Source organism: Triticum urartu, chromosome 7 (genome assembly GCF_003073215.2).
Source record: "Triticum urartu cultivar G1812 chromosome 7, Tu2.1, whole genome shotgun sequence".
In the NCBI taxonomy this organism is placed as follows: Eukaryota; Viridiplantae; Streptophyta; class Magnoliopsida; order Poales; family Poaceae; genus Triticum; species Triticum urartu.
Genome location: NC_053028.1, coordinates 341,104,565 through 341,176,653, shown reverse-complemented (window position 1 = coordinate 341,176,653; position 72,089 = coordinate 341,104,565). Strand labels below are relative to the sequence as shown.

Here is a 72,089-nt window from a genome sequence, read left to right as displayed (position 1 = left end):
TAGATGCTCGCTCTATTGCTATGCCTATGCTACGATACCTACCACTTGCTTATCAGGCCTCCCATATTGCCATGTCAAGCCTCTAACCCTCCTTGTCCTAGCAAACCGTTGTTTGGCTATGTTACCGCTTTGCTCAGCCCCTCTTATAGCGTTGCTAGTTGCAGGTGAAGATTGGAGTTTGTTCCTTGTTGGAACATGTTTATTGTTGGGTTATCATTATTATATCTTGTCTATTTTAATGCATCTATACACTTGGTAAAGGGTGGAAGGCTCAGCCTTATGCCTGGTGTTTTGTTCCACTCTTGCCGCCCTAGTTTCCGTCATACCGGTGTTATGTTCCTTGATTTTGCGTTCCTTACACGGTTGGGTTATAATGGGAACCCCTTGACAGTTCGCCTTGAATAAAACTCCTCCAGCAAGGCCCAACCTTGGTTTTGCCATTTGTCACCTAAGCCTTTTTCCCTTGGGTTCCGCGGACTCAAGGGTCATCTTTATTTTAAACCCCCCGGGCCAGTGCTCCTCTGAGTGTTGGTCCGAACCGAGTAGACTGCGGGGCCACCTCGGGGAAACTTGAGGTTTGGTTTTACTCATAGGATGTCTCATCTGGTGTGCCCTGAGAACGAGATATGTGTAGCTCCTATTGGGATTTGTCGGCGCATTCGGGTGGCTTTGCTGGTTTAGTTTTACCATTGTCGAGATGTCTTGTAACCGGGATTCCGAGTCTGATTGGATTGTCTTGGGAGAAGGAATATCCTTCGTTGACCGTGAGAGTTTGTGATGGGCTAAGTTGGGACACCCCTGCAGGGATTTGAACTTTCGAAAGTCGTGCCCGTGGTTATGGGCAGATGGGAATTTGTTGATGTCCGGTTGTAGAAAACCTTAAATTTAACTTAATTAAAATGAATCAACAGAGTGTGTGGCCGTGATGGTCTCTTTTCGGCGGAGTCGGGAAGAGAACACGGTCTCGTGTTATGCTTGAACGTAGGTTGTTCTAGGATCACTTCTTGATCATAGTTTATCGATCGTGCCTTTTCCTTCTCTTCTCGCTCTCATTTGCGAATGTTAGCCACCATATATGCTAGTGCTTGCTGCAGCTCCACCTCATACCTTTTACCCTTCCTATAAGCTTAAATAGTCTTGATCGCGAGGGTGTGAGATTGCTGAGTCCCCGTGACTCACAGATTACTTCCAAAACCAGATGCAGGGACCGATGAGGACTTAGGACGATACTACGTTTCCTTTCCAGACGATCAGTAGTGGAGCCCAGTTGGGGCGATCGGGGACTTTGTTGCATTTGGGGTTGTTCTTTATTTTGGTTCCGTAGTAGGACCTTGAGTGTATCTAGATGAATGTAATGATATTTATGCTATTGTGTGACGTGGCGAGTGTAAGCCAACTATGTACCTCTTTTCCCTTATTTATTACATGGGTTGTGTGAAGATTAACCCACTTGCGACATTGCTTACAATGCGGTTATCCCTCTAAGTCGTGCTTCGACACGTGGGAGATATAGCCGCATCATGGGCGTTACAATATACCCCTCCTCCCACTCTTCATTCGTGGAGAGAGCCATCAGAACATGCCTACACTTCCAACATACATTTTCTGAGAGAGAACCACCTACACTTGCTTTGAGGTCAAGATACTTCATTCCAACCACATAAATCATGATCTCTAGCCTTCCCCAAGTTGCTTTCCACTCAAATCATCTTTCCACCAAATCCTATCCTATGAGAGATAGTTGAGTGTTGGGGAGACTATTATTTGAAGCACAAGAGCAAGGAGTTCATCATCAATACACCATTTGTTACCTCTTGGAGAGTGGTGTCTCCTAGATTGGTTAGATGTCACTTGGGAGCCTCCGTCAAGATTGTGGAGTTGAACCAAGGAGTTTGTACGAGCAAGGAGATCGCCTACTTCGTGAAGATCTACCCTAGTTAGGCAAGTCCTTCGTGGGCGATGGCCATGGTGGGATAGACAAGGATGCTTCTTCGTGGACCCTTCGTGGGTGGAGCCCTCCGTGGACTCGCGCAACCGTTACCCTTCGTGGGTAGAAGTCTCCATCAACGTGGATGTACGATAGCACCACCTATCGGAACCACGCCAAAAATCTCTGTGTCTCCAATTGCGTTTGCACACTCCAATCCCATCTGTTTACATTCTTGCAGCTTGCATGATTTACTTTCCGCTTCTCATATACTCTTGTCATGCTTGCTTGATATGTATTGTGAATGTTCAAACTTGTGCCAAAACTCCACTTCAACTTAAAGAAATTAAAAACTGCAACTTTTCTTCCTAAGAGCCTATTCCCCCCCCCCCCTCTAGACACCTCTTCTCGATCCTACAATGGTACTTGTTGAGTTGGCAAAGATCGAGATTAGGATTTGTCACTCCGATTGTCAGAGAGGTATCTCTAGGCCCTCTCGGTAATGCACATCACTATAAGCCTTGCAAGCAATGCAACTAATGAGTTAGTTACGGGATGATGTATTACGGAACGAGTAAAGAGACTTGTCGGTAACAAGATTGAGCTAGGTATTGAGATACCGACGATCGAATCTCGGGCAAGTAACATACCGATGACAAAGGGAACAACGTATGGTGTTATGCGGTTTGACCGATAAAGATCTTCGTAGAATATGTAGGAGCCAATATGAGCATCCAGGTTCCGCTATTGGTTATTGACCGGAGACGTGTCTCGGTCATGTCTACATAGTTCTCGAACCCGTAGGGTCCGCACGCTTAACGTTCGGTGACGATCGGTAATATGAGTTTATGTGTTTTGATGTACCTAAGGTAGTTCGGAGTCCCGGATGAGATCGGGGACATGACGAGGAGTCTCGAAATGGTTGAGACGTAAAGATCGATATATTGGACGACTATATTCAGACATAGGAAAGGTTCCGAGTGAGTCGGGTATTTTTCGGAGTACCGAATAGTTACGGGAATTCACCAGGGAGTATATGGGCCTTATTAGGCTTTAGGGAAAAGAGAGAGGGGAGGCTACGCCCCCCCCCAAGGCTTAGTCCGAATCGGACTAGGGGGAGGGGTTGCGCCCCCTCCTTCCTTCTCTTCTCTTTTCCATTACCTTCTCTCCTACTCCTACTACATGGAAGGAGGGAATCCTACTCCCGGTGGGAGTAGGACTCCCCAGGGCGTGCCATAGTAGAGGGTCGGCCCTCCCCTCCTCCACTCCTTTATATACGGGGGCAGGGGGCACCCCAAGACAAACAAGTTGATTGTTCCAAGCCGTGTGTGGTGCCCCCTCCACCATAATCCACCTCAATCATATCGTAGCAGTGCTTAGGCGAAGCCCTGCGTCGGTAGCAACATCATCACCGTCGTCACGCCGTCGTGCTGACGGAACTCTCCCATGAAGCTCTGCTGGATCGGAGTTCGTGGGACGTCATCGAGCTGAACGTGTGCTGAACTCGGAGGTGCCGTGTGTTCGGTACTTGGATCGGTCGGATCGTGAAGACGTTCGACTACATCAACCGCGTTCTCATAACGCTTCCGCTTATGGTCTATGAGGGTACATGGATGATACTCTTCCCTCTCGTTGCTATGCATCGCCATGATCATGCGTGTGCGTAGGAATTTTTTTGAAATTACTACATTCCCCAACAGTGGTATCAGAGCCAGGTTTATGCGTAGATATTATATGCATGAGTAGAACACAAGTGACTTGTGGGCGATACAAGTCATACTGCTTACCAGCATGTCATACTTTGGTTGGACGGTATTGTTGGATGAAGCGGCCCGGACCACATTACAAGTACGCTTACGCGAGACTAGTTCTACCGATGTGTTTTGCACACAGGTGGCTGGCGGGTGTCAGTTTCTCCAACTTTAGTTGAACCGAGTGTGACTACGCCCGGTCCTCGTTGAAGGTTAAAACGGCACTAACTTGACGAAATATCATTGTGGTTTTGATGCGTAGGTAAGAACGGTTCTTGCTCAGCCCGTAGCAGCCACGTAAAACTTGCAACAACAAAGTAGAGGACGTCTAACTTATTTTTGCAAGGCATGTTGTGATGTGATATGGTCAAGATGTGATGAGATATAAATTGTTGTATGAGATGATCATGTTTTGTTAAAGTTATCGACAACTGGCAGGAGCCTTATGGTTGTCTCTTTATTGCATAACATGCGAGTGCCATGTAATTGCTTTACTTTATCGCTATGCGATAGCAATAGTTACAAAAGCAATAGCTGGTGAGATGACCATGTGACGACACGTTGATAAAAGATCAAGATGATGGAGATCATGGTGTCATGCCGATAACAATGGAGATCATGACAGTACTTTGGAGAGATCAAAGGCACAAGATGATGATGGCCATATCATGTCACATATTTTTGATTGCATCTGATGTTTATCTTTTATACATCTTATTTTGCTTAGTTCGGCGGTAGCTTTATAAGATGATCCATTACTATAAATTTCAAGGTACAAGTGTTCTCCCTGAGTATGCACCGTTGCCAAAGTTCATCGTGCCGAGACACCACGTGATGATCGGGTGTGATAAGCTCTACGTTCACATACAATGGGTGCAAGCCAGTTTTGCACACGCAGAAATACTCGAGTTAAAATTGACGAGCCTAGAATATGCTGATATGGCCTCGGAACACTGGAGACCGAAAGGTCGAGCGTGAATGATATAGTAGATATGATCAACATAGTGATGTTCACCATTGAAAACTACTCCATCTCACATGATGATCAGACATGGTTTAGTTGATTTGGATCACGTGATCATTTAGATGACTAGAGGGATGTCTATCTAAGTGGGAATTCTTAAGTAATATGATTAACTGAACTTTAATTTATCATGAACTTAGTCCTGATAGTATTTGCATAACTATGTTGTAGATCAGTAGCTCGCGATGTAGCTCCCCGTTTATTTTGATATGTTCCTAGAGAAAAACTATGTTGAAAGATGTTAGTAGCAATGATGCGGATTGGATCCGTGATTTGAGGATTATCCTCATTGCTGCATAGAAGAATTATGTCCTTGATGCACCGCTAGGTGACAGACCGATTGCAGGAGCAGATGCGGATGTTATGAACATTTGGCGAGCTTGATATGATGACTACTTGATAGTTTAGTGCACCATGCTTTACGGCTTAGAATCGGGGCTTCAAAGACGTTTTGAACACCACGGAGCATATGAGATGTTCCAAGAGTTGAAATTAGTATTTTAGACTCATGCCCATGTCGAAAGGTATGAGACCTTTGACAAGCACTTTGCCTACAAGATGGAGGAGAATAGCTCAGCTAGTGAGCATGTGCTCAAAATGTCTAGGTACTACAATCACTTGAATCAAGTGGGAGTTAATCTTCCAGATAAGATAGTGATTGACAGAGTTCTCTAGTCACTATCACCAAGTTATTGGAACTTCGTGATGAACTATAATATACAAGGGATAACGAAAACGATTCCCAAGCTCTTCATGATGTTGAAATCGACGAAGGTAGAAATCAAGAAAAGCATCAAGTGTTGATGGTTGACAAGACCACTAGTTTCAAGAAAAGGGCAAAGGGAAGAAGGGGAACTTCAAGAAGAACGGCAAGCAAGTTGCTGCTCAAGTGAAGAAGCCCAAGTCTAGACCTAAGCCTGAGACTAACTGCTTCTACTGCAAAGGGACTGGTCACTGGAAGCAGAACTGCCCCAAGTATTTGGCGGATAAGAAGGATGGAAAAGTGAACAAACGTATATTTGATATACATGTTATTGATGTGTACTTTACTAGTGTTTATAGCAACCCATCAGTATTTTATACTAGTTCAGTTGCTGAGATTAGTAACTCGAAACGGGAGTTGCAGAATGAACAGAGACTAGTTAAGGGTGAAGTGATGATGTGTGTTGGAAGTAGTTCCAAGATTGATATGATCATCATCGCACACTCCCTATACTTTCGGGATTAGTGTTGAACCTAAATAAATGTTATTTGGTGTTTGCGTTAAGCATGAATATGATTTGATCATGTTTATTGCAATACGGTTATTCATTTAAAGTCAGAGAATAATTGTTGTTCTGTTTACATGAATAAAACCTTCAATGGTCATACACCCAAGGTGAATGGTTTATTGAATCTCGATCGTAGTGATACACATATTCATAATATTAAAGCCAAAAGATGTAAAGTTAATAATGATAGTGCAACTTATTTGTGGCACTGCCATTTAGGTCATATTGGTGTAAAGCGCATGAAGAAAATCCATGCTGATGGGCTTTTGGAATCACTTGATTATGAATCAGTTGATGCTTGCGAACCATGCCTCATGGGCAAGATGACTAAGACTTCGTTCTCCGGAACAATTGAGTGAGCAACAGACTTGTTGGAAATAATACATACTGATGTATGCAGTCTGATGAGTGTTGAGGCTCGCGACAGGTATCTTTATTTTCTGACCTTCACAGATGATTTGAGTAAGATATGGGTATGTCTTCTTGATGAAACATAAATCTAAAACATTTGAAAATTTCAAATAATTTCAGAGTGAAGTGGAAAATCATCGTAACAAGAAAATAAAGTTTCTACGATCTGATCATGGAGGAGAATATTTGAGTTACGAGTTTGGTCTTCATTTGAAACAATGCGGAATAGTTTCGCAACTCACGCCACCTGGAACACCACAACGTAATGGTGTATCCGAACATCGTAACCGTACTTTATTAGATATGGTGCAATCTATGATGTCTCTTACCGATTTACCACTATCATTTTGGGGTTATGCATTAGAGACAGCTGCAGTCATGTTAAATAGGGAACCATCTAAATCCGTTGAGACAACGCCATATGAACTGTGGTTTGGCAAGAAACCAAAGTTGTCGTTTCTTAAAGTTTGGGGTTGCGATGCTTATGTGAAAAAGTTTCATATTGATAAGCTCAAACCCAAATCGGAGAAATGTGTCTTCATAGGATACCCAAAGGAGATAGTTGGGTACACCTTCTATCACTGATCTGAAGGCAAGACATTCGTTGCTAAGAATGGATCCTTTCTAGAGAAGGAGTTTCTCTCGAAAGAAGTGAGTGGGAGGAAAGTAGAACTTGATGAGGTAACTCTACCTGCTCCCTTATTGGAAAGTAGTTCATCACAGAAATCTGTTCCCGTGACTCCTACACCAATTAGTGAGGAAGCTAATGATGATGATCATGTAACTTTAGATCAAGTTACTACCGAACCTCGTAGGTCAACCAGAGTGAGATCCGCACCAGAGTGGTACGGTAATCCTGTTCTGATCAAGCATCTCGGAGTTGGAATATATGCTTTGATAAAGTGATCAAAGCATATGGTTTTATATAGACTTGCAGTGAAGCCTGTATTTACAAGAAAGTGAGTGGGAGCACTACAGCATTTCTGATAAGTATATGTGAATGACATATTGTTGATCAGAAATAATGCAAAATTTTCTGGAAAGCATAAAGGAGTGTTCTAAAAGAGTTTTTCAAAGAAAGACCTCGATGAAGCTGCTTACACATTGAGCATCAAGATCTATAGAGATAGATCAAGACGCTTGATAAGTTTTTTCAATGAGTACATACCTTGACAAGATTTGGAAGTAGTTCAAAATGGAATAGTCAAAGAAGGAGTTCTTGCCTGTGTTGCAAGGTGTGAAGTTGAGTAAAGACTCAAAACCCGACCACAGCAGAAAATAGAAAGAGAATGAAAAGGCATTCCCTATGCCTCAGTCATAGGTTCTATAAACTATGCTATGCTGTTTACCAGTCCTATTGTATATCTTAGCATCTTCCTGGCAAGGGAGTACAATAGTGATCTAGTAGTAGATCACTGGACAGCGGTCAAAATTATCCTTAGAGGACTAAGGAAATATTTCTCGGTTATGGAGGTGATAAAATAGTTCGTCGTAAAGAGTTAAGTCGATGCAAGCTTTTTACATCGATCTAGATGACTCTAAGTCTCGATCTGGATACATATTGAAAGTGGGAGCAATTAGCTAGAGTAGCTCCGTGCATAGCATTATAGACATAGAAATTTGCAAAATACATACGGATCTGAATGTTGCAAAATCGTAGGCTAAACTTCTCTCACAAGCAAAACATGGTCACTCTTTGGGTGTTAATCACATAGCAATGTGAACTAGTGTCGGTGTCAAAACCGGCGGATCTCGGGTAGGGGGTCCCGAACTGTGCGTCTAGGACGGATGGTAACAGGAGACAAGGGACACAATGTTTTACCCAGGTTCGGGCCCTCTTGATGGAGGTAAAACCCTACGTCCTGCTTGATTAATATTGATGATATGGGTAGTACAAGAGTAGATCTACCACGAGATCAAGGAGGCTAAACCCTAAAAGCTAGCCTATGGTATGATTGTTGTATGATGAAGTTGTCCTACGGACTAAAAATCCTCCGGTTTATATAGACACCGGAGAGGGTTAGGGTTACACAAAGTCGGTTACAATGGTAGGAGATCTTGAATATCCGCATCGCCAAGCTTGCCTTCCACGGCAAGGAAAGTCCCATCCCGACACGGGACGGAGTCTTCAATCTTGTATCTTCATAGTCCTGGAGTCCGGCTGAAGGTATAGTCCGGCTACCCGAACACCCCCTAATACAGGACTCCCTCAGTAGCCCCTGAACCAGGCTTCAATGACGACGAGTCCGGTGCGCAGATTGTCGTCGGCATTGCAAGGCGGGTTCCTCCTCCAAATTCTTCATAAAAGTTTGTAAAAACCAAGAGTAGTGTCCGGCTCTGCAAAATAAGCTTCCACATATTGCCATAGAGAGAATAATATTAACACAAATCTAATCTGCTGACGTATTCCGCAGCATGACATCACACTACGGCCAAGCCTTTATTCGAATCGTTTTCACTTCTCCACCTCAGCGTGTTTTGCGAGGCGGTTTCCTTGGTACGTCTTGTCAAAGCAGAGATCGTGTTCCCTTCGTTTATGGGATTCTCGTTAATACGGACGTGGGTAACCCAACCGCACCACTTATCACGGCGCTTGGGAGGCAAGCGAGTTTTACTAGGCTGGTGGGGACGCATAGTCGCATCCGCCCATATAAGGGGATAAGGATCCACCTTTTTACCTACGCCTTCTTCCTCCTTTGCCTATCCATCTTCTGCGCACCCGAGCTCCAGCGCCCAAGCCCGCACTTCCTACCTCAACCCTCTCCAACAATGTCCGGAGCGGGAGGCAAGTGGATGGTTTCCTCCGTCACAGAGGGCCATGTCAAAAGGTTAAGGAAGGCCGGATACTTGTCCAAAGACATCGCGCACTGGCTCCCTGAGGAGGGGCAGCTTCTCCCCACCCCAAGGCCCCATGAGAGGGTAGTATTTCTTCCCCACTTCCTCCGCGGACTGGGTTTTCCTCTCCACCCATTTGTCCGCGGGCTCATGTTCTACTATGTCCTAGATTTCCACGATCTGGCCCCGAACTTCATCCTCAATATCTCGGTGTTTATCGTCGTGTGCGAGGCTTTCCTCTGCATTCGCCCCCATTTCGGCCTCTGGCTCAAGACCTTCAACGTCAAGCCAAAGGTGGTGTGCGGCAACCAGGCGGAGTGCGGAGGTGCCATGGCGGGCAAAATTGCCAACGTCCTATGGCTCGAGGGCTCCTTTGTGGAGACCTTGAAGGGGTGGCAGTCAGGGTGGTTTTACATCACCGAGCCACGCGATCCGAAGTGGATCGCAGCCCCTGAATTCCGATCCGGACCCCCTACGCGGCTCACGTCCTAGAAGGAGACGAGCTTGTCATGGGGCAACGAAGAAGAGTTAACCAGACTGCAAAAATGCATCCAGTCCCTGGTGAACAAGCAGCTCAAGCTTGTCAATGTAATCCAGGTCATGCTCGTCCGCCGGATCCTTCCGTGTCAAGAACGGGACTTCAATTTGTGGGAGTTCAACCCGGCGCAGCACCGCATTCTGAGCAGGCTCTTCGACACGACGTACGAAGATGTCTGGAGGGGGCTAACCAAAGGCGCCGAGGCTCCCACATCCGCCTCCGAAGACCGCGGATTCAGCTCGCAGCGTCCTGCTGGCGAGGTAAGATATTTCCATCTTTTACAGGATGTCAAGTTTTTTCATAGTTTGACTCTATGCAGGATCTAAACTCCCTCACCTTTGACAGGATTGGCGGGAGAAGTCCGGACAGATTAGCTGTCCGGCTCCCTTGCCCGAAGACCCAGCCCCTGCTCTCCTAGAGAAGCTGCTGGTTCCGGCACCTTATGTGGTGCCGGAGAAGAAGGCCAAGAAGAAGAAGGCCACGGGGACTCGAAAGAGTTCCCAGCATATGGTGGTGTCGGACTCGTCGTCCGACGAGTCCGAGACGCACTCCTCCCGTGAAGGCGAGGAGGAGGAAGAAGAAACCTCTCCCCCTCCAGCAAGGGGAGGAAAGAAGAGGGATGTCGCCCCAGTAGGGGAGGCCGAGGGGTCCAAGAAGAGGAAAACCCCTCCGCCGGACTACGTCCCCGACGCCGACGAGGACGAAGAGGGGTGGCCGGACAGGGCCAAGCGTCCGGCGAGATCGTAAGTGTTCGGATACCAGAGTAACTCGTGATATTCCTTTTGTTGCAAAGCTTTCCCTAATGTCAGATATAATCATGCAGTCCGCCCAAGGACGGGCTCGACGAGTCATCGAGCGGCTCCCTAGATTCATCGGACGTGAATTCAGTTCCGCATGCTGCTTCCCCCTGTGCTGCGGATGACGCAGAAGTGGCGTCGCGACAAGCTCCGGGGCGAGAGGAGGTGGTCCAGGAGGAGCCGCGAGGCGACCTCCCGGACTCCAGGAATGAAGGGGACAAAACCCCCCTGGGCTCCAAGTCTGGCTTTAAGCCGGACACTGCGCCGGAATCATCAACGGTACCAGATCGCAGTAGGCGAACTCCTGCCAAGAGGAGTAAGCCTACTGAGCCGGCCTCCTCTGTCCAACTGGAGGCGCCGGACAATCTGCTGGAGGAGCTTAAGGGCGCCTCCATCGACGAGGAGCACCGTGCCATCATGAGTACAGTGATCCAGAAGGTTCGGTCCGCCAAAAGCGGACTGACTGAAGCTTGTGCTAGACTTCTAACAGGCTTCGAGGTAAGTAAAAATATGTAAAAATATTACCGTATAGACAGTAGCCCTGATGCTCTGTTTGGCGTTCGGAAAGAAAAGCCGAATAGAGGGTCTATTAAATATCGCAGGAGTCTAACTAAAAAGGAGTCAATATATGTATGCAGGCTTTGCTGCTGGCCACCGCCGCACTGACTGCGGAGGTGGGTGCCCTGAAGCAGGGCCTCGAGCGGACCAAGCAAGAGCTCGGCCTTGCCAAACGGCAGCTCGAGGAGAAAGAAGGTAAGAGATACCTTATAGAAAAAATGCCTATAGGGAGGCGCAATTGCAAAAAAATGACAGGAGTATACTGCTTATTGTAGGGGCCACAACGGAGGTGGCGACCCTCAAGCAGGCGCTGTCCGAGGCCGAGAAGAAAGCGGCCACGGAGCGCGCCGAGCGGGAGAATTTTGAGGCGCGGGTCGGTGAGGTGCGGCAAGAGCTTCAGGTTGCAAAAACATGAGAGTTTGGAGCTCGACTCGAAGACGCGAGCGTCCGAGCTTGCTGCGGCCCTTAAAACTGCCAAATCTGCCAAGGCCGAAGCCCAGAAGGCCCTCCAGGAATTGGATGCGGTGAAAAAGATAGTGGCGGGTAAGGCATTCTATATGCAAAGCAGACATATAAAAGTAAACTACTTGTTACTTACCCGAATCCGGAGCACTCCAGGGGCATTTGCATATCTTCCCCGCAGCGTATCCGATGCCGCCGCATTCTACCGAGCCGAGGAAGGCAGCTCGACGGAGAAGGTGTTCTGGTCTCAGTACGCTGAGGCCGGACACCCTGTGCCCTTGAGAGACCAGCTGAAGCAGCTGGTTGAGCTCCACAAGGCGGCCGAACAGGCCCTGAAGGGCTTCATAGTTCGGATGTGGCCTAGAGAGGCCCTACCTGGGAGTTACTTCGGACTGGTGCGGCGGCTGGTGGAGGCTTGTCCAAGGCTCGAGGTCATCAAGCGCTCCGTCTGCATCGAAGGTGCCTGTAGGGCCCTTGCCCGTGCAAAGGTGCATTGGGGTAAGCTGGACGGTGAGAAGCTTGTGAAGGACGGGCTGCCGCCGGGGAAGGAGCATCGCAAGCCCAAGAACTATTACAAGGATGTTCTTGCTGGTGCCCGCCTTGTGGCGGATGAATGTACCAAGGATGTAATTTTTGAATGAACTCGCTCGTGTTATCCTGTGCGCTGAAAACTTGTTCATATGCGCTAAGCAATGCTTGAATTTAAAATAGTACTTTATGTGCGGCCGTTTATCAAAAAATTGAGAGATGGCCAGTCGTCGGCTTCTGCCCCCATGCCACTAGTGCTGGGGTGTTCGGGATAAACCTGAGCGCTCTTTTTCCCATGATTGGGTCCGTCGAGGGAGGCGGTCAGCACAACGAACAAGGCAATCGGACTATAATGCTTGGACACTCTCACTTAGCCATAGAACTCTATAATTTTAAATTTCGGCGAAGCCCCTAGTATTCGGAAGACCAAGTTCGGGGCGCTATCCACGCCTTGGCCGGACAAAGCCGGTTCCTCGCTCGAAGCGGCATAAGCCTTTAAGGACTCGAAAAACCTCTCGAACAGTGACCGGTCTCTCGCCTCATCATGACAGTCAGTTTTAGCTTTCTCCACTGAGGTGCTCGGCCCAGCTCAACTGGGGCACAATCGCAGTGGTTCTCCTAGTGCTACCTTAGCCGATATGGCAGAATGTAAGGCACCAAAACATAGGAGCCGGGCAAACCCAACTATTGACCCAAATCATGATTCGGAGCCGATGCATATAGTGCTATAAGTTCGAGGTGCCGCACTTGTGAAAGTGGACGGACTTCTCACGCCATATTGATGGGTACTGAAGCCCCTAGCGTATTTTGCCGTACCACAGTGTACGGATGCAGCATGTTATTAATAAACATATATATAAAAAGAGGGTAATGCAAAAATAGACAAAAAGCTATGCATTGTTTATAGAAAGGCTGCTATGAAAGCGGAACGATTGTAAGGGCATATTTATCCCTACGGTGTTTTGGTGATTGATGACAATGCATTTGCGGACTAATCGGGTGCTTTGAGTTCTTTCAGATATTCATCTTTCGGCACGAAACGATTATTTCCCCTCGGCGCTCTACTCAAGACGGTGTAGCTTCTTTCGTGACATTGTTGGTGGACTAAGTTTCATAGTAGTCACCGTACTATCAAGAGGGGATCTTGTTCGGTATGGTTTGGGTGGAATCAACACGTACACGTCCTTCTCACACCCACCGTTTTCTTTCCGCCTCTCTGGAGCTTCTCTTTTCTCCCCTGTGTGTATTTTCCTGGACCCAGCGGTAGTACCGCGGGCCACAGCGGTAGTACCGCTGAGGCTCACTAAGCGGCAGTACCGCTCCTCGGAGCGGTAGTACCGCTTGATGGCCTCAGCTGCAATACCGCTGCGGCTCCGTGCTCCTACCGCCTCGACCCTAGTGCGCTCTTTCTTGTGTCTGGGCTTTACGGCACTAGCTGCAGTATAGCGGTAGTACCGCTTGATGGCCTCAGCCGCAGTACCGCTGTGGCTCCGTGCTCCTACCGCCTCGACTCGAGTGCGCATTTTCTCGTGTCGGGTTTTACGGTACTAGCTGCAGTAGTAGTGGCGGTAGTGCTGCTTGTGAGCGGTAGTACCGCCCTGCCTCCGCGGTAGTACCGTTCTGGGTCCCAGCCCCAGCCCCTTCTCTTCTAGCGCGGCAGTACCGCTGAGGGGGAGCGGTAGTACCGCTTATGAGCGGTAGTACCACCCTGCCCCCACGGTAGTACCGCTCTCTGCGGGGCTGAGGGGGGGGTAACGGTTGGATTGTTCCCCCCACTATAAAAGGGTGTCTTCTTCCCCCCGTTGACCTATCTCTTCCCCCAAGCTTCATTATTTCCCAAGCACCATTTATTGCTCAAGCTCCATTAAATACTCCAAGCCTCCTTTTGCCCGATCTATCTCCCTAGCCAATCAAACTTGTTGATTTGCTCGGGAGTGGTTGAGAAGGCTCCGATCTACACTTCCACCAAGGGATTTTTGATTCCCCCACTCATCCTCAGCGTATCTTGTTACTCTTGGGTGTTTGAGCACCCTAGACGGTTGAGGTCACCTCGGAGCCATATTCCATTGTGGTGAAGCTTCGTGGTCTTGTTGGGAGCCTCCGATTAAGTTGTGGAGTTTGCCCCAACCTTGTTTGTAAAGGTTCGGTCGCCGCCTTCAAGGGCACCAATAGTGGAATCACGGCATCTCGCATTGTGTGAGGGCGTGAGGAGAATACGGTGGCCCTAGTGGCTTCTTGGGGAGCATTGTGCCTCCACACCGCTCCAACGGAGACGTACTTCCCCTCAAAAGGAAGGAACTTCGGTAACACATCCTCGTCTTCACCGGATCCACTCTTGGTTATCTCTTACCTTTACTTGTGCAAGCTCTTTAGTGTTTGTTCCCTTGCTTGCTTGTGTGCTTGTTGTTGTTGCATCATATAGGTTGTTCACCTAGTTGCACATCTAGACAACCTACTTTGATGCAAAGGTTAATTTGGTAAAGAAAAGCTAAAAATTGGTAGTTGCCTATTCACCCCCCCCCCCCTCTAGTCAACCATATCGATCCTTTCAACGATACAAATAGTGCGATAAGCAAAATAAATTGGACTATTTAACATGTCCTGGCCAGGGGCAGGCGGCGGTTAAAAACAGGTATACTGCTCGCAATAGAGACCACCTGGGAGTTCCATAATGCGGCGTGACTTGTCTGCTTCCCTAGATCTTGCATCGTTTGTGCGGCAGTTGAATTGCCGAACGGGTCGTCCGAAGTATGGAGTCCTGAGAGTAAGAGAAAAAAAGAAGGAATCCGGCAGCCCCTGGTGCGGTTTAAGCCGTATTTCGGGCGTGCCGTGATAGTGCCCCTTCCCCTGTGCCCATGGTATTTCAAGAGCATAGTTATGTACGCGAAGCGATGGTTTCGCTATATCGCGAGGGCTAGGGTTGTGGCCGCATTGCTACGCTAGCTCGGAATGTGCCAGGCGGTCTTGTTGTAGGGTACTCCGGGCGCGCTTGACAGTGTCCGGCTTTTTGAAGGCCAAACTGGAGGACTGCCTAGAGAGGCTGCTTTGTACTTCTGCTGCGAGCGCTGCCATGTGCTCCTCCGTTCGGAGGGAGCGTTCAGTGTTCCCATTGACCGTGATTACTCCCCTAGGGCCTGGCATCTTGAGCTTGAGGTATGCATAGTGCGGTACCGCGTTGAATTTTGCGAATGCGGTTCGCCCGAGCAATGCATGATAGCCACTACGGAACGGGACTATGTGAAGATTAACTCCTCGCTTCGGAAGTTATCCGGAGATCCGAAGACCACTTCCAGTGTAACTAAGCATGTATAGTTGGCTTCTACACCTGGTATGACGCCTTTAAATGTCGTTTTGGTGGGCTTGATCCTCGAGGGATCTATGCCCATCTTTCGCACTGTATCCTGGTAAAGCAGGTTCAGGCTGCTGCCGCCGTCCATGAGGACTCTTGTGAGATGAAATCCGTCCATGATTGGGTCTAGAACCAATGCGGCGAAGCCGCCGTGACGGATGCTAGTGGGGTGGTCCCTTCGTCAAAGGTGATCGGGCAAGAGGACCATGGGTTGAACTTTGGGGCGACCGGCTCCATCGCATATACGTCCCGTAACGCACGCTTCCGCTCCCTCTTGGGGGTGTGGGTTGCATATATCATGTTCACCGTCCGCACCATGGGTTGAACTTTGGGGCGACCGGCTCCATTGCATATACGTCCCGTAACGCACGCTTCCGCTCCCTCTTGGGGGTGTGGGTTGCATATATCATGTTCACCGTCCGCACTTGCGGGGGAAATCCCTTCTGTCCACTGTTGTTCAGCGGCCTGGGCTCCTCCTCGTCGTCGCTATGCAGCCCCTTGTCTTTGTTTTCGGCTCTTAACTTGCCTGCCTGCTTGAACACCCAACAATCCCTGTTGGTGTGATTGGCTGGCTTTTCGGGGGTGCCATGTATCTGGCACAAGCGGTCGAGTATTCGGTCCAAACTGGATGGGCCCTGAGTTTTTCTTTTGAATGGCTGTTTCCGTTGACCGGATTTGTAGCCTCGGAATCCGGCATTAACTGCCGTATCCTCGTTGCTGTCGCTGTTAACGCGACGCTTTTGTTTGTTCCGACGCGACCTGTCACTTTTGTCCTTGGTATTCGAATTACCAGTGTTCTTGGTTAAGTTGTTACTGCGAGCTAGCCAGCTATCTTCTCCCGCGCAAAAGCGGGTCATGAGTGTCGTGAGGGCTGCCATAGATTTTGGCTTTTCCTGTCCCAGGTGCTGGGCCAGCCACTCGTCACGGATATTATGCTTGAAGGCCGCTAAGGCCTCTGCGTCCGGACAGTCGACTATCTGGTTTTTCTTTGTTAGGAACCGTGTCCAGAATTGCCTGGCCGATTCTTCTGGCTGCTGAATTATGTGGCTTAGGTCATCGGCGTCCGGTGGTCGCACATAAGTGCCCTGGAAGTTGTCAAGGAATGCGGCTTCCAGGTCCTCCCAAGAACCGATTGAGTTTGCTGGCAAGCTGTTAAGCCAATGCCGGGCCGGTCCCTTAAGTTTGAGTGGGAGGTATTTGATGGCGTGTAGATCATCGCCGCGGGCCATGTGGATATGAAGGAGATAATCCTCGATCCATACTGCAGGATCTGTTGTGCCATCGTACGATTCGATGTTTACGGGTTTGAAGCCCTCAGGGATTTTATGATCCATTACTTCATCTATGAAGCATAGTGGGTGTGCGGCGCCTATGTATTGGGCTATATCACGACGCAGCTCAAAGGAGCTTTGTCTGTTGAGTTCGGCCCGGCCGAATTCATTGCGTCCGGAGTGACGATCACAGTCACGTGCCGTGGGGCGCCTGCGCGATCCGTAGATCCATCTTGTTTGCCTTGCCTTGTCCTCCAGGATGTCGCGCAGGTCGGGCGCATTTTCCCGTGCCTTAGTATGCTTGACGCGGTGCCGGGGCATGGCTTGAGTGGAGGGCCAAGAGGCCTCTCTGTCGCGGCCACAAGGTGGCCGGTCGGCCATGTCATGCGCTGGTGATGTAGGTGCTTCCTCCTCTAGTCGGGGTAGCAGCCTGCGCTTTGGGTAACTCTTGGAGGGGCGTTCGAGTTCATACTCTTCGGCCGCAAGGACTTCAGTCCATCTGTCAGCTAGCAAATCCTGATCAGCTCTAAGCTGTTGCCGCTTTTTCTTGAGGCTGCTTGCCGTGGCCATGAGCCTGCGTTTAAAACGCTCTTGTTCGGCAAGATCTTCTGGCACGACGAACTCGTCGTTGTCGAGGCTTGCCTCGTCTTCGGAGGGAGGCGTATAATTATCGTCCTCAACCTCTTGGTCCGCCGCCCTCTCGTGAGGGCTGGCTTCTCTGTCCTCCTGTGCCGAATTTTGCTGGAGGGGGTGTTCTTCGGCGCTATCCGGAGTGGTATTATCTCCCGTGCCGGAATCACCGTTTTTGCTTTGGCGGGATTTAGAGCGGCGCCGCTGACGCTGGCGCTTGGGCTGTTTCTTAGAGGTATCGTCCACCGTTGTTCCATCGCCATCTCCATTCTTTTGGAGTGTCCACCATATATATGTCATATGAAGAGGTGGCCTTCCAACGCCCTACAGGTGCTGGTTCTTGTTTGTCTCCTGCATCGTCGTCCATGCCGTCGATGTCTTCGGAGTCGAAGTCAAGCATGTCAGTTAAGTCGTCGACAGTGGCTACGAAGTGGGTGGTGGGTGGGTTTTGAATTTCTTCATCGTCCGTATCCCAACCTTGCTGACCGTAGTCCGGCCAGGGCTCTCCTGATAAAGAGAGAGACTTTAGAGAATTCAGGATGTCGCCGAAGGGCGAGTGCTGAAAGATGTCCGCAGCGGTGAACTCCATTATCGGCGCCCAATCGGATTCGATTGGCGGGGGCGCGGGGGGCTCGGAGTTCAGAGAGGAATCCGGCTCCTCGGAGTCACGGGCTATGCAGAGTGCGGGGCTGGAGTTCGGCTCGATCGCCTCTGAGATCGCAGCCCCTGAGGCAGCGTCCAACCGCTGATCCTCGATTGGCGCAGTGGGCTCCGAATCAATGGTCGGAACCGATGCGTGTGCGGCCTCCAAGGCGCTGTTCGGCGGTAGAGCTATATCATGCCCATCGAGATAGTGCGGCACGCTTGGCTGTGGCTCGAACCCGTCGAAGATCAAGTCCCGCGGATGTCAGCCGTGTAGTTTAGGCTTCCAAACCTGACCTGATGACCAGGGGCGTAACTTTCGATCTGCTCAAGGTGACCAAGCGATTTGGCCTGCAGTCCGAAGCCACCGAAGACGAAGATCTGTCCGGGGAGAAAAGTCTCACCCTGGACTGCATTGTGGTTGATGATCGAAGAAGCCATCGTGCCTGAAAGCGACGACACAGAAGAACTCTCAATGAAAGCACCAATGTCGGTGTCAAAACCAGCAGATCTCGGGTAGGGGGTCCCAAACTGTGCGTCTAGGCCGGATGGTAACAGGAGACAAGGGACACAATGTTTTACCCAGGTTCGGGCCCTCTTGATGGAGGTAAAACCCTACGTCCTGCTTGATTAATATTGATGATATGGGTAGTACAAGAGTAGATCTACCACGAGATCAAGGAGGCTAAACCCTAAAAGCTAGCCTATGGTATGATTGTTGTATGATGAAGTTGTCCTACGGACTAAAAACCCTCCGGTTTATATAGACACCGGAGAGGGTTAGGGTTACACAAAGTCGGTTACAATGGTAGGAGATCTTGAATATCCGCATCGCCAAGCTTGCCTTCCACGCCAAGGAAAGTCCCATCCGGACACGGGACGGAGTCTTCAATCTTGTATCTCCATAGTCCTAGAGTCCGGCTGAAGGTATAGTCCGGCTACCCGAACACCCCCTAATCCAGGACTCCCTCAACTAGATTATTGACTCTAGTAAACCCTTTGGGTATTATTCACATGGAGATGTGAACTAATCACATAAAGATGTGAACTAGATTATTGACTCTAGTGCAAGTGGGAGACTGAAGGAAATATGCCCTAGAGGCAATAATAAAGTTATTATTTATTTCCTTATATCATGATAAATGTTTATTATTCGTGCTAGAATTGTATTAACAGGAAACTTAGTACATGTGTGAATACATAGACAAACAGAGTGTCACTAGTATGCCTCTACTTGGCTAGCTCGTTGAATCAAAGATGGTTAAGTTTCCTAGCCATAGACATGAGTTGTCATTTTATTAACGGGATCACATCATTAGAGAATGATGTGATTGACTTGACCCATTCCGTTAGCTTAACATGATGATCGTTTAGTTTGTTGCTACTGCTTTCTTCATGACTTGTACATGTTCCTCTGACTATGAGATTATGCAACTCTCAAATACCGGAGGAACACTTTGTGTGCTACCAAACATCACAACGTAACTGAGTGACTATAAAGGTGCTCTACACATGTCTCCGATGGTACTTGTTGAGTTGGCATAGATCGAGATTAGAATTTGTCACTCCGATTGTCGGAGAGGTATCTCTGGGCCCTCTCGGCAATGCACATCACTATAAGCCTTGCAAGCAATGCAACTAATGAGTTAGTTGCGGGATGATGTATTACTAAATGAGTAAAGAGACTTGTCGGTAATGATATTGAGCTAGGTATTGAGATACCGACGATCGAATCTCGGGCAAGTAACATACCGATGACAAAGGGAACAACGTATGTTGTTATGCGGTTTGACCGATAAAGATCTTCGTAGAATATGTAGCAGCCAATATGAGCATCTAGGTTCCGCTATTCGTTCTTGACCAGAGACGTGTCTCGGTCATGTCTACATAGTTCTCGAACTCGTAGGGTCCGCACACTTAACGTTCGGTGACGATCGGTAATATGAGTTTATGTGTTTTGATGTACCGAAGGTAGTTCGGAGTCCCCGATGAGATCGGAGACATGACGAGGAGTCTCGAAATGGTCGAGACGTAAAGATTGATATATTGGACGACTATATTCGGACATCGGAAAGGTTCCGAGTGATTCGGATATTTTTCGGAGTACCGGAGAGTTACAGGAATTCGTCGGGGAGTATATGGGCCTTATTGGGCTTTAGGGAAAAGAGAGAGGGGAGGCTGCGCACCCCCCAAGGCTTAGTCCGAATTGGACTAGGAGGAGGGGTTGTGCCCCCTCCTTCCTTCTCTTCTCTTTTCCCTTTCCTTCTCTCCTACTCCTACTACATGGAAGGGGGGAATCCTACTCCCGGTGGGAGTAGGACTCCCCAGGGCGCACCATAGTAGAGGGTCGGCCCTCCCCTCCTCCACTCCTTTATATACGGGGGCAGGGGGCACCCCAAGACACAAAAGTTGATTGTTCCAAGCCGTGTGCAGTGCCCCCCTCCACCATAATCCACCTCGATCATATCATAGCAGTGCTTAGGCGAAGCCCTGCGTCGGTAGCAACATCATCACCGTCATCACGTCGTTGTGCTGACGGAACTCTCTCGTGAAGCTCTGCTGGATCGGAGTTCATGGGACGTCATCGAGTTGAACGTGTGCTGAACTCGGAGGTGTCGTGCGTTCGGTACTTGGATCGGTCGGATCGTGAAGACGTTCGACTACATCAACCGCGTTCTCATAACGCTTCCGCTTACGGTCTACGAGGGTACGTGGACGATACTCTTCCCTCTCGTTGCTATGCATCACCATGATCTTGCGTGTGTGTAGGAAATTTTTTGAAATTATTATGTTCCCCAACACGGCTAGTTGAGTTCGTTATCGATCTTGAGCCCGGTACTGAACCCGTTTGCAAGCGTCCATACAAACTGGGACCAAAGGAGCTGAAAGAATTGAAGAAACAACTCGATGAACAAGAGTGTCTGGGTTTGATCAGACCGAGTTTATCTCCATGGGGTTATGGTGTTATTTTTGTCCAGAAGAAAGATGGCACAGACCGACTTTGCGTTGATCACCATCCGTTGAACAAGAAGACAATCGAAAACAAGTACCCACTTCCCAACATCAATGAGCTTTTCGAACAACTCAAAGGTGCAAAGATGTTTTCCAAGCTTGACCTCCGTATGGGTTATCATCAGATTCAATTCGTGAAGAAGATATCCCCAAGATAGCATTCAGAACAAGTTTCGGTTCTTATGAATATATTGTCATGTCTTTCGGCCTTGTCACTGCCCCTCCAACATTCTCTCGCATGATGAATTTCATCTTCAACCCCTACACAAATGAATTCATCCTGGTGTATCTCGATGATATCTTGGTGTTCTCCGAGAATAAGAAGGATCACGCCAAACATTTGTGATTGGTGCTTGACAAGCTTAGAGAATATAAATTCTATGCTAAGTTCTCCAAATGTGAGTTTTGGATTGATGAAGTTCTTCATCTTGGCCACATCATCTCCGCCAAAGGCATTGATGTTAATCCGTAGAAGGTTTCTGCAATTGTGAACTGGGAGCCTCCTCAGGATGTCAAAGTAGATCTGTAGTTTCCTTGGGCTTGTAAGCTATTGCCGAAGATTTGTTGAGAATTTCTAAAAGATTGCAAAGCCTCTTTCCAACCTCCTCCATAAGCATGTCAAGTATTCCTGGACTCCTGAGTGTGACGTTGCTTTCAACACTCTCAAAGAGAAACTCGTCTCAGCTCCTGTCCTAACTCCTCCTGATGAATCCAAGCCATTCGAAGTTTTCTGTGATGCCTCGTTGCAAGGTCTCGCCGCCGTGTTAATGCAATAAAAGAAAGTTGTGGCCTACACTTCTCGTCAGTTGAAGCCCAATGAAAGGAACTACCCCACTCACGATCTTGAGTTGGCGGCAGTTGTCCATGCATTAGTAACATGGAGACATCTCTTGTTGGGAAGGCAAGTGGACATTTTCACCGATCACAAGAGCCTCAAGTATATCTTCACACAACCCAACCTCAACCTCGGGCAAACTCGTTGGGTCGAAATGATTCAAGAGTACAATCCAAGTATTGAATATACTCCAGGGAAGGCCAATGTGATTGCAGATGCTTTGAGCAGGAAAGCTTATTGCAACAGCTTAATTCTCAAGCCATTCCAACCGGATCTTTGTGAAGCTTTCCGCAAGCTCAATCTCCAAGTTGTTCCTCAAGGTTTTCTTGCCAACCTTCAAGTCACTCCAACTTTGGAAGATCAAATTCGTGAGGCACAACTCCTTGATACCATGGTGAAGAAGGTGAAACACGGTATTGCCAAGGGCTTATCCAAATACAAGTGCTATCGCATTGATGACAAGGGCACCGTATTCTTTGAGGACCGGATTGTGGTTCCTAAAGGTGATCTAAGGAAGGTCATAATGAACGAAGCGCACAATTCTCTTCTTTCCATTCATCCAGGCAATTCGAAGATGTACCATGACCTCAAGCAGTCATATTGGTGGACTCAAATGAAGCGAGAGATTGCTCAATTCATGAATGAATGTGATGTCTATCGAAGGGTGAAATCAGAACTTTAACGACCAGCTGGTCTCCTCCAACCTCTTGCTATTCCAGAATAGAAATTTGATCATATCGAAATGGACTTTGTCACTAGATTTCCCAAGTCCAAGCGTGGGAATGATGCTATCTTCGTTGTCATTGACAAGCTTACAAAAGTGGCTCATTTCCTTCCAATCAAAGAATCTATCATGACAGTTCAGTTGGTAGAGCTATACACCTCCAGAATTGTCTCGTTGCACGGTATTCCGCAATTGATCTCTTCAGAACATGGATGCATTTTCACTTCTAAGTTCTGGGACTCCTTCTAGAAGGCCATGGGCACCAACATTCGCTTCAGCACGGCTTTTCATCCGCAAACAAGTGGCCAAGTCGAGCGAGTCAATCAAATCCTCGAAGACATGCTCAGAGCTTGTGTCATCTCTTTCGGTATGAAGTGGGAAGATTGTCTCCCATATGCCGAGTTCTCATACAACAACAGCTTCCAAGCAAGTTCGGGCAAGGCCCCATTCGAAATTCTTTATGGCAGAAAGTGGTGTACTCCTCTCAATTGGCCCAAGACTGGTGAAAGCCAACTTCTTGGCAACGACTTGATCACAGAAGCTGAAGAAATGTGTAAAGTCAACAGTGAAAATCTCAAAGACGCGCAATCGCGCCAGAAGAGTTATTATGATAGCAAGCACCATGACTTGGCTTTCGAGATCGGAGACCATGTATACCTCCGCGTCTCTCCAATGAAAGGCACTCGGCGCTTCGGTATCAAAAGGAAGCTTGCCCCGAGATACGTGGGTCATTTCAAGATCATTGACAAAAGAGGCGACCTCTCCTATCAACTCGAGCTCCCATCCAACTTCGCAAATGTGCATGATGTGTTTTACGTGTCACAGCCTCGCAAGTGCTTCAAGACGCCTTAGTGTACTATCAACTTTGAAGAGATTGATCTCCAAGAAGATTTTTCTTATCATGAGCATCCCATTGCCATTCTTGAAGAAACCGAGCGCAAAACTCACAACAAGCCAATCAAATTTCTGAAAGTTAAGTGGTCTCACCATTCCGACCGAGAAGCCACCTGGGAGCGCGAGGATCACCTCCGTTCTGAATATCCGGAGTTCTTTCAGTCCTAAATCTCGGGTCGGGATCCTCTTGTAGTGGTGGAGAGTTGTAACGCCCCGGATGTAACATTCCATAATTGTAACTCCAACTCTTGCATTTCCGGCTATGTGATATATTATTTTCCTCCGTGGTTGGGTTTTGTCTTCGTATTGCATTTTGTTCATGTCATGCATTTCATCTCATGTCATCATGTGCATCTCCTTTGCATTCGTCTTCGTCTCATGCATCCAGACATTTTCCCCGTTGTCCGTTTCGAAATCCGACACTCACACATGCACCCGTTGCACCCCTCAGATCTCGTTTCGTGAGCGGGATAAAAAAAGTTCTCGGAATGGGCCGAGATTTTTCGAGTGGCCTTGGTATATCACCGATAGGCCGCCTGTCAAATTTCGTTCCATTTGGAGGTCATTTGATGCTCCAACGGTTAACCGGGTAACCGCAAAAACTCCTCTCTCATTGCAGCCCAACACCCCTCCACAACAGCCCACTAGCCCATCTAAACCCCCACCATGCTCTCCGTTGTTGGATAATGATCGTGTGGGCGTAAACCGTACCTCATTTGGACTCTCCTAACTCCCCTTGCCTATAAAAAAGACCCTCTCCCCCGAAAATTCGGAGCAAAACCCTAGCCTCGCTCCTCCCGCGCCGCCGGACGTGTCCGACCTCGCTGGACACAACCGCACCGCCGTCCCGCCGTCCCGCGCCAATCAGGGCGCGACATGTCAGCAACCGCCGCCGCCCACCGCACCGGCCCGCCCGAGCCCGGGTTGGGCCCTCCGAGCCCGAGGCGCCCGCCATCGCCTGAGCACGCCGCTGCCCGCGCCCGCTCGCCACCGCCCGCGTCCCCGCGCCACCGCCCTTCTTCGCCACTGGACGCCGCCGCCCTTCGCCGCCCCGCCAAGCTCCACCACTGCCCGCGCCAGATCCGGCCGGATCCAGCCTGGACCCGCCGACTCCGGTCACCCCCACCTCGCCGGCCACCTCTCCTTCCTCTCCATCGTCTTCTCCGGCAACTACTCCGGCGAACCTCGAAGTCCGCGCCGAAACACTAGACCCGGAGGGTAAAATTCTGCCAAGCGAAATATCTCATCTCATGTGCCTATGTTTACAACACCGACCAGGCCGAAGCCTTATCGCCACCAGATTAGGCACCTGAGATCCACAGCTAGATGGACGGAAAACTTGGTCAGACAATGGTGAAATAGGTAAAATGTTGAGTTGAAACGGCAAAATGGATCACAAACCACTGTCTAAATTGATTCCTGGAGAAATTTATATCAAATTCCAGCGTTTGCCAGCAGACCAGAACTGGGAATAAATGAGCAATTCCCTCAGACCAACATGAATAAACACCGCAGCAGAGTTAGGCCTCACTGGAATGCAATAGGTCACTGAAGTAGTTAAACCTCAACAACAACACGCACAACAGCTGCCCTGTCATACGATTAACTTATCTGAACCTCATCAGATCCTATTGAGCGCTGGAGACCAAAAGATCCTATTAAACTCTGGAGACTAATACAATCGACGTACTAGATTTCTGCTACTCCCTCCTATCCATATTAATTGTCGCTGATTTAGTACAAAGACAATGAATATGGACCGGAGGGAGTCCTATGCATTGCAACTCCTTCGTGCCACCACTACCGTTATTCAATGCTTGCACTGCTTCTGCCGCTACTGGAACTGCAATATCTACACCAGCCCAATCCCGCCGTGTCCGTGCATGCGAGAACAACTTCTACTTGGCGTCATACCAACTCTTTCCACACTTGGCGTCAACAGCCAGGTCCACCTTCAGGATGTTGGTTCCATAGAAGGGTTTGGACATGCACTCTGCCACGATGGCCCTGGCTGCTTCAGCAGATTCTGTAGGGCCCTCCAGTATCACTTCATCGTGCACCTGAGAAATGCCGATAAAAAATGTCGTATTAGGCCAGATCTGGGGTTGGAATAGAATACTTTGCAAGGAAACTGACTAGTTAGTTGTTAGTTATAAAGTATTACCTCCGTCCCAAAAAATTTGTCTTGGATTTGTCTAGATACGGATGTATCTAACACTAAAACGTGACTAGATACATCCACATTTAGACAAATCTAAGACAAGAATTTTGGGACGGAGGGAGTATGATGTAACTATCGCATTTTGCCTTTCCCATTTACGTAGTACTTCTTAGTACAAGTCCTACTTTGTTGTCAGAAGAGAAAAACCAAAAAAGTGATATCAACCTGTAATAGGAGTCTCCAACCAAGCTCCTTAAGGCGAGCATTTCTTTCTATCTCAAGCATTGCACACATGGCAACATCTGCTGCACTGCCCTGTTGAATAGAAAATGCATCATTATTTATGATTTTCCAAACAAAGAAAGAAGTCGAGCATCACAGACATTGGGCCATAATCACTTGATCAGTACCAAGTACCTGCACTGGTGCATTTATAGCAGCACGATCAACATGACCTTTTTGACCATGGGGTGCGTGAGTCATGTTAGGAAAGCGGCGTGACCGTCCTAGCAATGTGTATACTTCGCATTTTTCACGAGCAAGCTCTTTCTGCCTCTTTTGCCAAGCTGAAACTTCTTTTCGATCTCTGTACCAGAGTTTGAGTGTATCCCTTGCCTCCTTGACAGACACCTAGTAAGATGGTAAGCTATAAAACCTGAACTGATTGCACCATAGTAATATTTTCTAAGAATATGTTGTTTGTGAAACTGTACCATAGCACTTCTCTAGCACGCTAGTATAGTCAACAAATAGAGCTAATTTCACATATAACTTATAATTCAGTAGAAACAAACAGAGGGTTTGCTGAATAAAAGTTGCTGCGCACAAGATATATATCAGTCTTTGATCTGATTTCCATCCTGGATCAATATTTTCTTGGGTGGTAATTGTTAAGGAGTGTTAGTATTAGGTCTAGGAGTCCTATTAGGCTATGTTTCCTTTCCTTATACCCCAAGTCTTGTGTAATATATATATGCCCCTTGCAGTGGCGGAGCTTGGCCCAATTAGTTGGGCAGGCCCGCTGAAGGAAATACGTATCTGGGCTTATTTTGCATGGCCCAACAGTAGGTATACAATAGAAAAAACTCATGGACTGGGCAGGCCATGGCCCACTCGGCCTTGCTGTAGCTCCGCCACTGGCCCCTTGGGCCTTGCAATACAATCAAGTTGAATCCATAACAGTAATTAATATAACCTATCAAACAGAAGTACTGATCCTGCATATATATTTGTATAAGCATGTGGAGGAATGAAGGCCAAAGGAGAATACATCCTAGGCACAAGAGGCAGGAGGGAGATGAGAAAAGTGCAACATGTTACTCGTAGCTGATGCACATACATATGATAAAGAACAATGTTCAACTGACGCATACATCTGGGTTAAGTGTGTAAGAGATGACCTAATGAAGTTGTTTCCTAAACATACCTGGGTTGGGTTGTTGACACCAACTATCCTAATCAGTTCAAAATGCAGATGATCAGAGTTCATACCTGCCAATCACGGGATAGTCCCTGAGCTGTCTTTCCATATGCAATAGAGAAATTAAGCATTTTAGCCTTCCTTCTCTCAGCACCAAAAGCATCCTGAAATCAAAAGGAAGACATCAAATTTAGTTTCATACAACACAATTCTACAGAGTACAAAGCAAAAGCATCTAATACACAAAAACTGCAAATGCAGAAGATTCATGCTCAATAACAATCTAATTAAATAGTTACTTTGCTGTGAAAGTAGAAAAAAGTAACGCAAGATCCTGTCATGCGTGAGAGGAGTACTGGAGATGCAAGGCCAAAAATATTAAGTGAGAAGAGTGTCCAAAGCAGATAAACAATGAATATGGCATGCTTGGTTTCATGTCTTCATGAACGCCCCATGCCAGAATGAGTGCATCAATCTTGGGTGGAACAGTGACATTTGACAACTTTGTGTAGTGCAGTGGGGCATGCAACAAATTTCGCGGAACGACACCATTCTAAATGCTAACTTCACAGATCCAAAAGGTATGCAATCATCCTCAACCATTTACAGAAGTGCATGAGTTTGGTCAAGTAAACTGCTAACTACATATAACTGCATTGAAGTGGAACCAACAATTTTTTTTTCGAGAAAATGCAAAGGACCTTTGCATTTCATTGCATTGAAAAGGTAGAGTTTTGATACAATCCTCCTAGGAGGTCAAGTACAAATGAGGATCAGTGACACTAGTGCACGTCCCAAGTGGACGGCAGAATGACGCGAAGGCCGTGGGCACCCGCTCTTGCCTTAAACAGTTCAAATGAAACCAAGCATAGCTTTAAAACATATGCCACTGTCAGAATATTAGTGACAGAGTCAAGTACCTTCAACAATGGCACTGGAGGCTTCTCTTGACCTGGTTGAGGTTGCCACTCAAGAAGTACTTTCTTTTCGTGAACAGCATCACGTACATGCTCGTACATATTCATGGCTGTTCTAGAATGAAAGTCACCACCAGCCTTGAAAGCATCCAGCATGCTTTTACAACTAGTAAGATGGGCTAAGATCCTCAGCTCCAGCTACATGGAAATGTATCTTTCATCAGGGTGAAATAGATTTGGCGATTCCAAGAGACAAAGAAATACTAAGAGCATCATTTGGCATTTAACATACCTGGCCATAATCAGCAACAACAAGAGAGTTCCCTGGAGCTGCAACAAAAGCTTGGCGGATCTTATATCGATCCTTTTCAAGTGCAGGTTGATTCTGCAAGGGAGATTATTCATGCACATTGAGTTTCAAAATAATATTAACGGCACCAATAAGATACTGCAACTAGGGAATGGTACAAATTAGGCGGGAAAGCTGCAACGAAAGCTTGACGGATCTATATTGACTTCAATGAGATAATCTATTCTCATGAGAAAGGAGGGAATGCACATCCAGTACGTACGATGGAGGACTTCCGAGATGCCCTAGCGGATTGTGGACTGGAAGACTTGCGCTACCAAGGTTTCATGCACTTGGTGGAACGTATTAGCCAAATAGTCAATGGGTGGAAGGAGAAGACCTTGTCCATGGGAGGCAAGGAGGTGCTTCTAAAAGCTGTGGCTCAAGCAATCCGAACGTATGCAATGCCGGTCTTTAGGCTCCTGCAAAAAATCTCAAGGGAATCACTGACGCGATCCGTGATACTGGTTGGGTGATGATGAGTTGATGACAACCAACAACTAGGCACTGGTCTGCTTGGTGGGAAATGTGCATACCAAAGGAAAAACGAGGTATGGGATTTTCATGATATTGCTAGTTTCAACCAAGCACTACTTGCTAAGAAATGCTGGAGACTTATTGAATATAATCAGTCCTTGTGTGCGGGGATCTTGAGGCCCGAATATTTCCCTGATGGGAATATTTTGTCAGTTGAACTGAAGAAAGGCTCAACTTATGTCTGGCAAAGCATATGGTCAGGAATCCAAACATTCAAGAAGGGATGCATTTGGAGAGTGGATAATGGGGCCAACATCCACATTTGGGATGACCCATCGATCCCCTCCAGCAGTTCCACGGAAAATAGTAACTGGAAGAGGTGTTAGTCCTGGCTTGGGTCCAGGATAATTTCTGGGATGTCGACTCCAACAGAATCCTCCAGATTCTGCTGCCAGATGGTGAAATGGAGGATTTCGTGGCTTGGCAATTCACAAAGTCGTACACGTTCTCTGTCAGATCGGCCTACCATCTTAAATGGGAGTCGACATACGGAGAAATTCTGAAACAGAATTCAGGGGAGAGCGGATCGCTGCTAAACCCCGTTTGGAAACAGTCACGGAAGTTAAATGTCTCATTGAAGGTGAAGATTTTCATGTGGCGTACGCTTCGTGGTGTGATCCCGTGCCGTGTTGTCCTTGCTGATCGCCACATTGGAACAATTTCCCAATGTCCAATCTGTGAAAAGGCCAAAGAGGATACTAGACATGCATTATTCACCTGCGAGCTAGGAAAGTTTGGAGCAGGCTGGGAGTAACAGACAAGATCAATCAAGCTCTAGAGATCGGTAGAGCTGGCTCAGCTATTCTTGAGAAATTACTGTGCAACTCTGATGCAAACCAGGTATACCTCAGCCAAATACCCATGGCCTCTCTCTATGCTGTTAGATGCTGGTTTTTTGTGGTGGGAAAGGCATCGGTGTGTAAATGGTGAGGAGAGTCAGACTGTGGAAAGGTCAGCATCAGCAATCCAAGCCCTCGCACTGAACTATACGCATGCTGGAAATACTGTAGCACATCCAACAAAGCAGCTTAGATGGACAAAACCTCCACAAGGTATGCAAAAGCTCAATGTCGACTTTGTTGCCACGGAAAACTTCTTCATTGGTCCTACCTAGGATGCCTACATGACTGAAGCGATTGTACTGAAGGATTGGTCCTCTTCAGGCGCAGCACCCATCATTGATGATTGTTTTAATCTTAGGGGTGAGTTCGGTAAGATAGTTTTTGAGCATTGCCCGCGTGAAACAGATCGTTTTGCTGATTCTTTAGCGACCGGGGCCAGGACTTATCCTCCGTCTCTGGCTGGAGAGTCCACCCTCGTCTATTCTTAGCCTATGGTGGATGATGTATCGCTTTTTCATATGAAGTAAAACTAGCCATGAAGGCTTTCCCAAAAGACAATGCAGGTTAATTTCACTATACTAACGCCACTAGTGAATGCTCAAGTTTGAACCTATCATCAGCTCGTGTGCTTTATGAAATTTATAGCATATGTAACTTCGTCCCTAAGTACTTCACACAGTCTCCTTTACATAGCAGTTCACAGAGTCTCCTTTGCATAGCTCGGGAGAAGCAGCAGAGAACGTGCATATACATAACACGCCCATCTAGGATAAGAGCATCTGTGAAACAGCAGCTTTTAGTATCGTACCAAAACAAGCACACTGGTGAGCAGAAGTTGGTAGTGCTTATTTGCATCTTTTATTCTTTCTTGAACACATACTCCCTCCGTTCCAAAAATACTTGAAGTTCTAGGTTTGTCCTAAGTCAAACTTCTTTAAGTTTGGCCATGTATACAAAAATATATTAACATCTACAACATCAAATTTATATAACATGAAATATATTTTATGATGAATCTAATGAAACTAATTAGATGTTGTAGATGTTGGTATATTTTTCAATAAATTTGGTTAAACATAAAGATGCTTGACTTAAGATAAACCTAGAACTTCAAGTATTTTGGAACGGAGTGAGTATTCGATTCTTCTAAAATACACCTATCATTTGTTTGTTTCTAACACTCTTTTCTTGTATACAATACACCTTGCATTTATAACAACTGAGAAGTGGGCTGTTATTATCGGGGAGATGCTGGTTTAAAACAACAAATGAAATGCAAAAGATGCATACCTGCAAATTTGGTATTCGTGCTGATAAGCGCCCTGTCTCAGTGTTGATATTTAGCGAGCAGTGAATGCGCCCTTCCTTGCATGATATATTATCTCCCTATCATGGATAAAATAGTGTTTGACTTAAGAGTAACAATACTCGTGACACTAATACTTCAAGGTTAACTTGACCCCACAAGCAGATGTCAGCACACATAAACCTTTAAACATACTCGAAGAGTCATAGTGTACAAGTAGCATCATGGGAATTTCTCAGAATCCATATGAACCCATTTTGCGCCAAGTAACAAACAGCATTAATCAAGCTTCTAAAATTCATACTTGACGATGCACACGTCACCAACTTTAGCTGCACCCATGCCTCCTCTAAAAAAGGCCGCCATATCACATGATGAGCAAAATAGCCACTCAATGGTTCGCGGAGCACCAGGTAAACAATATTTGAACTGAGCATGTCGCACAGCTTGATTTGCATTGTAAATGCATCCTATAAGTAAAGGTGGGAACGACAGCTCTAGTCGGTATAAATAAGATCAGCAGGCTAACCTGCAGGGGAAGAATGAAGCTGGATATCAACTTGTCGATAGAGGACCTTTCACACAGAGCCGCAATGGCATGGCATGCTTCTGTTCCCTTCTTTCCTCCACCAAACGGTTCATATGCAATTCCATATGATGATGCCGCTTCTATATCCTGCTCGGGAAGTTCTGAACCATTGCTATATTCATCTCGCTCTTGGTCGTCTTCTATTGTGTAAATTTGATCCATGGGTATCTTACCAGACAATATTTTCAATGCATCAATGCTGACTGAAGGCCACCCATTTGGGGCGAACATATCAATTTTCAGATCTTCCACAATACCAGAAAGTTCGATTGTGCGGAACTTCGAAGCCTTCTGGCCCTCTGGAGCTACGTTTTCATCATTTCGCACTTTAAACATTTTACTTTGTGGCCAGGTCTCACCATGTTTATGCCTACCACAAAGATTAGAGAATTTAACAGTCCTAAAAATCATGCACAAGCAATGGCTATTGGCGAGCAGGTACATATTTAAAGAGAGTTCAGTTTACACCTTTTAGGAATTATTATACACAGAATGACTGGCAGGCCCAACCAAATGCAAAGGAAGATCCAGTTTCCAATTCCCCCTTTTGTTGATATGAAGCATTATAAATGACAGAAACAACAAAAAAATCAATCTTATCTTACTTTACCCTAAAATTGGCTCCTAAGGAAAAAACCCAACTAAAAGAAGCAAACACTACAATTATACTAACCATCAGATCAAAATCATTTAAATATTAACTTTGATTCTCAAATACTTGAAATGTTTTGATCATTAGATACATCTTAAGTTGCAAGGATAGAAATTTAACAAAACCACTTATATTCTTTCCTAAAAAGGCATCCTCTATGAATAGAATGTAGAGTTGTAGACTAAGTAATGTAGGAATATTTATACTTCGCAGCAAAGTGTGGGTGGTAATAATATTTAGCATACAATCTATAGCCTGTGTCACACTGTGCATATGAATCACAAAGGGTCAATGCACGCTAACTCAGATCAACACCAGAATTAGTAACATTGCTTTGTTAAGAACCTAAAGATGTCACAAACTATTTAAGATAGAGTATCATAGGAGATGGTATATGGAAATCCAGAAGACCTCCAATGTTGGAACCTTAAATAATAGATCGGCACAAAAAGGCGACAATACCTGTTCTCAATGCCAGCAAAGAAAAGCTGGCGAAGTTGTATATCACTATTCACATTCATGTACTTGGCATCTGGACAATATTCAGATGCCCATTGCCTGAATTTATTTGCAGCCAATTTCCGCTCAGCAGCAGCAGTTTTCTCGATCTCTGAGAGGTAAGCACGATCAACAAGCATTCCCTCTGTTTCCATCTTCACAAGAAGGGAACCAAAGGGACGCCAATACTCTTCATAGAAATCGTACATTGTTCCTCTAGGACAACCATCGAAAATCCATTCTTTTGCTTCAAGCTTGCTTTTCAGGCTTTCATAAATCTTCAGTGTATTGACTGAATCCAATGATGAATAGCAAATCCACATCTTTCTGTCTTCCCTTTGCAGCTTTTCTACTGGTTCAATATATACAATTTTCCCTTCACCTCCGTCTTTTCTAATCTTTTTTGTACCAAAGATTGTTTTCATTGATACCTTTCCAGTTTTAATTAAATCATTTCCAACATCACTCATGACTCTCGGGTCATTTGTAAGTCCTTCGAGTGAATATCCACCATCGGTTCTCCTGTTAGAATCCCAAAGGCGTGCAAGATGCATTGTATCAGCATGAAACCCAGCCACCTTGATTCCATAATTCTCAATGACATGACTATCAAAACTATAGTTATGACAAACCTACATGATGAAGAGAAAAAACAAATGATGGCTTCAACCAACTCAATAAAAAATAAAGGTTGCAATAGTTGATATAACATGAGTGATCTGTAACATGTAATTTTTTTGAGATTGCCACTTGAAATATAGCAGCTTCTAGGCCACAATGGCATCTTAGCAGCAAACTTGTTTTAGGAAGAAGCAAATCAAGGCATGATACCACAAGCAATCAGAAAACAGTATGCACTTGAAATATCCAGTGATACTATATACATTTGTTGTTGGATATGTAGTCTGGTGGTATTTTGCTGTTATATGAAATGCACAAGTATAAAAATAGTGCAATACATCCGATTTGTTTCAACGTAATCCACAACAGTAAATACTGGCACTGGAGTTATAGGTTTGTTGAGGTAAGACGTTACAAAAGAACAGAACTAAAAGGATTACATGAAGAGGCACGAGGAAATGTTACAACACATAAAGGGGAAACAATAGTCAGAGATTACTCCACAATAAATAAGGAGGAACAAAACTGGACCTTCTTGATAGACATGTCCTCGAAGAATGGAGCAAACGCCATCAAGACATCCCTCCCACCGTCTAGCACATCCACCCAAATGCATGTTTTGCCATTTCCAAAATCGGCATGTGCATCCAAATTTCCTGAATAGATGCTAAAGCATATTACTTCTCCATGATCAACCGGTGTCTCTTTTTTTACATCAATATTTGCTACCTGCATAAGATTGTGCTACCCAAAGTCAGAACATTTTAATGAGCTTAGTGTGCATCATGCAATACCATTCCCTGCTTGTCGTGAATAAGCAACATTAGACCATTTGGCGTAAGTGATGAACATATGAGTTCTCTTTTCTTTTTTCTTTTTTCTTTTTTTGCGGGTAGAACATATGAGTTGTCAGCAAAGCTGCTATCCCAGCAGTAACCTACGATCATATGTGCTCCTGCTGTTAGGAACATGCAACGTGTATTCCAATGAGGCCATAGGCCAGTATATATACACAGGTGCAGAAAATATGCAGAAGACCACTTATAGAATGGGGTAAATACAAAAGGCTACATGGCTATATATATATAGTACTCTAACACCCCCCCTCAAACTCATGGTGGATAAACAACACTGAGTTTGGAGAGATAGAAGCCATGCTGTGCTCTAGTCTGGGCCTTCGTAAACAAATCCGCCAACTGTAACTCGGAAGGCACATATTGAAGAGCAATAACCCGATCCTGCACACCAGCGCGCACATAAAAAGCGGCAACACCAATATGCTTGGTGAGCTCATGCTTCACAGGATCGCACGCAATGCTAATAGAACCTGTACTGTCAAACAGTAGAAGAGTAGTGTAGTGACAGAAACACCAAAGTCCTGAAACAACCACCGTAACCAAGTCACCTCTGCCGTCAAAAGAGACATAGCTCGCAACTCAGCCTCCGCACTCGAACGGGAAACTGCAGTCTGTTTCTTCGTCTTCCAGGCAATGAGAGAACCACCAAGAAAAACACAGTAAGCAGAAAGTGAACGGCGATCCAAGGGATCACTAGCCCACATAGCATCCGAATAGACCTGAAGCTGTAATGAGCTGGAGTGAGGAAAGAACAGACAGTGAGAGATCGTGCCACGAAGATATCAGAGAACACGAAGGAGGTGACTGTAGTGAACCGAAGTGGGAGCGGAGACAAACTGACTCAAAATATGGACTGGATAAGAGATATCCGACAAGATGACGATAACGCGTCGGGTAAGACAAGGGGTCACCATCAGTATCACGGAGGTGAACATTGAGCTCCATGGGAGTCTCAATAGTGCAGTCATCATTAAGAGCGGCACAAGCAAGAAGATCCTGGATATACTTTTCCTGGGAAATAAAAAAGCCATGAGATGTAGAAGAGACTTCGATCCCAAGAAAGTAGCAAAGAGGGCCAAGATCAGACATAAGAAATTGCTCACTAAGACGGGCCTTCACAAAGGCAATATGCTCGGGGTCATCACAAGTGATGATCATGTCATCGACATAGAGAAGAAGAGTCCGACCACGAGCTAAGAGGTGGACAAACAATGCTGGATCATGAGCACTGACTGAAAAACCAGCGGCAATTACCACAGAGGCAAAACGCTCAAACCAGGCGCGGGGGGCTTGCTTAAGGCCATAGAGAGAGCGACGAAGACGGCAGACCATGCCAACAGGAACAGAATACCCAGGTGGAGGCTGCATGTAAGGGCGTGTTCGGTAGTTACCCAGGGCTGAAAAATCCTCAAATCCGTCCCCCAACTCGAGTTTCGATCCCGTTCGGTGCGGCAGCTTCTCGTTAAAAGCTAACAACCATGTCACACGAATGATGGGCACGAGAGCACGCACGGACATACACACGAGGAGAGGACCGACAGCGAGTGCCCCACCGACTGCACCGACGGCGAGCGCCCCACCGCGCGAGGAGAGGACGGCGGCGAGCTGTGCGCGCGAGGAGAGGACGGCGGCGAGCTGCTCGCGTGAGGAGAGGACGGCAGCGAGCTGCTCGCGTGAGGAGAGGACGGCGGGGAGCTGTTCTGGCGAGGATAGGACGGCGGCGAGCTGCGCGCGCGAGGAGAGGACGGCGGCGGCTAGGGTTGCGGGAAGGACAAGGGGAATGGAGGGGGCCTGTGGGTATGACGAGGGGGGACGAGTCGCTGGAGGGAGTTGACGAGAGAGAAGCGGTACGCAGGGCTCACTTCGCGGTGGCAGGCACAGGTAATTTCTCTCAACTCCCGCTTCCAGGTGGAGGCTGCATGTAAGGGCGTGTTCGGTAGTTACCCAGGGCTGAAAAATCCTCAAATCCGTCCCCCAACTCGAGTTTCGATCCCGTTCGGTGCGGCAGCTTCTCGTTAAAAGCTAACAACCATGTCACACGAATGACGGGCACGAGAGCACGCACGGACATACACACGAGGAGAGGACCGACAGCGAGTGCCCCACCGACGGCACCGACGGCGAGCGCCCCACCGCGCGAGGAGAGGACGGCGGCGAGCTGTGCGCGCGAGGAGAGGACGGCGGCGAGCTGCTCGCGTGAGGAGAGGACGGCAGCGAGCTGCTCGCGTGAGGAGAGGACGGCGGGGAGCTGTTCTGGCGAGGATAGGACGGCGGCGAGCTGCGCGCGCGAGGAGAGGACGACGGCGGCTAGGGTTGCGGGAAGGACAAGGGGAATGGAGGGGGCCTGTGGGTATGACGAGGGGGGACGAGTCGCTGGAGGGAGTTGACGAGAGAGAAGCGGTACGCAGGGCTCACTTCGCGGTGGCAGGCACAGGTAATTTCTCTCAACTCCCGCTTCCCAGTTTCCTTGGAGCTAGCTTTTCCCGGCTCCGCGACTCCGTCGATTTTGCACGTAGTCCAGAGCCAGCTTCTCGGCCCAATAACCAGGATTGGAACCGTTCGGCTGGACTCTGAGGCTGGATACGAGGATTTCAGAAGCCAGAGGGCTCCCGAACACGCCCTAAACCTCCTCACGTAGCTCACCATTAAGAAAGGCATTCTTAACATCAAGCTGAGACACAGACCAGTGACGAACAAAGGCCACGGCAAGAAGTGTGCGAATAGTGGTCATATGGGCCACAGGAGCAAAAGTCTCATCGTAATCATGACCTTGCTCCTGCTGAAAGCCACGAGCCACAAGACGAGCTTTGTAGCACTCAAGAGAACCATCAGAGCGAGTCTTAACCTTGTAAACCCACTTACAAGTGATTGGACGAACACCAGGAGGAAGAGAAACAAGGTCCCACATGCCAGTGCGCTCAAGAGTAGCATGCTCCTCTGCCATCGCAAACTGCCATTCGGGATGAACGACAGCTTGACGATAAGAAGTCGACTCAAGAACAGCAGCACCAACGCTTGGAAAACCAAGGCAATCAACAAGCGGAAGCGGAAGCGGACAAGGACGCAATCCATAAGTAGGCTGAGAGGAGGAAGATTGCACATCAAAAGTAGATGGCTCATCAGTAGATGCATCCACAACATGTGGGCGACGAGTATAATACTAAGGAAAAGATGGAAGAATACGAGGAGGAATCGCCGAGGTAGACTCAGGGATTTAGACGAAGAAGTCACTGGGGATGAAGGTGCAGAATCCTGTGACAAGCGAGGTGAGGAAACCATAGGAGAAGGTGGCATCGGATCTGCAATAGTGGGAAAAGCGGGGGCAACGGGACGGATGGACAGGGGCTCACCGGAAGTGATAGGTGTGTCAGGAAAAGTGAGGAAAGATATATCCTCCACTGAAAAGGTCGAGGAAGATGGATGCGGGTAGAAGGGATGAGACTCATCAAAAGTAACATCCCGAGAAATACGCATTCGACGAGCGACAGGATCCCAACAACGATATCCCTTATGCTCATCACTATAGCCTAAAAAGACACTCAATAGACTAAGCGGACAGTTTGGTGTGTTCATGAAGGGCTAGAAGAACATGGCAAACACAACCAAACAAACGAAGCGTCGAGTAATCAGGAGAACGATCAAAGAGACGCTCGAAAGGAACGCCGCCCTGCAAAGCAGTGGACGGCTGAAGGTTGATAAGATAAGTGGTAGTAGAAACAGCCTCAGCCCAAAAGTGAGGTGGAAGAGAGGCGGCGATCATCAACGCACGAGCCATCTCAAGAAAGTGACGATGCTTGTGCTCAACCACGCCATTCTGAGCATGAGCACCAGAACAAGAGAACCGAGCAAGAGTACCTTGCTCGGCAAGAACACCACACAACATCTTGGAGATATACTCTCCAGCAGAGTCAGCACGGAACACACGAATAGGCTTAAAGAACTGAGTGTGAACCATGGCAGCAAAACGCTTATAGATGGATAATACCTCACTACGAGAAGACATAAAATATATCCATGTGTGTCGAGAGAAATCATCTATGAAGATGATATAGTAGTGATGACCTCCCTTCGAGGCAAATGGAGCTGGACCCCAAACATCAAAGTGAACAAGGTCGCAAGGATGCCGAGACACAGTCTCGCTATGAGGATAAGGTAACTGGATCTGTTTACCAAGCCGGCAACCCTGACAGTCTAAAGACACACCGCCAGAGACGGATCCATGAAGGCCACGTCGAACTGAAGATGAGACGAGAGCCACACAAATGACCAAGGCGATGATGCCACTGCTGAAAAGAGCTAGTAGACAAGGCAACAGAGGCGGAGAGACTGGCGGCGGTAGCAGCGGAGGGAAGGTGAAGCCAGTCAAGCTCCCAGAGACCATGCGAGTCATGGCGTCGGGGGCCAGCACCAAGGAGAGCACCAGTGTGACGGTCCAGAACAGAACATGAGTCAAAGTCTAGAATGACCCGACAACCAGAGTCAACAATCTGACCACTAGAAAGAAGGTGCATGGTAAGTCGAGGAATATGGGCAACATCAGGAACATGAAAAGTTGAGGTGCTAAGAGTGCCTCAACCATTAACCGGGAGGGCGGTACCATCGACAGTAAGAACATGAACAGGAGAATCAAGAGCACAAACAGAAGACAAAGTGGATGAATCATGAGTCATATGAAAAGATGCTCCGGTATCAAGAATCCATGGAAATGTACCTGACTGTGTAGAAGGTGGTCTCTCAATGCCAGAAGAGTCGATAGCAGAACTAGCAGAACATGTCGATGAAGAACCGGAAGATGGAGCTAGCAGGCATCGAAGTCGCACAATCTCCTGCTCAACTGAAGAGGTCGACGTAGATGCACCCGAGAATAGAGAGCCAGAGGTACTCGGCAGGGCGTGAAGTCGCGCAATCTCCTCCTTAGTGAAGGACAGAGCTGAAGTAGTCGATGCAGTAACACCGGGAGAGGGGCGGCCACCACCACCTATGGAAGCCGCTAAATGAGGCGGTGTAGCATGACCACCAGCGTCCGCAAAGGCCGGTGAAGGAGACAAGGCTATATGCAGACAAGCACCAAGCCAAAGGAAGACGCGTGTGCGAGACGCGGTCGATGGAGTCATATGCACCAGCACAGCCGATGTAAGTCGCGAGAGGAGTCGATGTAGAGCGACAATCACCATGTTCGGAGGTTGCAGGAGGAGCCACAGAAGAGTGACCAGCACATCCTGCGGAAGTCGCCTCAAGGGACGACTGTATAGACAGACGAGCACCAAGAACCGAGGAAAGGCACATGTGCGAGACGGGGTTAGTGTAGGGAACACCGAAAACACCATCTGAAATCATCGAACAGCGGACGAGAGACACCATGATTTATTTATTTATTTAGCAGAACGAAGCAAAGCTTCAGCCGAGCGACACCAGGAAGAAGCACCAGCACACAGGACTGGCAAGATCCAGTGGGTGGCAGCGGAATCCGGTGGCGGCACGAATCAATTCGAACAGAGGGCGGCCGAATCGAGCCCGCGGGGGCAGTGGTTGTCACGGGAGAGAGGCCACGAGAGGTAGCGGCCTTCACGGGAGAGCGTCGTGGAAGCAGCCTGAAGAAGCCTCGAGCGACGCAGGCGAGGATCAAACAGTAGCTGGAACCAGGATCTTCATGTGGGAAAGCAGCAGCAAGTGGACGACTTGTGCAGGCACATGTCACATGCAGGAACACCATGTGCAGGCGAGGAAGCACACATCACGACGGGCAGCTCCGGCTGATCTCATGAGTCATGATCGGATGAAGCGCCTGCCCTCGCACAGATGGAGCAGCAATCCCGCGCGCACTAACGGGGCTGTCAGGCGCGGATGCGTCCAGCGAGAGGCAGATCGAGACCTGCGGGCGTGGCTGGGTGGGTAAAAGTGCCAACGGATCGGGAGTAGAGCAGTGGCAGCGGAGAAAGCTGCACGCGGGGTAGGCAGCAGCCAAGCGCAGCGTCGGCGCCTAGGCAGGAGTGGCGGACGGCGTGGAGCAGGGCAGCCGGAGAGAGGAACGCGGCGGCGGGATTGGATCTTAGCACGAGTTGCGCGTGCGGAAAAAAAATAACCTAAAGCTCTAATACCATGTTAGGAATATGCAACTTGTATTCCAATGTGGCCATAGGCCAGTATATATACATGTACAAGTGCAGGAAATATGCAGAAGACCCCTTATAGAATGGGGTAAATACAAAAGGCTACATGGCTATATATATAGTACTCTTAACACCTGCAACCATGAGAATCCAATACTTACTGCTTATAATGTATCTATTTTAACATTCTTCATAACATTTGGAGGAGATTTTATCGACTTAGCTTAAATTCATAATGGAGGGACACAAACCAAACATCAACCATTTCTTGAGGCAAAGGCCATTTGGGGACCATAGCCCATCAGAAATCAACTTCTAGTGATAAATATGTAGAGTGGACAAAACATATGCAATCCATGAAACATCGCTGTAAAGAGACATTATTCCGCTAGAGAAATTTATTGCCCAGCTGCCAATTATTACTTTATATGCATCTAATGGTGGCTGATAACGAATATAGCATAATCATTCTAGAGAAATAAATAATTGAAGCAGGGCTTTAGTTAAATATAGAATACCTCTGTGTCGCATGCATGAACAAAGCTTTTGTACTTTGTAGTAAGCAATCGAACAACATTCTCAGCTGAGTTGATATTGTCAACAACCAAAACTTCGTCATAGATGCCAGCAAGGGCCTTCCGTGTGCTTTTAGACTCATTGGTCAAGGATATTTTTTCTGGGGAAGATGGAGCCACCTTTTTGGCAAAAAGTTTGTGTTTATTCTCATACCCAACATTAGCATTGCCATCAAATTCTGAAGTTGCCTCCGTATTTGAGAAATTAGGCAGAGGGGCTTCCATGGATGACCAATCATGCAAAGAAATCTCCCCCTTAGAGCTACTAGGCATGCTCGATAGTTTGTTGTGATTGTTAACAACACTCGTTGGGGTCGACACAGCATGGGCAAACCGATTTGTCAAACTACACTTGACCAAATCTGTATTGGCATATCTATTCACAGTTGATTTAGATGGCACTCTTTCTCTTGGATTGTTATACATGGAAGGATAGGTTGAACCCGAGGGTTGTTCATGATTTAGATCTTCAGCCCTTAGAGGAGTGGCTCCATTGTGGATGTTATTGCTGACACCGTTGGTGGTTCTGAGATAAAACATCTTCCTGCTCTCATTCATCCATTCTTGTTTGCTACTTTGCACATTAAAGTTGGCATAAAATCCAAGCCTGAAATCCCCGCTTTCTCTAATTCCAATGTCTGAACTATTGGAATAGTGTTGCCTGTCAGCCAGAAACATTTGGAAAATTAGATTTTATAGGACTGAAATTCTTAACTATGATAAGAAGAGAGGAAAAAAAAGCGAACATTACATCTGAAACTAATAAGTTGTCAAATGGGCATTATGGACTGTTCGGAATAAATTGAGTATTGGGCACGTTATGATTAATCATCCTGCTGATTGCATCTTCAAAACCGTCTTCTTTCAGCTATGGCAGCCATTGGACAAGAGAAAGGACAGGGCGGCGTCGAAGGTGGCTCTTATTCATGCCCACCCGACCCCAAGAAGCGAACAACTGACGGCCTTTGCTGGTTCCTCATCATGGGGCTTTATATAATACGTATGTATAAAAAACAATCTGTTGACATCCAATGCAGAGATATATGGCCTAGCGAATAGCAGCTGCGCATAATCACATAGCCACCTACCCATGAACCAAAGAAAACATCACCTTCTGCGGTCACGAACAACAATAAATTTAATTTCGGTATCTATCCTTTTCACCTTTCTGGAAACGAGCAGGCAGGCAACCAACCAAAGCGAAAACCTCATTAATCCGGCAACAGGGAGCTACCTTGTTCGGCGGGGAAGGGCCGGAGGAACCGGCCGACGGTGGCGGAAGGGCGAGCAGGGGCACCGCGCCCGGAGATGGCCGGACACCGGCGCCGCCGCCGCCGCCATGGAGCCCACGAAGCGCCTCAGCTTGGAAAACACCGTCGTCCCGCGACGGAGAGGGGAAAGGGCGCAGGAAGGTTCGCACAGCAGTGGACCGAGGGTTTAAGCTGCTGGACCCTCAACGTACCAGAGCTATATGTCGCCTAGTGCGACGCTCCGTTCCGTCTCGCCTGAATGTGTTTCGTCTTCGAGCGTCACTAGGCTGGCCCATTATGGTTTTGCTTCGTGCGTTCGGTCGTCCGGCATGGTCGATGCGCTCAGCCAAACCTAAACGGCGCCCTGCTGGGGCAACTAGTTGACGAGCCTTCCTTCGGAAGGCTAATAATAATGTAGGCTGAGAGCATGTTATTTGGCATGCTCTCAGCCGTCGTCATGTGTCGTGTTTTAGATACTTTCTTTGGTTTTTAATTTTTTTCGCATGTGTTTTGAGTGTTTTAGAAGAAAAAAAATTGAGTTATTTTAACTTTTCGATTTTTCATCGGTCTTTCTTAATTTTTTAAAAAATATATAAAATAAATTTGCGCGATAAATGTAATTTTTTTTCTTTCACGAGAGGCATGTTTTTGCTACCGCGAGAGACATGGTCATGGCTCTCGAAAACAGGAAAAACTGCGTTTTTATTTTCTTTTCTTTCATGAGAAGCAAGGTTTTGCTTCCGCAAGAGGCACGGTTTTACTTCCGCGAAAAGCATAGCCGTGCCTCTTGAAAACGGAAAAAAACATGTTTTTTTCTTCCACGAAAGGCACGATTTTACTTCTGCGAGAGGCATGATTTTGCTTCCGTGAAAGACACGGCCGTGCTTTCCGAAAACAGAAAAAAAAATGTGTTTTCATTTTTTGTTTCTGCGAGTGTACCTCTCGGAAACAGAAAAAAAGCGTTTTTACTTTTTTCTTTCGTGAGAGACATGGTTTTGCTTTCGTGAGAGTCACAGTTTTTCTTCCGCGAGAGACACGGTCGTATCTCTCGTAAATGAAAAAAACGTATTTTTTTCGCGAGAGGCACGATTTTGCTTCCACAAGTGGCACGATTTTGCTTCAATGATCCTATCGGAAACGGAAATTTTTTTGTATTTTTCTTCTGTGAGAGGCATGATTTTGCTTCCGCGAATGGCACGATTTTGCTTCCGTGAGCCTATCATAAACGGAAAAAAACGTGTTTCTTTTTCTTTTTTCTTTTGTGAGAGGCAGGGTTTTGCTTTCACAAGAGGTGCGGCCGTGCCTTTCGGAAACGAAGAAAAATATGTTTTCTTTTTTTTCTGCGAGAGGTACGGCCATGACTCTCAGAAACAGCTTCCGAAAAGGGGGAAACGTGCTGCCAGTTCAATTTTTTCGTCCCGCTTTTTCTTTAAAAAATGTCAAAACCTATTAATACGGGATCTAGTTTTTGAAGATATCGACACGAGAAATCCAGCAGTGAAAACGGTTCAAGATTTGGACACACGGTTTAAGAGATAAATGTTTTGAATAAACAGATCTGCGAAAAAAAAAACTTTCAGGTTGTGACAAGTGGCCCACATACAACACGTCACTTGTCATAATCTATAGAGGTGAGATTGATCTTTGGAAGACGTAATCCTTAGTTAGTGATTCATGTTCCTTCAGTGCACGCAAATGGGCGCGCACACACACCCTGTTGAACTAGGCCGGCCCAGCTTCCCTTTTCGTCTCTGTCTTAAAGTGGTGTAGAAGAGATTGAGCGCCAGGTTTCAAACCTACGACCTCCTTGTGCAAGCTAGCTACAATAGCCAGCTAGACCAATCAGACCAACGTGGTTGTCTACAACCATTTTACTCCTTTGTTCTTCTTTCTTGTCCTTTTTTTCTTTTTTTCTTTATCTGTCTATTTTTTGTTTTCTTATTCATTTTCTGTTTTCTAATTTGACAAAATAAATTGATCGATTTTTATGAACATTTTTTTGAATCCGGTGAACTTTTTTCAAATTGAGGTACTTTTTTTAATTCGATGAACCTTTTCTAAAAAATTGGTGAATTTTTTTTAAGATGATGAACTTTTTAATTCATGATTTTTTTAAGTTGTCTAACTTTTTTTTGAAAACCGCTGAACTTTTTTTTAAATCGGTGAAATGTTTTCAAATTTGATGAACATTTTAAATTTTGATGAACTTTTCTCAATTTTCTTGAACTATTTTTTTTCTTGATCTTTTTTTCAAATTTTCATGAACTTTTTCAAATCCATGAAATTTTCTTAAATTAGTAACCTTTTTAAAATTTCATGAACTTTCATATCCGTGAACATTTTTTAATACGTGGACCTTTTATTTTTTTTACATAAATTCTTGCACTTCTTTTTATTGTTTGTGAGATTTTTTGTGGAACATCACGTCTTCAACTATTTCTTAAGTTTTTCTTTGTTTCTTTCTCGATTTTCACTATATATCAATCTTTGCATTGGTTTTCTTCCATTTTTTTACTATTTTCTTTCGTTGGTTTTCGATTTTACACTAGATTTATTAGTTTTCCTTCAAGATTTTTACTAATTTTTCTTTTTTTCCTTTGTTTCTTTTATAGTTTTTACTGTCTTTCTGCTTCGCTTTCTTTGATTTTCTTCATTTTTTTGTTTTACTGGTTTTCTTTGCTTTTTTTTATATTTTCCATATGCATTAGGTACATATATATATATATATGATATCTTCGCAATAATATTCTGATCACAACCTGAACTGTCTGAGTAACGCGCCTGAACTTCCCTTTGTACGAACCCGACCTTCGGGCTATCTTTACAACTGTGGCTTCCCTCGCGAATTATTCTGGTTAGTCGTGTTCTATATGATGTTAGTGTAATCTAAAAACGCTTTTTAGCAACTAAATACCGGTTTTAAATAGGAATCTCGCTCGTTGGCGGATTTTGCTCTCGGGTCGTGATGAAATTACGTTTTTTGCAATTTTACTGCTTGAGTTGTTCGACCTAAACTTCTCCCAGTGCTAGGTTAAACTTCCGCCAACATTGCTCAAATAGGGCTTGAGATATACCGTTGGAAAGCTATGGACATCAATGTCATGACCCAAGTTAAATTATTGGCAAAATGTAAACGGTTTAAGAGCAGTTTTGAAAAATCGTTTTTTCTTCACACAAAAAACGTGAATCATATTTTCGATCGCATTTTAAAACCGTTTATCGGAATTAGCCAAATAATATGGCGTTGGAAAGCTGCTGCAAAACCGCTCCTTTCATATGTTGAAAGTTTTCTCTAATTCTCTACGGTTAAAGAGTAATTTGAAAAATCGTAAAATTGTGTAAACTGAACAGCCGAGTTCGTATTTTCGATGTCATTTCTAAACGGCAAATCCAATTGAGGGAAATGATATTGCGTTGGAAAGTTTATGAAAATGCGCTACTTTTTCATTTAGAAAGTTGTTTCTAATTTTGAACGGTTTAAGAGTAATTTACAAAACGGTACAAGTTCCATCGAGTTCGTATTTTCGATCTATTTTTTTAACCGTACGTCCGATTGCAGCAAATGATACGACATTGGAAAGCTTGAGGATGTAAGGGCATATTTATCCCTACGGTGTTTTGGTGATTGATGACAATGCATTTGCGGACTAATCGGGTGCTTTGAGTTCTTTCAGATATTCATCTTTCGGCACGAAACGATTATTTCCCTTCGGCGCTCTACTCAAGACGGTGTAGCTTCTTTCGTGACTTTGTTGGTGGACTAAGTTTCGTAGTAGTCACCGTACTATCAAGAGGGGATCTGCTTCGGTATGGTTTGGGTGGAATCAACACGTACACGTTCTTCTCACACCCATCGTTTCTTTCCGTCTCTATGGAGCTTCTCTTTTCTTCCCCTTTTGTGTCTTTTCCTGGATCCAGCGGTAGTACCACAGGCCACAGCGGTAGTACCGCTGAGGCTCACAAGGCGGCAGTACCGCTCCTCGGAGCGGTAGTACCGCTTTATGGCCTCAGCTGTAGTACCGCTGCGGCTCCGTGCTCCTACCGCCTCGACTCGAGTGCGCATTTTTCTCGTGTCGGGTTTTACGGCACTAGGTGCAGTATAGCGGTAGTACGGCTGAAGCTCAGTAAGCGGTAGTACCGCTCCTCGGAGCGGTAGTACCGCTGGTTGGCCTCACCGCAGTACCGTTGTGGCTCCATGCTCCTACCGCCTCGACTCGAGTGCGCATTTTCTCGTGTCGGGTTTTACGGTACTAGCTGCGGTAGTAGTGGCGGTAGTGCTGCTTGTGAGCGGTAGTACCGCCCTGCCTCCGCGGTAGTACCGCTCTGGGTCCCAGCCCCAGCCCCTTCTCTTCCAGCGCGGCAGTACCGCTGAGGGGGAGCGGTAGTACCGCTTATGAGCGGTAGTACCGCCCTTCCCCCGCGGTAGTACCGCTCTCTGCGGGGCTGAATGGGGGGTAACGGTTGGATTGTTTCCCCCCACTATAAAAGGGTGTCTTCTTCCCCCCTTTGACCTACCTCTTCCACCATTAAAGCTCCATTATTGCTCCAAGCTCCATTTTCGCCCGATCTCACTCCCTATCCAACCAAACTTGTTGATTTGCTCAGGAGTGGTTGAGAAGGCCCCGATCTACACTTCCACCGAGAGATTTTTGATTCCCCCACTCATACTTGGTGGATCTTGTTACTCTTGGGTGTTTGAGCACCCTAGACGGTTGAGGTCACCTCGGAGCCATATTCCATTGTGGTGAAGCTTCGTGGTCTTGTTGGGAGCCTCCGATTAAGTTGTGGAGTTTGCCTCAACCTTGTTTGTAAAGGTTCGGTCGCCGCCTTCAAGGGCACCAATAGTGGAATCACGGCATCTCGCATTGTGTGAGGGCGTGAGGAGAATACGGTGGCCCTAGTGGCTTCTTGGGGAGCATTGTGCCTCCACACCGCTCCAACGAAGACGTACTTCCCTTCAAAAGGAAGGAACTTCGGTAACACATCCTCGTCTTCACCGGATCCACTCTTGGTTATCTCTTATCTTCACTTGTGCAAGCTCTTTAGTGTTTATTCCCTTGCTTGCTTGTGTGTTTGTTGTTGTTGCATCATATAGGTTGTTCACCTAGCTGCACATCTAGACAACCTACTTTGATGCAAAGTTTAATTTGGTAAAGAAAAGTTAAAAATTGGTAGTTGCCTATTCACCCCCCCCCCCCTCTAGTCAACCATATCGATCCTTTCAGAGGAAATGCGCAACGTTTTGGTATATATTATTTCTCCTAATTCCTTACTGTTTTAAGTCAGTTTTGAAAATGGCTAAAAACGTATTTTTGCCGTAATTTCTACAAACTTTGTCAGAATGGGGTAAATAATATACCGTTGAAAAGGTAAGGAAAATATGAAACTTTTTCATGTTGATGGTTTTCTCTGATTCCTAACCGTTTTCAAGTAATTTCAAAAATGACGAGATCATTCGTTCTGCCTTTATCGCGAAACAGATTCTTCGAAAATGCACGGCGTGAAGAACCTGAACTTCTCGGCATGTCGACTTGAACTTCACTCCGTTTTTCATTTGCTTTTTTTGCCCGTAGCTCTCCATCCACTCACCGGAACACTCACCGTTATTGAGCAAGTAATATACCGGTGGAAAGCTGATGTAAACACGCAACTTTCCCGTATTGATCGTTGTTTCATACTCACGACGATTTTAAAAGTTTTTCATCTCAAATTCATTCACTATAGTAGTCGAATTTCCTGCAGTTTTCACGTTGAACTTCTGTGACGTATTTTCGTTCATAATTTTCTCATCCATTTCGTCAGTATTATACAAATGATATTCTTTTTGTACAAATCTCTCTCTTTTTAACTTTCTCCGCCCGAGGACTTAAACTTACACAAATGATATTCCTGTCGTTTTGAAGTAAATTAGAGAAATGACGAGATCATGATTTCTGCCTTCATTGCAAATGTAAACGCAATGCGTGAAGTAGTTGAACTTCTCGGACATGTCTGTTTGAACCTCACTTTGTTTTTGACGTGCTATTTTTGGCACTGCGTGAAGTAGTTGAACTTCTAGGGCATGTCTGTTTGAATTTCACTCTGTTCCACTTTATTGTTTTTTTCTTATATGAAATACACACCATGTAGTATGTGAACTTCTGGTTATTATCACTTTGAACTTCTCTCTGGTTTAAGATATTATTTTAAAACACAAAAAACAACATATTTTTTATGTATTTTGGACATCTAAATACACGGTGAACCTCTCTCACAAGAATTTTTTGAACTTTTCCTCACCGAGCACTTGAACTTCTAGCAACCATTTTTTCGTTTATGAGTTGTTTTTAAAAGTGCAAAAAATGACGTTGTATTTTTTATTTTTTGAATAGGTAAATCCTAGGTTTTAATAAACTCCGAACTTCACCTTTTCATATTTTAAGTAAAGAATTGTATTCGAATTTTATATGGAAAAAAATCGAACATGGAAATACAAGGTGAACCTCTCTCGCAAGAATTTTTGAACTTCCCCGGACAGAGCACTTGAACTTTTTTCAACAAACCTTTTAAGCTTTTATTTTTTCTATAGTTTTATTCTCACCTAAAATGCATTCCTTGCAGTACTTGAACTTCTCATTATTTTCAATATGAACTTCTTTCAACAGGTAAGAATTTTTTGAATACATCAAAACGTGTTTTAAATGGTATACATGAAAATTTTAAACCGTTCATCAAAATGTGGCACATAATATACCCGGTGGAAAGCTTATGAATCACAACAAGTTTTTCATGTAATTTTTTGAATACATCAAAACGTGTTTTAAATGGTATACATGAAAATTTTAAACCGTTCATCAAAATGTGGCACATAATATACCCGGTGGAAAGCTTATGAATCACAACAAGTTTTTCATGTAGACATGTGTTACAAATTCGTTGCCATTTGAGAGTAGTTTTTAAAATGTTTGCCTTTTTAAACAACATGTAAATGAACAACGAACGTCTCGTAAATATAATTTTTTAACCGTGTAGGGTGGAGCACGTGAACTTCTTGCAACAAACATTTTAGGCTTTAGTTTTGTATTCTTTTATTCTCTTCTGGAACGCATTCCGTGAAGTAGTTGAACTTCCCATTGTTTTCACTTTGAACTTCTGTCACGTTTTTCTATTCGTAATTCCCCACCTATACATCGGAGTTGCACAAATAATATACCTTTGCAAACCTGCTGGAAAGACATAACCTTTTCTAATATGGTTAAGCTTTTGTTTCGAACAAGATGCACCATTTTGTTTTAACCTTTTTTGGAATAAGAATATTTATACACCTTGGAAAGTTGTTGAATATGAGAAACTTTTTAATGTAGAGCATTTTTTTTATAAATTTGTAATGGATTGAGAGAATTATTTTAATTCACAAAACAACATTTTTTGTGTTTTTGCACATGTAAATAAATGGTGAACCTCTCTCACAAGTATTTTTGAACTTCCCCTGGCCAAGCACTTGAACTTCGCAACAATTTTTTTTAGAGTTTACCTTTTTATTTCTTTTTTCTCATATGAAGCACACACCATGTAGTACGTGAACTTCAGGTTGTTATCACTTGAACTGCTCTCTGCCTTTTTTAACCCCAAATCCTAAAACACTCATCAAAATTGAGCATGTAAATCCTAGGTTTTTTTATCTCCGAACTTATTTGTTTTTTAGTTTTAACTTCTTAGTTTTATTCTTATAAAAGGAAAATATGATTTTTAAGTAAACATCATACAACCTTTTTAAAATTGAACTTCATGCGTTAATTTTGCATGGAAACAAAGAAGAATTTGAGTTTGTTGTATACATCAAACTATTCCGTTTTTAATATGAAATTATTGATTTTATTTTTTTAAATGGAATTGCTCCAAAAAAATTAAAATGCAAAAAATGACGCTACTCTTTAGCAACAGGAAAAATGTGAATTTTATAGACATAAAAACCGCTCCATTTTTTCAATTTTTGAACCTCTTTGTTTATTTTTAGAAATGGGAAAATATGAGTTTTTGTAATAAATGACGAACTTTTCGTTATTTCGAACTGAACTTCTTGATTTATTCGTTATTAACGCGAAAGTTATGAGTTTTTGTAATAAATATTGAATTGCTCCATTTTTTGAAATTGAACTTCTTAGTTTATAATTAGTAACGAGGAAAATCTGGATTTTTCATATACATTGAACTATTCTACTTTTTTTAAATTGATTTTTTTTTGTTTTTCTAATCTGAACTTTTTTGGTGTTATCATTTCTAAAAGAAAAAAAATCCTAGTTTTGTAATAAACATTGAACTACTCAGCTTTAAATTTGAACTTCTAGGATCTTTTAAAAAACCATAAAATTCCAACTTTTTTTATTTGAACTCTTTTAACATCTCCTTTTTTAATTTCAATTTTTCAATAATGGGAAAATCCATGGGATTTTTTTGTACACTCATAACATTTTTTTGAACTCTCAAATTTATTAAATTTGAGCTTCAGGAGTTAACATTTTATATGTGACATTTTTTTGTTTTCTTCATGAATTATAAAAATCGCACTACTCTATTATTTGAATTTGATCTTCTTAGTTCATTTTTTTATTAACGGGAAATTTTGAGTTTTCCAATCGCTTTGTAATTTAAATTTGAATTGCTTCGTTATTTAAAGTTGAACTTCTAGTTTTTTCTAAAAACTGAGAAAATCTATTTTCAATCCACAATTTGAAGTATTCTGTTGTTTTAATATGACCTTCTAGGGATTACTTAAAAATAAAAAATATGTTTCCTCTAAAAAATATTGAGTGACACATTTTTTTAATTTGAGCATTTTAGTTATCTTTTTTCAGTAATGGATAGTTGTTTTTACATATATTAGACAGTTGTTGTTGCACGAATATGTACTCTTCTCGTAAATGAGTAGACTCCTTTTAACATACGGCGGTCGCACTGAACGTTTCACCGGAAGAAAGAATAATATACAAGTGGCTGGTGGAGTAGTAGTACTACTTCAAACAAAAGGAAATACATGTAAAAACCAAACACTCCTACAGTAGATGTTCCAATTTGTACATGCCCAATACATGTACAATTAGTACTCTGTCTGCATCACGTAGAGTCTTTTTAGTGTTATCTTTTTTCTTCTTGATCTAATTCTACATATGCCGTAGAAACTTTGTTCAACTACTATTTTTTGTTACAAAGTTCTCTTGTTTTTCGATCGCAGTCTGCTATCTTTTTGAACTTCAGTTTATTTTGTATCTGACCTGCCAAACATTCTTTTTGTAGGAATTCATCCAAATACAATTTTTTTACGAAGCGAATCCGACTGCCGCTGCATCCTCCTGGGAACGGAGGCACACTGTGTGGATACCCATCACGGATCCAATTCGTAAATGTAAAAGTAGTAGCGAATTCCTGCCGCTTCCCTACACAATGAACCATCACACATCCATTATTTTAACTTCATCATTTTTTTAAGTAACTCACACTCACGCAGGAAGAAGAGCAACGGAACACAACAGATTTCTCTCCATCTACTTTATTATTTTTAGTATGTTCATATATTATATCTAAGATACTCCAAAGTGAGTTGTATGAAAAAATTGCAAGTGAGCTCATAGTTTACTATATTTGTAAAATACATATATATTTATACGCGAAATGAAGTATGCACAAAATATGATACATACTATCAAAAAAGTTGTATATATACTACCTATATATTCTTATATACTACATACTACATGTACATACTCTCCGATATGATATACACTACTTAGAACGTATGCAACAAAAGTGAGAGTAACTACACCCTATGTTTATGTCTACTTTTCATAATGCAAAAAATTGTATATATCAGCAATAAAAAAATTATACACATTCAATATTTTGAAAATAGATAACTAATATTTTGTAAAACAAATATTTTTATGACTAGTTTTTTCTTAATTTTTGTATACATCAGGAACATTTTATATATACATGTTTAACATTTTTCCAAATACATGATTACTATTTTTTAACCATATATTTTTCATGTATACTTTTACCATACAGATCATACATTTTTGTATATATAATATACATGTATAACATTTTCTATACATTATTACATTTTTAAAATTTATATTGTTTTATGTCTACTTTTTCATACACTTTATATATTTTTGGTATATATTTTTGTATACATCAGAATTTTTTTCATACACATTTATCGTTTTTAAATTCATGATTAACATTTTTCAAAAAATGTAATACAAATATAATTCAAATATTTGGAAGTATAAACAAAAGCGAGAAAAAAAAAATAAAAAAAACAAAAACAAAAACAAAAACAAAAACAGAAACAAAAAAATGTGAAAATTGGTGAAAAAAACAAGCGCTTTTGAGGTCTGCTAGGCCGACCAGTCTCATGCTCATTCCAGGCGAGGCAGCCATATGTCTTACTATAAGCGAGATATTGGGGCGTCCCGGGTGCTGTCTCTACGACTTGTTGGTGGGCCACCATAGCCCAAGGTGCACTCTTTATTTTAGCCAATAGAAACTTGCTCGTGTCACAACTCCAACGTGATGCACCACACCAAAATAGACACAATAGATGTCCACATACATGTCCGAATGTGTCCATGGACAACGATAGGGAGCTGTGTTGGGAAATGTAGTAGAAAACAAACAAAAAACGCCCTACGAATACCGATCAACAATATGAAGATGCATATCGGGTTTGGATCAACGACCGTTACCGACTTCAGACTGCGGCGAGAGTAGATGAGTCGGTGAAGATCGTACTTGGAGTCCCCCGAACATCAATGACGATCCCGCGAACCGCCCTCGAATGATCCCTCGAACTGAAGACCGAAAGCATAACCTCTCTACTTGGTTGCAAGCGTACGGTCTTCACGATCCGGCAGGCTTCGCCATCCAGAGCTAACCGTCACCGGAGAATTAGAGGGAGGAGATTAGAACTACACGGGAGCTTTTAATTATGAGGATTAGAGATGGCTAGAGGTAGCTCTAATTAGTCAGTTAGGACCAACTAGAACTAGAACTAGATCAACTAGAGGAGGCTCCAAAACTTGTGTCTCCAATAAAGCAAAATCCCCTAGTATATATAGATTGTAGGAGGAGGAGAGAGCAGCCACCAAGGGGAAAAGTCCCCCTTGGGGCGCCGACCTAGGGAGAGGGAGTTGGACTCCCTCCCCTTGTCCAATTCGCGCCTCCCCACACACACAAGGAAAGGGGGGCGCCTTCCTAGTTAGGCCCTTGTGACCATTCCTTTTCCACCTTTTGGCCTTATTAGGCCCATTGATATTAAATTAAATATATATTTGTTCTAAAAAAATTCATAGCATTATATATATAATTTAACATCCCCGAAAACATTTTCACCTATATATATATATATATATTAATCGGTAATACCCGATATTCACCGAAACACTTCCTGTGACCCTGAAACGCTTCTGGAACCCCTCGAATCTATTTGGGGTATTAATGAAACAATTTCACAAATATATTCTCATCACTCCCGCACTACTAACACTCAACAGATCGTTATTACCTTAATCTTGTTGAAGGAAATATGCATAGACAAACAGAGGGTCTGTCGTGGAATTGTCACGGCAGATGTCCTCGTTGAAAGGACTTAATTGTGAGGCCAACGCATCTATGTGGTAACTTGAGAGGGGTTAAGCGGGACGAGAGACGCAAGGTTTTACCCAGGTTCGGCCCCTCACGGTGGAGGTAAAAGCCTACATCCTGCTTCATTGATATTGATGATGATGATCACGATTACACGGGTGCTCTAACTCGAGAGCCATGGACTTGTTTGTCTAACCCTAACTTATCAAACTTGTGGAACTTGTCCCTCTTGAGGTGCCCTGCCCCTCCTTATATATGTTGAAGGGGCGGCTTACATGACTAGTCCTATTAGGATTAGGATTACTCTATTACAACTGGAGTCCTAGTCTTGCTTCCTTTGTAGGAGAATATTCCTTATGCCTTTCATCTTAAGCTGGCCCACCATAATACGAGCCGGCCTTCCATGAACCGCCTGTTGGGACACCGGGTCTTGTCGCTCCTCTGACCCGCCGGCCGGGTCACCAATGAGTCACCTGGCTTGGCCAGGTCATCAGTGAGTGGATAGATCCGGGCGGGTCACTTAGTGAGTTGCCAAGTTAAGGCGGGTCACCAGTGAATCGCCAAGTCCGTCCGGGTCATACATCTGGCCGGGTCATACCGCAGGATATATCCCCGACATTAGCCCCCAGTTTAGCTTGGATTTATCCATGGTAAACTTATCCTGCAAAACAAACACAAGAACAAATTTGACAGGTTGTGCTCCGGGTTAACAGTTCTTGTAAGCCGGTACCTGATCACCCTTAAGTCCTTGTTATTTCCTCCTTCTGGAAAGTCCGGGTTAATGGACCAGCTTCATAATCAATTTGCTCACATTGGTTTCTCACAGAAATATTGTGAAGAATAATTCATTTGATTCAGCTCCCAATGCTTAAAAATATTGGTCTTGAAATACTCATCAGATTTTCAGCCGGCTTGAAGATGTAGAACTTGCCGGTTTAACATTGCCAAAATTTCCAGTTTGTAAATATTGATAGCACCGGGTCATAATTGTTGCTAATCACCAAGCTTGAAAGTGTACCTCCCTTATATGCATATCACTTGTAGCCCCCAAGTCTTAAGAAGGGAACGTAGTAACGACTTAAGACTTGCTTCAATATAAATGTTGCAACCTTGAGGAAATCCAGGTTGTTCATCTCAGTCACTAGTCAAAATTGAATATTCCACATATGTAGCCCCCAAGTGTCGGGTTGTCATGCTTGCAGCAACCTAGGACTTGTAATTGCCTTTATGCTCATAAAAAACTTCAACCAGTGTAGCCCTCAAGGGCCGGGTCATTATGCAATAATGAGCAGGGACTTTGTAGATATGATCATGTAGACTTGAACATCAACGTGTAGCCCCCAAGGGCCGGCTCAGTAAGATAATACTGAGTTGGGACTTTATATATACTTCATTGAAAATAACATCGTACGATGTAACCCCCACCATGGGGCTCGAACCCATGTCCATAAGGTTAAGAGCTTTGTATTCTACCAACTGAGCAGTGGACCCTTCAATATAATGGATTAAGTTTTCTGTACCTTGAATTTTTGACAGGAGCAATTGGTAGCCCCCAAGGGCCGGCTCATTACAATGTGATGAGTCGGGTCTTCAATAAGGCAAGTAAAAAATGACCTTGCATTAGCCCCAAGTGCCATGGTGCATGCTGGTAGTGACATGGGACTTGCATATTTGATGTAATCTCAATTTGAATAATGTAGCCCCCAAGTGCCGGGTTGTAAGCCTGCAGCAACTCGGGACTATTCCTTCCATTGCAGAATAAATCATATCCATTGATAAAGAAATAATAGCCATTGCGCTGAAGTGACTTTAAAAACCTCAATCATAATACTGGTTATTGATAACCATAATAAAAATCCAGCCATGTTGGCTATTCAAGATTTGAATAATATAATCCGGTATGAAAACCTCAATCAGTCAATATCATAATGAAAATCAAGCCAAGTTTGGCTATTGAAGATTTGAATAACATAATCCGGAGTTAAATACCCGGCGGCTCTTGGTCGTTGGCGACTTAATGTGCATTCATTGTAAGCCGGAATTTTCATAACCCTACGGCTTATAGCCTTTGAGAAAATCCAGAATGGATAACCCTTTTGAAACATCAATTTTGATGATGAGCTTGAATTTATATGACATAGTTCTGCAAATCTTGCACAGGGTTTAAACAACATATGCCCTGGCGACTTAACGTCAAAAGCCAGGGCGGGTAACAACCCAAATATAGTCTTATGCAATTATGGAAAAGACTAGCATTAAGGCCATTCAAGCCTAAACATACTGGGAACTTAAAGTTAAAAACCAGGGTGGGTTATCAAACCTCGCATATTCATATAACTAGGAAAACATACCTGCAGGATTGATTTATATTGCTGGCTGTGATACTTATGAACATTGCCGGCTTATCATGCCAGTCGCAGCAAAGGGTAACATCCCAAAACCTTGGATGTATAAATCCAAGTGCATAATCATCATACACTGGTGTCTTATAGTCCAAAGCCAGGCCGGGTTAATAAACACTGGATAATTTCTCATCATACCCTGGCGACTTATAGTCCAAAGCCAGGCCGAGTTAATAAACACCGGATAATTTCTCATACTGGCGACTTATAGTCAAAGCCAGGCCGGGTCAATAAACATCGGTTAATGTCATATATGACTCAGAAGGTATTATAAGCCTTATTGGTTTTCAACCATATATTATTATGTCACAAAATAAAAAAAATCTCAAAAAGACGTTCAAAGCAAGAAACAACAGAAAATCCAAGGCTTTCATAGGCCGCCAAGCCAAAATATCTTCTTCAATGAAACTAGCATTAGTGTAGGATCAAAAGTATGTCTAGAGGGGGGGGTGATTAGACTACTTGACCAATTAAAAATCTAGCCTTTTCCCAATTTTAGTTCTTGGCAGATTTTAGCAACTTAGCACAAGTCAAGCAATCTTAACCCAATTCAAGCAAGCATGCAAAGAGTCTATGAGCAGCAAAATGTAAAACATGCAACTTGCAAGAATGTAAAGGGAAGGGTTTGGAGAATTCAAACGCAATTGGAGACACGGATGTTTTTGTCGTGGTTCCGATAGGTGGTGCTATCGTACATCCACGTTGATGGAGACTTCAACCCACGGAGGGTAACGGTTGCGCGAGTCCACGAAGAAGCAACCTTGTCTATCCCATCATGGCCATCGCCCACGAAGGACTTGCCTCACTAGCGGTAGATCTTCACGAAGTATGCGATCTCCTTGCCCTTACAAACTCCTTGGTTCAACTCCACAATCTTTGTCGGAGGCTCCCAAGTGACACCTAGCCAATCTAGGAGACACCACTCTCCAAGAAGTAACAAATGGCGTGTTGATGCTGAACTCCTTGCTCTTGTGCTTCAAATGATAGTCTCCCCAACACTCAACTCTCTCTCTCACATGATATGGATTTGGTGGAAAGAAGATTTGAGTGGAAAGCAACTTGGGGAAGGCTAGAGATCAAGATTCATATGGTAGGAATGGAATATCTTGGCCTCAACACATGAGTAGGTGGTTCTCTCTTAGAAAATGTGTATTGGAAGTGTAGGTATGTTCTGATGGCTTTCTCCACGAATGAAGAGTTGGTGGAGGGGTATATATAGCCTCCACACAAAAACTAACCGTTACACACAATTTACCAATCTCGGTGAGACCGAATTGAGAAACTCGGTCAGACCGATTTAGCAAACCTAGTGACCGTTAGGATTTTCGGTGGGACTAAGATGCACCTCGATAGGACCGATATGGTTAGGGTTAGGGCATAACGTAATCTTGGTGTGACCGATTACACAAACTCGGTGGGACCGATTTTGGTAATAAGCTAACCAGAGAGTTGGTCAGGTAAACTCGGTGGGACCGATCGCTCATTTCGATGGGACCGAAATGTTACAAAAGGGAAATAGAGAGTTTACATTGCAATCTCGGTGGGACCGATCGCACATCTCGGTAGGACCGAAACGTTACGAAGGGAAACAGAGAGATTACAACCCCATCTCGGTGTGATCGAGATCCCTACCGGTGAGACTGATTTGCCTAGGATTTGTGGCAGTGGCTATGACATCTGAACTCGGTGGCGCCGGATAGAAAGAATCGGTGGGGCCGAGTTTGACTTTTGGTTTAGGTCATATGTGGATGTGGGAAGGTAGTTGAGGGTTTTGGAGCATATCACTAAGCACTATGAAGCAAGAACCTCATCAAGCAACACCTCATCCCTCCTTGATAGTATTGGCTTTTCCTATAGACTCAATGTGATCTTGGATCACTAAAATATAAAATGTAGAGTCTTGAGCTTTGAGCTTGAGCCAATATTTTTGTCCTTAGTATTTTGAGGGGTCCACTTTCCTCATCCATGCCATGCCATTCATTGAGCTTTTCCTGAAATATTAATCTTGGAATAGCATTAGCTCAATGAGCTATATGTTGTTAGAATTACCAAAACCACCTAAGGATAGTTGCACTTTCAATCTCCCCCTTTTTGGTAATTGATGACAACATATAGAACAAAGCTTCGACAAATGATAATAAGAGTGAAAAAAATTGTCGCTTTAAGAAGTATGTGAAAAGCAAGAGCTCCCCCTAAATTTGTGCATAGTTTATGATTTGCTTTGGACTGCAAATGCACAGAGAATTAGGCTCATGGGTTACTCTTCCATGTCACATACATCTTGGTGGAGCGCTCAAAATGATAATAATTAAATACATGCACTCATCACCAAGCAAAGTGAATAATCATATAGGGATAAAATGATAATGTCATCCAACAAGCATCAAAGTAGCATATGATCAAACACACGTGATCATCCAAGTATCACATAGACAAAAAGTATCTCAAACAAGCAAAGCAAATAAAGTTCAACCACCAAAGCAAGAGAGAATAAAAAGCAATGCTCTCTCTCGAAGCCTATGATCTATACATTTTTCTCCCCCTTTGGCAACAAGTTACCAAAAAGTTCTTAAAAATGCATAGCACTAAATCGTCTCTCAGGCTTGGTCTTCAGGTGGTGGTGTCCGGATAACTCCAAGAACGAAGGCTTCAGTCGATGTAGATGGAGCTGATGGAGTAGGTGCTGGAGCTGGTGGCACTGAAGCTGTAGCTGGTGCAGATGAAGTGGCTCTGGTGTCTGGAACTAGCACTGCAGCTGACCTCTGAGCTCTAGGCACTCTGGCAAATGCATCAGTGGTTGTCTTGCCCTTCCTCTCCTGCATATCATCCTGAAGTTGCTCCACAACAGACTGAATCTCAGTTACCTTCACATCCAAGTCATAGAACTTTTGCTCCATGATCCTTTCCAGGCTCTCCTAGTTTTGAGTCAGGGTGGCCAGTCCCTTCTCAATCCTCGGAGTGGATGCAATCAAGTAGCCAAGCTAATCTTACTTGCTCTTCAGAAGATACTGAGATGCTTCTTCCATGGTTGGCATCCTTGCAGCTTTCTCAACCTTTGCCTTCTCCCTCTTTGCTTGAACGTGCACAGAAGATGGTTCATCCTTATTCATGACCACAATGTTGTCCTCAAATTCTGGGTAGATGGGTAGGTGCTCCATGTCCAGCAGATATGTGCCAGTGCCCATCTTGGAGTTAATCAGCTCCTGGATCTATGGGGCATACCCACAGCTCCTCTTCTGATCTGCAACTGTCCTCTTTATGGTTTCCACTATGAGGCTCATGACTTTGAACTTATGTGGGACATCAAAGATGTGAAGCAAGTTAATTGCATGGCCTTTGATCATCTTTGTGATCACCTGACTTTGGCAAGAGAGTGTGCCTGAGGATCCAGTTGATAGTTGGCAAGCCTGACAGAAGATAATGTACATATCCAAACTTGTGTGTCTCAAGAGCAGAATCTGGGATCTCCTTGTACATGTGTGCCATGGAGTTGTGATCCTTCTTCTTCTTGGCATAGACATCCAAGTCATCTTCACTCTCTTCTGGGGCATTGATCAACTTAGCCCATTCTGCAACTGTTGACTGGTACCTCGTACCTTCAGACATCCAGACAGTCCTTCCATCTAGGTAGAAGTGAGCTGTGGAGTAGAACTGCATGATAAGCTCATCATTCCATTTTGTGAGCTTCTGAGCCACAAACTCATCAACTCCACAAGCCTTGAAACTGTCATACACACCTGGATAATGTTCATCATTCTCCTTGATGTAGTCCCAGTCGACTCATCTCATGTCACATACTATGGGCTTCTTGTTAAGCAACACTGTCTCATAGAAATCATGTTGTTCTTTGGTATGGAACTTGTAGTCCATAGCAGTCCTTCTCTTGGTGGCATATGGATCAGACTCTCTCCATAGCCTTAGACCTAAGTCCTTCCTGACTTTCATGTTCTCTGCAACTGGATGAGCATCATTGTGATCTGGAATTTTTGGCTTTAACTTCCTCAAGACATGTGACTCATCATCTTCTTCTTCCATTTCAGCTTCAGGCACTGGGGCCTTGTTCTTCTCCTCAGCAGGGATGTTCCTGGTGCTCCTCTTTGGTTTTGGCTTTGGAGCTGGAGCAGCAGCCTTATGAGCAGTCTTAGGCTTAGATGGAACAGCCCCTGCCCTGATGGCATCACCCATAAGCTTCTGAGCTTTGGATGCTGGTGCAGCATCTTCTTTCTCTTCCTCTTCAGAATCTCTCATGATTGAGGATCTCCCAAGAACTCTGGCACTGGTCTTCTTGACCCTCTCTTTCCTCTTCTTCCCTTCTGCAGCAGCTTCTTTGGGTTTAAATTCCAAAGGTACTTAAGTAGAGGCTCTGGCTTTAGACATTGGTTGTCTTCCTGCTGGCCTCTTGGTCTTCAGACCTGGCTTAGTTGCAACAGCAGTGCTATATTCCTTTTTAACCACTTTCTTCTTGGAAGTGGCCTCATCCTCAACTGCCACATAGTCTTCATCCTCAGATTCAGATGTCTTCTTCTTTCTGGCCCTGGTGGCAGCTTTGGGTAAGTTGCTTGGGGTGCTCCTGCTTCCATCATCTGAGCTGCTAGAGGGACTAGTGCCCTCACTCAAGTGAAACTGCTCCTCTAACTTATTCTGGCTGTCACTCTGATCAGACATATTGCAAACACTGACAGCAGACCCTGTGAATAGATATAGATGAGATAGAGTGGATGAGCATCACAAAATGTAGAGGTCTTTGCAAAAGAATGAGTCAAAAACTTAGTTTTAGTTTTCCACAGAAAGCATTTCGGATCAACCGATTTGTAAACTCGGTGATACCGAAGCAGCTGTTGGAACCTAAACTAGTGAACTCGGTCAGACCGAGTCACAGTTCGGTGGCACCGAGACTGCTAGGGTTTCACAAAGTCCTGAACTCGGTCACACCAATTTGCAATTCTCGGTCAGACCGAGAATCACATGTGCAATGGCCTGAGCCGAATCAGTGGTACCGAGTTCCACAACTCGGTGGGTCCGAGATGGTTTCGGCGGAAACCTAACCCTAAATTCTCAATTCACAACTAAACTACAGAGTGTTTTCGATGGATAGAATGATCTCAATCATGGCAAGATACATGGCGAACACAATGTGCTAGGAATCAGATAAGGATAGCACAATGATCGAGTTCATACCCTAGTTCGGCGATGAACTTGCTACATCGGCAACGGCGGGGATGATTCCCGTTGACGGCGACGGAGACCAGCGGCAGGAGGCGGCTGGCGACGAGGGGGACGATCCGGAGACCCAGGGAGGAAGAGCAGGCTAAGCGCGGGTCGAGGAGGTTCGGAAAGTTTTCCAAAATTTGACCCGTGGATATATATAGCCCGACCCTGTCGGTGTGACCGAGTGGAACAACTCGGTGGCACCGAGATGCATAACTGCAAGCAGTTACTGCAACTCGGTGTGACCGAAAAGTTCAAATCGGTTGCACCGAGGTTGAAAACCTAGATCGACTTAGTGATCTCGGTATGACCGAAATGGGTGAATCGGTCAGACCGAAACGCACAAAGAAGTTTTGGAAGTTTAAGTCTATGAAGAATCGGGGACTTCGAGTGCTCCTCACACAGAGTGGTTCGAATCTGACTTGATCAAATTTTGTGATGCAGCATGAATAGAGTTTGAGATGAGAAAAGCATAGATAGCCAGAGAAGGTTCTTAGGCATTCTTGTCCATCCACTTGGCCAAAAGAAAAGGAAACCAATCAATCAAAACAACAAGTGGATGTCCTCGAATGAGTAAATTATGCAACCAACATGCTCACACAATAAAATGACAAATGAAATATGTGGCAAAGCATGCACAAACAATTCTAGCATCTATCAAGCAATTGGCGATGACTAGGTCATCTATATATGAGTATATTGACTTAGGAGTCAAATGAGAACATTTGATCATAGGTCATACTCATCGTTTAAGCACGAGTGGGGTTACCACTTTTACATAAAGCGTTGTTGTATTCACACCATTAGAGTTGTTTTAACTCAATTGTTAGAGTAAAGCTCCCCCTAGATGTGAGATCTCCCCTAAGAGGGATGAACTAACCTTGGGTTTTGTCGATGATGACTTCATGTAGGTGTTGAAGATGTGGATTCTCTATGTTGATGTAGATCATTTGGAGCTATCCTTTGGAGTGAGTTGCACTTTCAATACCTACACGAGTTAGTCCCACAAGGAACAAACAAGGATATCCATAGATATAGAGTGATGCACACACAAGATGATGTCTATGAAAGCTTTAGGTTACCTTGTCCCTTGTCTTACCAACAAGAGGGTTTGTGACTCCTTGAACTAGTGCAGGATGTTGGCGGAGTCACCCTCAAGAACTCTCTAGTTCTTCTTACCCGGGATCCACACCATCTTGATGGGAATCCTCGGAGTTGTAGTTGTACTTGATGAAGTGGAACTTGGTGTAGTCTTGGGAACCCACTTGACCAAGGCCTTAGGAGCTTCTTCAAATGCATCAATTTCCTCTTGAAGCTTGTCCTTGCCTTTTTGCTTGTGGTCTTGTGGTGGAAGATCATCTTGAGCTTGTGTCCCTTTGGAAGAAGTAGGATCATACTTCTCTTGTTGAGGAACAAACTTTGTCTTGGGGTATTGATCTTCTTCCCACTCAACTCCATTGGCATTGAACTTTCATTCAAAACCAACACCTTGATTCTTCCGGTGCCTTCCTTGCTTGCGTACAATTTTCTCGAATTGCTTACTTCCGGCAAGGCTCTTGTAAACACCTTTCTCTATAATTCCCTTCAATAAGCTATTTTCTTGCTCAAGTGTAACTTGGCTAAGAGAATCATTAGTGGAATCAAGAGAACTACTAGAAGCAACAACATTGGATTTAGCATGATTATTGTTACTACTAGAAGAAGAATCTTTCTTGTTCTTGTTACAAGACTTGACTTGAGGCATGTAAGTGGATAAGAGTAAACGCTTGGCAATGTAAGAAGAACTTTTCTTGCGAAGATCATCATTGATTGCCTTTAAGAACTCATGTTCTTGCTCAAGATTGAGCTTCTCAAAATGTAATTTCTCATTAGTCCTTAAAAGTTCTCGATGATCTCCTAAGATAGTTTCATGAGCTAACTTAAGAGTGTTTAGTTCTTTAGTTAGAGACTCAATCTTCTCCTTATCATTGTCATTCGTTTCATCTTGATTAGCACGATTAATTGACGTTTCATCATAGTATTCATCACTATAGTTGTCAACAAGTAAATCATCATCACCTAACAAGTCATCTTCATCACTATTGAAATCAACATACTCGAGGTGTGATACCTTTGGACCTTTGGCCATGAAGCATCTTCCAATTCCTTCATTTGGTGAATCAAATATGTCGTAGGAGTTGGTTGACACAAGTGCTAGACCGGCAACACCTTCATCTTGAGTATATTCAGAGTTGGAGTGATAGCTTCTCTCGGAGTCATTGTCGGAGTCGGAGCCGGATACCCATTCACCAACATGAGCTTGATGTCTTTGTTTTGTGTAGCTCCTTGATGACTTGTCCTTACTTTCCGAGTCCTTGCTTCTCCGAGAGGGTCTTCGTTCATATCGATCATCCCTACTCCTTCTCTCCCTTGATGGTGATTCTTCTCTTCTACTTCTTCTTTTGAAAGAATCTTCTCTTCTCTTGTGGGGAGCCGTACACTCATTGGAGTAGTGTCCGGGTCTTCCATAATTGTAGCAGTTTCGCTCTCGACTAGAAGATCTTTTGTCATTGTAGGACCTTGACTTGTAACTTCTCTCTTTTCTTCTATTCTTGTAGAACTTGTTGAAGTTCTTCACCATTAGGCTCAATTCTTCATTGAAGGTTTGTTTCTCACTTGAGGATGTGGGGGCTTCGCATGAGGCTTTGTAGCACCACTTGACTTGTTATGGAGCTCCTCCTTATCCTTGAGTGACATCTCATGAGCAACAATTCTTCCAATGACTTCCGTTGGCTTGAGATCTTTGTAATTCGGCATCATTTGGATCAATGTGCATACGGTATCGTATTTTCCATCCAAGACTCTTAGGATCTTCTTGATGATGAATTTGTCGGTCATCTCTTCACTTCCTAAGCCGACAATCTCATTTGTGATAAGAGCAAGCCTAGAGTACATTTTAGCGACACCTTCACCATCCTTCATTTTGAACTTGTCAAGTTGACTTTGAAGCACATCCAACTTGGATTCCTTGACGGAGTCGGTATCTTCGTGCATATCAATCAAAGTATCCCAAATTTCCTTTGCATTCTCAAGATGGCTGATTTTGTTGAATTCTTCGGGGCACAATCCGTTGAAGAGAATATCACAAGCTTGAGCATTGTATTGTAGCATCTTCAACTCGTCCGCGGTAGCTTCACGATTCGGTTCTCTCGCATCAAAGAATTCACCTTGCAAGCCAACACACACAATAGCCCAAACGGTGGGGTTATGTCCAAGAATATGCATTTTCATCTTATGCTTCCAACTAGCAAAATTAGTACCATCAAAGTAAGGACCTCTACGGTGATAATTTCCCTCGCTAGACTCCATACTCTCCTAGGTTGTGAAACCAAGGCTATGACCATCAAAAGCTATGGAAATCAAAGCAAATGGAAACCTAGCTCTGATACCACTTGTAGAATCGAAAGTATGTCTAGAGGGGGGGGTGATTAGACTACTTGACCAATTAAAAATCTATCCTTTTCCTAATTTTAGTTCTTGGCAGATTTTAGCAACTTAGCACAAATCAAGCAATCTTAACCCAATTCAAGCAAGCATGCAAAGAGTCTATGAGTAGCGGAAAGTAAAACATGCAACTTGCAAGAATGTAAAGGGAAGGGTTTGGAGAATTCAAACGCAATTGGAGACACGGATGTTTTTGTCGTGGTTCCGATAGGTGGTGCTATCGTACATCCACGTCGATGGAGACTTCAACCCACGGAGGGTAATGGTTGCGCGAGTCCACAGAGGGCTCCACCCACGAAGGGTCCACGAAGAAGCAACCTTGTCTATCCCATCATGGCCATCGCCCATGAAGGACTTGCCTCAGTAGCGATAGATCTTCATGAAGTAGGCGATCTCCTTGCCCTTACAAACTCCTTGGTTCAACTCCACAATCTTTGTCGGAGGCTCCCAAGTGACACCTACGCAATCTAGGAGACACCACTCTCCAAGAAGTAACAAATGGTGTGTTGATGATGAACTCTTTGCTCTTGTGCTTCAAATGATAGTCTTCCCAACACTCAACTCTCTCTCATAGGATATGGATTTGGTGGAAAGAAGATTTGAGTGGAAAGCAACTTGGGGAAGGCTAGAGATCAAGATTCATATGATAGGAATGGAATATCTTGGCCTCAACACATGAATAGGTGGTTCTCTCTCAGAAAATGTGTATTGGAAGTGTAGGTATGTTCTGATGGCTTTCTCCACGAATGAAGAGTGGGTGGAGGGGTATATAAAGCCTCCACACAAAAACTAACCATTACACACAATTTACCAATATCGATGAGACCGAATTGAGAAACTTGGTCGGACCAATTTAGCAAACCTAGTGACCGTTAGGATTTTTGGTGGGACTAAGATGCACCTCAGTAGGACCGATATGGTTAGGGTTAGGGCATAACGTAATCTCGGTGTGACCAATTACACAAACTCGGTGGGACCGATTTTGGTAATAAGCTAACCAGAGAGTTGGTCAAGTAAACTCGGTGGGATCGATCGCTCATTTCGGTGGGACTGAAATGTTACAAAAGGGAAACAGAGAGTTTACATTGCAATCTCGGTGGGACCGATCGCTCATCTCGGTAGGACCGAAATGTTACGAAGGGAAACAGAGAGATTACAACCCCATCTCGGTGTGACCGAGATCCCTATCGGTGAGACCGATTTGCCTAGGGTTTGTGGCAGTGGCTATGACATCTGAACTCGGTGGCGCCGGATAGAAAGAATCGGTGGGGCCGAGTTTGACTTTTGGTTTAGGTCATATGTGGATGTGGGAAGGTAGTTGAGGGTTTTGGAGCATATCACTAAGCACTATGAAGCAAGAACCTCATCAAGAAACACCTCATCCCTCCTTGATAGTATTGGCTTTTCCTATAGACTCAATGTGATCTTGGATCACTAAAATATAAAATGTAGAGTCTTGAGCTTTGAGCTTGAGCCAATCTTTTTGTCCTTAGTATTTTGAGGGGTCCACTTTCCTCATCCATGCCATGCCATTCATTGAGCTTTTCCTGAAATACTAATCTTGGAATAGCATTAGCTCAATGAGCTATATGTTGTTAGGAATTACCAAAACCACCTAGGGATAGTTGCACTTTCAATTAGCCACTGGAAGGTACGCGCTTTCCGTGAGCCGGCACTCACATTACCCAATCGACATTTTAACCCAGATACGTTTAGTTCTTATTTAAAGATAGACTTATTAGGAGTACGCAGGGTCAGAGTAGCATCGTGCATCACAGACCGATTTATTCAAGTTTCAAGGAAGGCGGCTTTATCAGCCTGAGCTTCTCCTTACTTTCCGTAAACCGTGACCTCTCATGACAAACCGACATTTTAACCTTAATGAGTTCAGGGTCTTGTTTAAAAGATTGACTGTTAAGAGTTCAGCGGGTCAATCAGGATAACCTGATGAAGAAGCAGCTGGCATGCAGGCAGGATAACCCGGGGTTTTGGCTGAATACACCTGGCTTCCAAGCCTGGCTTTTATAGCCTATCACAAGGTTATGAACTCTTTGTTCTTTAGAACAAAAGAGCCCCCAAGCAATATTTTGAGCTGTGCTCAAGGGGTACCTATGTTTGAGTTGTGCTTACTCGGTTTGGTCCCTTTTAACCTGGGTAGTAAGCCCCCATTTTCTTTTGTGTGGCCTATAAGCCGGATTCAAAGGGTAATAATAACTTTGCTGTATAAAGTAGAAGCCCCCATGTGACCAATAAGATAAGCCCATAAGGCAGGATACCCATGTTTGAACCGCGTATCATGGCAGCAACTTCTCTTTGGCAACCTTTTTTCTGAGAGCTCGAACTTTGCGAGAGATAATATTCTTCTTGAACCAGAACTTTTAAGCCGGTTTTGATAGCTTCAGAGCTTTGTGGGAGACAGATTTCTCTTGAGCCGGATTATGAGCCGGATATTGAGAGCTTCAATGCTTTGTGAGAGACAGATTTTTCTTGAGCCGGATTTTAAACCGGCATTCTTCATTTTGAGCCGGAAATTTTCTGACGGCCTTTAAATTTTCACCAATATAGTAGTAGCCTCCGGGACCGGGTTATCTTCCCCTCCAATGACCCGGAGTTCTTGAATTGGCCGAGTCATGTCCGTGTTCATCAATATAGCAGTAGCCTCCTGGACCGAGTTATCTTCCCCTCCAATGACCCGGATTCTTGAATTGGGTGAGTCATGTCCATGTAGCCCCCGAGTCTTAAGACGACTCGAGGAGTTGGCTTGAGATTCTCCATATTTGACCGTGATTTAAATCGGCATATAGTTGAACAACGGAGCTTTGTATGCTGAAGCTGATATGTTAGGCTAGAAATTATCCGCCGCGAAGTTGATGATCACTATGGTGAAGTTGAAATCAATCACGAGCGAGTCGGCCGAGGGAGCAGACAGATGAGTCGGCCGCGGCGCTGTAAGTCGGTGCGGACGAGTAAGTTGTCCTCCTCGTTGTAAGCCAGCGCGGACGCGTGAACTGGCCGCGAGAGCGGACGGGTGAGTCGTCCGTGACGTTGTAAGCTGGTGCGCTCGTGAGAGACGTCCATGGCATTTGTAGGCCGGTGCGGGAGTCCATTGAGTAAGGACGGCCACCTGTACCGAGTGATGTTGGCACGCCTCCGTCTCCACGGTATAATACCACTTTGTAATGAACAATTCTCCTGCATACAAAATACAGCAAGCCAAAGTAGTTTTGCTCGGATGAATTAATACGTGCTTAAAAATAAATAGGGTAAATAGCACCTGTTTTTTTGCCGGATAAGGCGGATACTGATGCTGGATAATGCTGGACATAGTCTTAGTCCTTTCGATCCAAAAGGCAGTAGTATTACTTCTTCATTCTCGCGCAAACTCTGCTGTAGTTTTAACCTTCACATGGGACGGAGAGTAGTACCACTTACGACGCGTTTGGTTCGCCCTCAGGTTACTTCTTCGGTTAAGGTATCGGGAAGCTCCGTTTTACCTTTTTGCTTTAGGAATACGTGATCTGTTTGGTCTGGCCGTCCGACTCCTGTTTTCCTAATCAGCCGCATGTGAGCGTTTTCAATTTTGTGAACCCCGTATCGGAAAGCACTGCTACGGAATACGTGGTGTGCGTGTACCAAACGCCGGATATTGTTTCAGAATGCGCTGCAATCGGGAACCGTTGCGATTCTCCCGAACCAAACGCGTCGTTAGTTTTAATGATGTAGCAGATTGTCCCCGGCTTGTTTAACAGTAGCAGTAGCAGCAATTTCTGGATCACTTCATATTTGAAGTATGCTGTCACTGATGATTCCTGTCGAGCGGTTTAATCTGAGCTTTTGTTGTCATGGCCGTGAGACCAGAAAGTCAAAAATCCAAAATGGTGTTCTTTGTTTCCACGTAAAAAGCTCCCGTTTGATTGATTGCCTTTGAATGCTACTTTAGTGTACATACGGCGACGTTGGACGTATATGACTGTGCCGCTGTTCTGTCTGTTAGTGCTGCTGTCCATGACGCTTGGGGATGATGGCGGCCATAACCCGGACATCTCGCGCAGCTGTGCGCCTCTACGCGGCATGCCATCCGGCTGTTCGTTGCTGTCATCCACACGTCGCGCCCATGCTGCTTCCTCTCTTCTGCCGTACAGGAGGTGGTCGTGGCCTCTGGATCTTGAGACAGTCGGGACAATAGAAGCACTAGCGCACACTGAAGTAGTACACACACATACGTACTGGAATTTGGAGAAAGCAGTCAAACACCGACCAACACAAGTGTATACTCCATGTAGTATGCCAGTCCCTCTTTTGCTTGGGTGACTGTCCACAACGAGCAAGGCAGCGGGAGGAGTCTGCGGGGGTCAGCGGGGTTGTGTAGCGCGGAGGTGCAGGGTCGCAGCAAAGGCGAATAGTAGTGGCGGTTCAACGGGAGCACCGGCGGGTCTCGGCCTCGCTTTCTTTGCAGACAACAATTAACAATGACCCTCATAGAGCAGCGAACGGGCGGCAGAGCAGTCGTTAGGGGCGCATGGAAGCGGCTCACCGCAAGGGGAGGAACAACACAGCAGCCCAGCCAGGTAGAAGAGGGCGTCCGGCGCAAAAGCCTGGCGCAGTGCGGACGGAGGTGCCGGGCGGCTGGAGGCGGAGCCGCGGTTGTAGCGGCGGCTAACCGGTGGTGGCGAGGCGCGAGCACGTGAGGCCGAGCATCAGACGGCGCGGCATAGCAGAATGATAGAAGTAGTTTCCCAGAGCAGCGGCTGCGGCTTAGGCGGGCGGCAGCTTAACACTGCTGCTGATGCGCGCCCCGGCGAGGCAATTTCAGCAGTGACAGGCGGCGGGAGGCCGAAGAGCAACAAGCCCGGTGGACGGCGGCTTGCTGACGGCGATGAGGCGGAGGCAAACTCGCTCATGGCGGGGCCGGCGGCTGAGGAGAACACGCAGAGGTACAGGTGGGCCACAGCAAAGGCGTCCGTGATACCGGGCGGCTCATAGCGCAGGGCGGCCCAAGGCGGCGGCTTTGGTTTGAAGACTGTCGGCGTTCTGGGAACGGGGTTCCCAGACTTGCCTGCCTGCGGCTTGCGACGTGGCTTAAGAGGCGGCCCAGCACGGTCCATTTTCATCAACACAGACCCAAGACCCTCGCGAGGGGTCAAGCCTTGCGGGGCGGACGACACGGAGCTTCCTCAGACACGGCCTCATCAGGCTGGCTCGCGAGGAGGCGGAGAGATCAAGGCGGGGTATTTCACGAGGTGCCCGTGACGCAAGCCATGACGATCAAGGGCGCCAGGCGGGTGCCAGCCCGCGCAGTGTCCTCCTTTCCTCTTTGGTGCAAAGGGGGCAAGTGCAACCGCGAAGTACCGAGGCATCAGGCAAAGGTTGCCATTTCGGTGCAACGAGACCAAGACCAAAAAGACTACAAGACGGATGTCATCGTGGAGCCCAAGACGGCGTCACCACCAGAGCTTTGTGCAGGCGAAGACTACTTTTGTCAGGGTAGCGAGTACTAGCTGTCCCCCTTCAAATTAGCCCGCCATTGTTGGCTCCCTTCCTGCTCGATATTTGGGAAGAGGACCAGGGCCTCTATAAATAGGACCAGCCACCCACAGAAGAGGTGGGTTCGATCAGAGAGGGGGTTCAGAGGGGTTAAGAGGAGAGGTTCGATAGGAGGTTGAATCGGAGAAAGACAATCAGAGAGAGAGAAGGGTGGCTGAACTCCTCCCAGCAGTTCATCGCCCCAGCCAAGAACAGACCCTCACGAGGCTGTTCTTCCTTGTATCATTCATCATCATCAGCCCAAGAGGCAATCCACCACGCCACAAACTGGAGTAGGGTATTACACCATAACGGTGGCCCGAACCAGTATAAACCCTGTGTCTCTTGTGTTGTTCTTTCCATAGCTTAGATCTTAGCGAGGTGGAGGGGTGCAGGTAGGTAGGAAGCGAGATCTCCGCGCGCACCCCAGTGTTCGAACCTCAAGGGTCTGCCGGAACCCAAAATCCGACATTTGGCGCGCCAGGTAGGGGTGCGCCGGAATTCGTCTTCCACCACCCCGTTCTCCTCCGACCATCGCACCCATGTCTGACGCTCGTCGGGCCCGCGCCGAGCGCTGGGCCGCTCTTGCTTCCCGCGTCGCCCAGACGGCTCCTGTCGGCGGGCGTCCTCACCGTTCCCCGTCACCTACCGTCAACGCCGCCACCGGCCCGGCGGGGGACGAGCAGCAAGCATCGTCTCATCATCCGTCCGTGCGGCAAGACGGCCGCACCGCAACTCCCTCGCTCCTCCTAGCTGGTTCTTCGTCCCCCGCGCTCCGCGCACCCATGGAGGCTCGAGCTGCGCTCATCGCGGCAAACGAGCTCCTGCGCTACCGCCCCATCGACGACGCCTATGAAGAATGGCTCGACCGCGTCGCCGAGCTCGTCCGCGCCGCAGGGGGCTCTCCTGCACCGTCCGTTCCGCTGCACCGCACCCCGCCCCGCGCGGGCGACGAAGCTCCGGCGGCGCCCCGGCCGCCTGCTCCTCAAGAAGGCGCCATGGCTCCAAGGCGCGTGGCCCCTGTGCGGAACCCGCTCTGTCAGGTGCCAGCGTAGCAAGAGCAGAGCTGCCAGGAAGTCCCTCGTTCGCAAGAAGCTGCCCGGGCGCTCCCTGCTCCAGCACGTCGCGACCATGCTCCTGCTCCCGCATGTCAAGACCCAGCTGCGGCGCGTGGGGACATGCAAGACCAAGCTCTCCATCACCCAAGGCCTCCCGTGGCCACAGCAGGCTGCCGTGCCTTCACCGCCGAGCTACGCAGTGTCGCGTGGCCCGACAAGTTCAAGCCAGACCTGCCTCCTCGCTACGACGTCACGACTAACCCTGCGGAGTTCCTCTAGCTCTACGAGCTGGGCATCGAAGCTGTCAACGGAGACGAGAAGGTCATGGCGAACTGGTTTCCCATGGCGCTCAAGGACGGGGCCCGCACCTGGCTCCTGAACCTGGCTCCAGGCACGATCTCCTCCTGGGACGAGATGCGCACCCGCTTCATCGCCAACTTCCAAGGTACTCGCGACCAGCCACCCACCGTGAGCGACATGCGCCGCATCAAGCAACAACCCGGGGAGACCCTACAGAAGTACATCCAGCGCTTCAACAACGCACGCCTCAAGATTCCCAGGGTGACTGAGGAGGCCATCATCTCAGCCTTCTCCGACGGCGTGCGCGATGTCAAGATGAAGGAGGAGCTGGCGATGCATGAAGA

The 72,089-nt window shown here is 45.6% G+C and overlaps 1 protein-coding gene across 1 annotated transcript; it reads right to left on the bottom strand.

Annotated features, from left to right (window-relative positions):
- Window positions 1–24,848: 24,848 nt before the first annotated feature.
- LOC125518356 (DNA polymerase I A, chloroplastic-like) lies at window positions 24,849–42,332 on the bottom strand. The gene is made up of 12 exons (XM_048683231.1): window positions 42,128–42,332; window positions 40,837–41,554; window positions 33,883–34,080; window positions 32,695–33,362; window positions 31,521–31,950; window positions 30,976–31,071; window positions 28,250–28,342; window positions 27,961–28,155; window positions 27,112–27,204; window positions 26,038–26,250; window positions 25,846–25,935; window positions 24,849–25,519 (listed from the first exon to the last, which is right to left on the bottom strand). Exons 1-12 carry the CDS (start codon window positions 42,232–42,234, stop codon window positions 25,358–25,360), a joined length of 3,063 nt encoding a protein of 1,020 aa, XP_048539188.1. The 5' UTR covers window positions 42,235–42,332; the 3' UTR covers window positions 24,849–25,357.
- Window positions 42,333–72,089: the final 29,757 nt, after the last annotated feature.

Bases quoted from the DNA above. Each gene is read 5' to 3' on its own strand.
- LOC125518356 (XM_048683231.1), bottom strand. From the start codon at position 42,234: ATGGCGGCGGCGGCGGCGCCGGTGTCCGGCCATCTCCGGGCGCGGTGC. The intron at 34,081-40,836 runs GTATTCTATATT...AATCTTATGCAG, and splicing joins TTCATGCATGCGACACAGAG to GTAGCAAATATTGATGTAAA. The intron at 31,072-31,520 runs GTTAGCCTGCTG...TATCCATGATAG, and splicing joins GCTTCATTCTTCCCCTGCAG to GGAGATAATATATCATGCAA.